Source organism: Pleurodeles waltl, chromosome 3_1 (genome assembly GCF_031143425.1).
Source record: "Pleurodeles waltl isolate 20211129_DDA chromosome 3_1, aPleWal1.hap1.20221129, whole genome shotgun sequence".
Taxonomy (NCBI): Eukaryota; Metazoa; Chordata; class Amphibia; order Caudata; family Salamandridae; genus Pleurodeles; species Pleurodeles waltl.
In genome coordinates, this window is record NC_090440.1 from 378,985,173 (window position 1) to 379,057,261 (window position 72,089).

Consider the following 72,089-nt stretch of genomic DNA (forward strand, 5'->3'; position numbering starts at 1 on the left):
GACGGAACCAGAGGAAAAGACCATTCTGGAGATACCTGCATCATCAGCAGAGGAAACACATTGGCTCAAGGCCACTGAGGAATACTTAGAATAATATTTGCACCCATCTTCTGCACTCACACAAGAAAAGGTCTGATGAGAGGAAACAGAGGGAGGGCACATAACAGGTCCATTGGCCACAGATATGATAGTGCATGAATTGCCCAGGTCTGAGCATCCCTCTCCCTTTTTCAGAACTTCTGAACCTTGGCACTGACCCTCGAAGCAAAAAGGTACACCACCGGAAGACCCCAACGAAGAATAAACAGAGAGAACACTTTCGGATCCAGAGAAAACTCTAGAGAACAAGGAATCTCCCTGCAGAGAAAATCTGCCGTCACATTAGAGGAGCCATACATGTGAATTGATCTCAGAGATAGAAGAGTACCCAGGCCCAGGAGAATATACTGAGATATCCTGTTCAGACTTATGGAATGTTTCCCTCCTTCTATAGTCACAGAGGCCTTGGCCATGACATTGTCTGCTCTCATTAAGACTTCCTTTCCTGCAGATGAGAACTGAAGGCAAGAAGGGCCTTTCTTAGTGCTTTGAGCTACCTCAAATTCAATGGCATTATTGCTTTGCTGCGGGATCAGAACCCATGTGCGTGCAATGCTCCTCCCCACGTTCCCCACCCTGACAAACAGACATCTGTAACGAGAATCACTGGATCTGATGGATCTAATTGCATCCCTTGTAACAGACTGACTGAATCCAACCATCATGCCAGAGTTCTTTTCACTTGCTGGGTGAGTGGAATAGGATGTGTCAGGTCCTGGGAACTCAGATCCCAGTTGAGGAGAATCCAAGCAACCAGTTTGTGGATATAGAAACAAGCTCAAGGAACCAAGAAAATTGTAGAAGCCATATCTCCCTGAACCCTGAGCCACAACTACAATTTTGGATGATCACAAGCCATCAGATCCTTGACATGCCTCTGAAGTTTGGTAATCCACCCAGCTGGACAAAAAGCTCATCCTTAGAGAGTGAGAAATCGAGCCCCAATTAAAATTAGATCTTGCACTAGCCTCAAATGGGACTTCTCCCAATTAATGAGAAAACCATGAATTTGAAGAACCTGCAGTACCTTGTTTGTATGGGACAAAAACAAGACCTCCAAAGGAGCCTGAATCAACCTGGTGTCAAGTTATGAATGGACAAAAACATCCCTTTGTGTGAAGCAGGGCTACCAATGGTAACAGGACGTTGGTGAGCATGCTCAGAGACGACTTGAGCCAAAAAGGAAGAACTCAGAACTGATAGTGATCGTTCTCCAATGCAAACAGCAAATATGTTTGAGGTGACCTCTTTGCGGGCACGTGCAGATAGGCATTCTCCACATCTATGGATGCTAACCAATCCTCTGTCCTTATTAAAGGGATAATGGCCTTCAGAGTTACCATCCAGAAATGAAGATTCTGAATCGAATTATTGACCCACTTTAAATACAGAACAGGTCTGTATGCGCCTTATACTTTCTGGACCAGGAAGAGGATTGACTATACACCCTCGCCTCTCTCCTCTGGAGAAACCCAGACAATTGCTATCTTCTTGAGCAACAATTCCACCCCCTGTAACAGAGCTAGGTGTTTGGGACCCGTTGTTGGAAGATGGGTAATCTTTAATCCAGTTCTTAGAAGCTTCTGTCAAAAGTATATTGCATAACTATTGTTGATTATGTTGAGCAACCATTTGTCTCTTACAGGAATATTTCTGGAGCAACCATAATTTTCAGGACCTCTTTTGAACTAGACCATTCCTCTGGGAATCTTTCTTAAAGGAAAACCACCTAGGCTGGCACTTCTGTTTGAGAGCTGTATAGGACTTAAAATCACGATGGGGAGATGATCTGTATCTCTTATCACAAAACCTTTTATAATCCAACTTTCCCTTGTAAGGAGGAGTGTCCTTTCAGTCTTTGAAAGCCTTAGTAATCATTGAATCCAAATATTCCCAGAATAACATCTTGCTCTGAAACAGAATCATCATTAATGCAATACATTCTTATATATCCACTGCTTCTGTTTTCCACTCCCTCATCCAGAGGTGACGTGTGGTTGCTACTAAGGCTAGTGAAGACATTGCAGTTCCCTTGACAACGTCAGAAGAGATATCGGCCAACAGGGGTGTTTGTTCCATGCCAACCAAAACCTCCAAAGTCTTGTAACCTCCTGAATGCCCACTACCAACTGATCAAAGTCTTTGATGAACAACTATGAATTATATGCTGCATAGAAACTTACCAAATTTTCTGCCACAAATGCTTTCTTTATGTCAGTATCTATTTTTGTATCAGAGGGGTCTGTAGGGGAACAATCCTGAGGGTTAATAGTAGTTTGGCCAAAATAAAATCCACCTTGATATTGTGTGAGAGAACATCACCACCCTCTAGCTTGTAAAGTTTCTGTAGGAAACATGAAACGGACACCTTATCCACTTCCTTCCACTCTGACATAACCATGCCTTTAATTGCAACATGGAAAGACTTAACATACTGTGGAAATAAGGATGCCTCCTCACTATCCACTCGAAAAGGAGAAAACCCTAAATTTTGTTTCACATGAGACAGGGTGTCCCAGTCTCTTCTCTACTGAGATATTTCCCTGCAAATGTGGAGGGTCTACCAGAATCCGAACATGAAGAATCCCTGGGCTCACCGTTGCAAGAAGGCCTGCTACCTTTCTTAGAACTGGCAGAAGACAAGGCTCTCAACACTGCTCCCTCAATCATATCCTGAACCTCTGATTGAGACAACAAGGGGGACAATGATCCAGATGAACCCCAACTAAATAGTGTTGCTGCTTTTAGTTTTAGGGGTAATAGAAGAGTGCCCTCTCAGAGCCCAGGATACATTAATCTGATGATTAGGAACTAAAATGGATTTAGAACAAAACTGGTATGCTCAAGAGAAGTGCGCTAGATGTGGCCACACATTTCAACTCTAGATGCATCAAATCCTTTAGGATACCCTTTCATTCATTGTTTAAACCAATTACATTTTGACATTACAGTGAAATAAACTCATAAAGCAACAATACATATATTAAAGTCAGAGACAAAAATCAACAATTCTTTAAACTGTTTGAAGTTCTTTATGATACAGCCTACTGTCAGTAAAATTGCGGAGAAGCCAACAGGAAAACAAAACGCACAACTACATCAGTACATTGCAGTGGATAAAGACATATTTTATGTACATTCATATATCTAGCACATTTAAACAATATCAATTAATACTGAGTATCAGGGACAAATGTCGAACACTGACTGACCCCTAATGATAGTTGAAATGCAAAAAAAAATACATTATTTGCTGCAATTAGGTTGGAATTTAGACTTTTAACAAATGCTTTTAAATATCAAGCTCAAACTAGGAGCAGGGTAGTGGAAGGCTGATCTTATACTATCGTAATAGCTTATTAGTCACATTTCTGTGTGAAGAATTCTTTCCCAGTCTCCCATTCAAGCATGGTCCTTCCATTGAACAATATGACTGCTCTAATAAGGAACAAAAGAAAAATGTAAATTCTAATTCAGCTACTGGAGTAAAAGATTTCAGACCCGTTTCACACGAAGTGACTGAGTCACCATAATCGTGACAATGATGACAATGAAAAATCCCTTTTTAAGCCAGTGTCTTTTGAACGATTAAAAATGAATAGAAAACCTAAAATGGTGACACGGTAAGGGTTTAATTTTGCTTTAAATGTATTCAGAAAATCAACCACTGAGAGGCCTTGATAAGCTCCGTTAAACTTCATGAGACACCCCCATGTTGATTGAGTCTGTGGTGTCCAAGTCATTGTTCTAGAGAAAACGATCCCCAGATGTTTGCATTTACAGTCATTTTCTAATGGTGCCATAAAAAACACACTATTTGTTTAATGTCATAGTAAAGCAATTCAGGCACTGGAGCTCTTGAGATTAAACCACATACCGAACATATTAATGCATACGATTTCCCACCATACCACATATGCAGTTATGTCCAAAGGTATATGGTATAAAACTATCTATTACATACACGTCAATGTGCACCCTGCGTTTCTTCAATGTGTAGATAGAATTGTAACACATCAGCCCATTACAATGCCAGTGACTTGAATCTTACATGCTATTATTTTAATATCGAGTTACTGTGGCATCTTTTTTTATCAGTAACATTGGTATCAATATGACTTTGAAAGTGTTTGCACTATACGTGTAAACTGTAGGCCTGGTCGAAACCAATACACTAGCTGCAGCACACACGGTCTCTGAAATGTTCGGCCGTGTACCTGCGTGCAATATATGTGCTTCACAGACACAAATATACAGAGAGACAAGTACACATTCTTCCAAGTATTTACACACTGAAAGAAACTTTCGTCGAGACGTTGGACATGTTTTTATAGAAAGCCCGGGCCCTTCTGACGCTGTTTTAAATCAACACACCCTCATGAGAACATGACAAAAGTTTCAAAAGCCCACTGGTATTTATGTGCGCATCAGGCGAATGCGATCATGTCACTTGGAATGCAGCACAAAAGGGGCCTGATGAAATTGGAAAAGCATGTGGAGATAAAAATCACTCTCAGATGGATTCAGACACTTCCTGCCACTCTGCAGATGCCACAGCGCTGCAAGCCACCCTCCCAGGAGAGATGATTCACCTGGAAGGGGAGCCGGGCCGAGCCAGATGTGTAGGAAGCGGCCTGGGACCCACACGCTAACACTGTCTCGATTGTATGAAGCATATGCTTTCAGTCAAGGGTGAAAAATGCAGGCACCAGCACATGCCAAGAGTCTTTCAAGCATGGCCCAGCAGTCAGCCCGGAGCTTAATGCGCGGATCCCTCGAGTCAGCAGATGTGTGTCACCGCGGTGCAAGTCGAGGCTGGTTAAACCGTGGAGCAGCTAAGTGACCTGACCCAGGCACCCGGGCCACGCAAAGCACGCCGCGCCGCCGTCACTCTGCGCGCTTAATGGAGGCTTTCAGGAGTGTCGTAAAAGAATGGTGTTCAAAGCAAAATACCGAGAAGCAATAGGAAAAAAAATCCCGGTCTGGATTAAAGCGCTCGTGTTTATGGCATTCCTTTTGAGATGTCCCACACTTTCCTTTTGTTTGTCTTGCACTAATAAACTCTCCAGCACTCACGAGGGATCCTCTTTTTACAGGGATACATGTTTCTTATCACTTAATCCCAGGCAAGGTTCCAGAAATACCTGGGCAGAAAGTTTATTTAGGAGTACCATGGCGTACTTGGGATAATCAAGGCGTTGCATAATCTGTCCTTCACTGCCCGCTGAACATTGGCAGTGCTTGCAGCTCTAATTGGCTTGGTTGGCAGCCCTTGCAGCTCCTACCTTTACTGGGCCTGTGTGCATGAAGCGCACACAAGTGGGGGAAAGGGTGGCGTGGAATGGCATCACAGGCGTGACCTTCAACTGTTTATCTATGATTCTACAGAGAGAACGCGCTCGAAAGTAAGAGGACATGCACAAGGTCACTGTTTTGGGGGCTTCCTAAAGTGGGTTTACATTCAACCTAAAAGGGACCTCAAGTTGATGCCTGAACCGGGCGGGTGGGTATTTATTTGTAAAATGTACTGTTAAAGGTTATGGGGCTTTTCCTTTGGAATTGTGTATTGACAAAGCCATTATGTTTAACTAATGTTATTGTGAAAAGATGTATGTTTGTACGAGTACAACTGGTATTGCTGCTGCGTGAGGGTTAGAGCTTACTGTTCTCAGGTAGCACCTCACAGAACTAACTGAAACAGACCCTCTGTTATATCTCTTTAGCACTTGTTACTATTCTGCAATGTCCGTTTAGTTGGGGTTCGAACTTGTAATTCCACCTGATATCTGGTATATCCTTGTATTTTTGTGTGCAGTATTTAGCTGTGTGTGCATCAAAGTAATTTTTAATTTTTTAAATAAAAGGCACTGTTTTATATAGCGCGAACCCGATCCAGAGGTATTCAAGCGCTTTACGCGAGCACGAGTTACATTACACAAGGACACATTCATTTTTGTTTTTTAGGTACGAAGAGATTAAGGCCCTAATTATGACCCTGGCGGACGGCGGTATTTTGGAGAAAAGTACTGCCAAGAGGCTGACGGTACCTTTCCCCAAATTATGACATTGGCGGTATGGCTCAAGCCAAACCGCCAATGTACCACTCCGTCCGCCAGGGCGGTAACAGCCGCTGAGCAGGAGACTTCAGTCTCCAGCCAGGCGGCCGCCACAGTCCCACCCGCGGGATTATAACCCCGCCTACCGCCATGGATTTCGTGGCTTCCGTACTGCCACGAAAACCATGGCGGTAGGCACTATCAGTGACAGGAAATTCCTTCCCTGTCACTGATGGGGGTCTTCCCCATCCCCCTCCCCCTCCCCAGTGTCGTCCCCACCCTCCCCCACACCTCCCGACCCCCAACATACACCCACTTGCACGCACCATCATACACAAACATTCACACACTCATACCCACATTCATCTACGCATGCATAGATCCATTCACACACACATCCACACACACTTACAGTCATACAAGCACCCACGCATTCACACAACACAACATATACACACTTTCACATCTACAAAAGCACATACATACCACACGCAACGCACAACCACATTCACGCACACACACAAACATTCCCCCCCCCACAAACACACACAACCCCCACCCCTCTCCCTTGTCGGAGCACCCAACTTACCTGATTTCAGGGGGTACTCCAGCAGGAGACGGAATGGGGTGCTGCTGCCAGCAGCAGCGTCTGCCAACAGAACACTGCCAGGCCGTATCATGGGTCATGATGCGGTATGTAGCGGTCTACTGGCGTGGCGCTGCTATTAGCAGCAGCGCAACCTTACCGCTGTCCGCCGCAATGGCCATCGCCAGAATTCTGCCATCCTTTTGGCAGAATTCCGGCTATGGTCATAATATGGCGATCGGCTGGTAGCCAAGGCGATGGTGTTTTGGCTGCCGTTGCTTTGGTGGTAGGCGGTTTTTACTGCCAATGTCTTAATTAGGGCCTAACTGTTTTGCCCAGAAGCACAGGATTTTTCTGAGTTTCTAACCCACAGCACCTCCCTCAGTCAGACTTTGGCTGCGCTTCCTTTCTAACCTGAGAGTCAAGTTGTCTAATTTGACCAATTGATACATTTGAACCGTATATATACATATATATATTTGCTCATTCCTACTACGCCAGTTGTAAAAGGAGGATTGTATTGACACAGTGTTTATTCCAAAATGAGATTCAACAGTCAGACATCATGTGTTTCACCTACTTAGTAGCCTCGCTCACAATAAGGGGGCACCATATTGGAATTCACTTTTTTTATCCAAAACACCAACATTCATGATAAATACAGAAAAAGTCTTGTGTGGTTGCCATTCACTTATTGTATTGATCCAGCTCTGGATCAATCTCTTACAATCGGTTTACCTGATATATCTTTTCTTTGTCAATATGAGAAGTGAAGGGAGTTAGTATTTGGCAAACAATTCTAATTAACTGTGTAACCTATTTGGCTACACTATGACTAGGAATCCGAATGAAAGTTATAGGTTTTATTACAAGTTAAGGGTCAGGTTACTATAAATCAATCTAAAAAATATGATGTAAAGACAGTAGATAACAACAGGATAACTAAACCTCCTGAAGAAGTCTAGGCAAATTAGCATAAGGCAAACCAGAAGTTCAGTTTCAGCAGAACAGAAAATTAGCAATACAATCTGGCGCTCAGAGAATAGTCTCCGATCCTCTCTCTTAAACATGAGTAATATCTGAGGTCATCTAATTCTGAATCCAAATGCATCAAAAGTAATTAAATCAAATTCATTCTCAAAAAGTCTGAGAAATGCAGAAATGGAGAAACATACATAAGTGCATACATATACGAGAAAGTGCCAGGATGTCATCTCGGTCAAGAGACTTCTAGAAAGAGATAAGTGTAAGCTTATGTTAGGGAAACTACTTTTCAACCCTCCTCAAAGAGACGCAAAGAAAACACAAACATGTATCAATAAAATACATATCTTCGGGTTACACATTTTGTTTAGATGAAATACAGATATTGTCATCTAGATATACACCTATGAGGTATTCATTATTTAAACATAGACCAAATGATATGCTAGTATCCAATGCATTCATATGTATGGGTCTATAGCCATTAAATCAAACATTTCTTTATGTGTTTCCTCTACATCTTGTTGTATTCTAAGATATCTGTGGGCTAGTTCCTGCTCTGTAGGAGGCAGAACTTTGACTGCAGAAATCAAATCGATGCTCTTACTACAGAATTGCTGGAGCATGGCAAAAGTTATAGATATAGATATGAAGTCTTGCTGTTACTCAGTTCTAAGCTACTTTCTCTAATTATCAGTAAAGCAATGGCACTCAGTGTGCTGTCCTCTGCTTCTTCTACAGGTCTGCACTCATCTTGTTCAGGGGTCATTTCATGGACCTGCCCTGCAGTGTCCTCTTCAGTCTATTTTTCTGCAGGTGTGACCATCACCCTTCTTTGAGATTATGTTGTGTGCTTCACTCAGCTACATCAGTTGGTGTCACCTGACACCTGATGAGAAGCTCTCAGTGTGTTTCTTAGGAATGGCCTGGTCTGTCTCCCCCTTTTCTGGTATGTTGCGCTGCTCCACGGGTTGCATGTGCTCATCCGTTGCAGGCACGTCGGTCTTGGTTGTTGTTGGTGCGGATCTGCACCTAGTGCTGTGAATCCACTCAGGACGTCCCTGTACCTTCACTGCCGTCCGTGTCACCAGGAGCACGAGGTGTGATCCAGTCCACCTAGAACTAAGAGAAGATCTTTTATTTTTCTTACTATGACCGTGTCTCCATCTTTAAAAGGATGTGTGGGCTCTGAGGACGGATGGGGCAAAGCTTCCTTTACCTGGAGATGGTGATGCCTCAAGACTGCTGACAACTTTATAGCATAGTGTAGCCGGCAGACGGATTCTCCGGCTACATCAAGAACTGAATCGGGAACGGAGTCCCGATTCTCTATCCCGTGCGATGCCCTGTCCGGGCGTCATAGCAACAACAACGCGACCTGCTTCACTGGGAACCCGGATATCCGGGTTCCCGAAGCACTAAAAGTGGATGACGGACTACGCGCGCGGCGCGCGTTGGAAGCGAGAGACGCCAAAGGAGACGCCGGACGAGATGCGTAAAAGGAGAAAGGAGGACACAGGGATGCCGAAAAGCATCCGACCACGGAGGAACTGAGGACATCGAGTATCCAGGACCTTACAGAAAACAAAGAAGTTCCAGATGGGCGCGAACTCCGCCACGTCCCCGGAGGGACGTGGCTCATTCAGGTACGGTCATAAATAAAGGACAGTTTGTGGTTAAACAAGGGGAGGGAGGGGACTGCGAGAGAGGGGAACAGGGGAGCGAGGGGAGGGGAGGAGAAGAGACAAGGGGTGCAAGAAGAGGGGAGGGAAGGGGCTGGAGAAGGGTGCTAAAGGAGAGAAATAATAGCACACTAAAGAAGAGAAATAAGAGCACATTAAAGAAGAGAAATAAGAGCAGATTAAAGAAGAGAAATAAGAGCACTCTAAAAAACTAAAACCTGACACTTCCAAAATCACACAAAGGTGACTCCCTTTTATATTCTGGCCTATGGCCATCACACTATTCTAGGGGGCGGTCTCTCTCTCTCTCTCTCTCTCTCTCTCTCTCTCCCTATCTCTCTTCTGTCTGTACGAACGTGTATCACCACAAAAAAAAAAGCCCCAGACTCACCCATATTTCCGTTCCTCTTGTTTCCGGTCCACCTGGGAATCTCACGGAGAGTATCTTCGCCTGTCAAGAGGAGCCCTGGAAAAGAAGAAACAGCATAGGGTTAAGAGTCAACAGGCCATAGACCATTGAACACTGACACGGATATATAAAAATTTAAATAAACTATCGTTTCACACCCCACCTGAGCCTCATAGTACTTATTATCGCCACGCCCACTGCCACACATAGTCAGAAATTGTTTAATTTTTCCACAGCAGTGCTGCTTCAGATGCTGGGAGAGGCAACATCAACCCCACAGACATAGGCCACCCCAACAGCACCTCATGGGGGGACAAAAGGATTATTCTAGATGCCGTTGCCCTTATGGCATGCATCATTAAAGGCAGTGCATCAGGCCTGTTGCATCAGTTGTCTTTACTAATCTATTTTTTATTGTGGAGTTCATCCTCTCCACCTGTCCTGAACTTTGTGGGTGTTAAGGGGCATGCAGTTTCCACTCTATATCCAAACATTCACACATATTTTTTACAACTGCAGCCACAAATTCAGCCTCTATGTTGCTATTTATGCCCTGGGGGACCCCAAATCACTGTACAATATCTTTCATCAAGCATCGCACTACAGTTGCTGCATCATTCTTCTTTGTGGGAAACACCTCCACCCATTTTGAAAATTGATCCACACACACTAGCCAATATTTGAATCCATTCACTGGGGACATATAGGCAAAGTCTATTTAGACGTTGGTAAATGGCCCCTGTGGTACTGGTAAGTGATCATGCGTAGCAGGGGACCGGCCTTTAGTATGTTGGGCACAGACAAGACATTGGGAGCAGTATTGTGCAGTGAAGGCTGTTATCCCTGGTGTAAACCATTCCTGTCTAATTAGCTCATTCATCTCCCCTTGTGCCATGTGAGTGGGTCCATGAGCAAGCCCTGTAAGGGGAAGGAACCTACTGAGGGGAGCCACAGGTCTCCCATCCTGGTGGACCCATCCTCCCTCATCAGTTTGCTCACACCCAGCATCAATCCACACTCTTTCCTCAGCTAGTGTTGCAGACCATTGTGCTTCCTTCACACCAGCTAGCAACAATTGTCTCTGAATAAGCTGAATTTCTGGAATGCTTTTTGCCATTAGCGACACCATTTGTACTGGCTGTAACATACTTTCTCTTGCTGCTGTGCCAGCCATGGCGTTTCCTCTGGCTATCTTCGTGTTAGCCCCTGAATGGGCCTCGCATTTTATGACTGCTATGCTGTTGGGTAGTAGTATTGCTTTTAACAAGTTCTTTACTAAAAGGCCATTTTAGATATTGGGCGCCCTGCTGCTGTTATGAAACCACGATACTGTCACAGCTGGCCAAAATCGTGGACAACTCCAAAGGCAGTATAAATGTTAACAGTTTTCCCCTCAGCTAGGATGCATGCTCTTGTTACAGCATACAGCTCAGCTTGCTGGGCAAATGTGCCATGGGGCAGAGCTTCACTTTCAAGTATGGTGTCTACTGTTGTTACAGCATACCCTACTCTGTAAGTGGTGTCTGTTAGTCTACTGGCGGAACCATCAGTGTACCACTCATAGTCTGCCTTTTCTAAAGGTGTCTGTTGTAAATCTGGTCTGGGTGTGGTGCATGTTTCTACACCTCAACACAATCATGGTCAGGGGTCTTATCAGAATCACCTATTGCAGGTATTAAAGTTGCCAAATTAACAGGTAAGCATTTTTTAATGGTAATATTAGTGTTAGACAACAACATGACCTCATAACCTGTGCACCTGGCTGCCGAAAAATGCTGTGTTGCTGCTGATGACAACAACAACTGTACCGAATGTGGCACATAAACAATACAAGGGTAGTCCATCACAATGGGAGCCGCCCTCTCTACCATCACAGCGGCTGCCGCTACTGCTCTCAAACAGGCTGGATGCCCAGTCACTGCCAAAGGCACAGTCACAGAGTAATACGCCACAGGTCTTTTTCCAGAGCCATGCTGCTGTGTCAGTAAACCTTTTGCAATGCCATTTTGCTCTGACACATAGAGATAGAAGGGTAGTTTGTAATCAGGCAGCCCCAATGCTGGCACAGTACACAAAGTCCCATTCAGTTTCTTGAAACATTCTGCAAGTTCATTAGTCCATACAATGTTGTTGGGTGCATGTTGTAATGTGCATTTCCTCAAGAATGCATCATAGGATCTGTACTCAGGGATCCAATGGCGGCAGTAGTTCATCATCCCCAGGAAGGACATCATTCCTTTCTTGGTGGACAGGGGCTGTATGCTTTGAATCATTTTTATTCTGTCAGGAGATATGCAGCGCGTACTTTTGGATACCACATAACCAAGGTAAGTCACCTCTTTTTGGCAGCACTGCAATTTTGACAATGAGGCTTTGTGTCCTCTCTCCTGGAGGTGGTTCAGCAAAGCTACAGTGTCTCTTTCACAAGCCTCAAGTGATGGGGATGCCACAAGGAGATCATCATCGTACGTACTGCAAGATGACACTGCTGCCTTCCAGGTGTAGGCTGTCCAGGTCTCTCTTTACTGCCTGTGCATACACCATGGGACTCTCTGTGAAGCCTTGGGACAGTCTTGTGAAAGTGTACTGGGTATCTTTTACTGTGAAGACAAAGAGGTACTCACTCACTGGATGGACCGTAATACTGAAAAACGCACTTGCGAGACTTAACTGAAACGTACTCTGCTTCTGCAAGTATTGAAGATAATATAGTATTCGTGTCAGGCACAACAGGTGCTAAGGGAACCACAATGTTGTTTATCTGGTGTAAATCCTGTATGAATCTATATTGCCCAGTGTTGCCCTTGGGCAATGGAATTATTGGACTATTACAGGGGCTATTGGTCTTTTTAATAATGATACCCTCTTGTAAGATAGACTCAATCACAGGTTTTATTCCCCCCCTCTGCCTGAGGTAACAGTCTATACTGATGTACATAAGGTAGTTCTGCATTTTTCTTAAGCGTCGCTTTATGGGGAGGTCATGTTTTTAACTATCCTGCTTAATTTTGTGTTTTGCCCAAACCTTTGATTTCAGTTGTTCTAGGACCTTGTTTTTTTTTGTCAGCTGTAAAGTTACATTCCCTTTAAGCCCTGTTGTTTCTGAGCATACACACCGTCCAACACCATCCTTCTCAATCTCCCAACACAGACACAACTCCCAAAGGAAATGTAAAATCCTTAGTTCTTGGTAAGTCCCGGAGACACTTGACAATGGGGCCCACATTTTTAGGGTAGAATCCTGGTGCTACAGCTATAGACGTGTTGTTCTAAAGCTGGCCCTAAAAGAATTTCTCTTCCTGTGGTTCTAGGTCAATGCTCACTGCTACAGTTAGCGCTATGTTAATCAACTCTAACCTGCGCTCAGGTGCTTGTAAGTAAATCCCATTTCTTGAAAGCATATACTGTTTCAGAAATTGTGGCAGATGAGATATCTCCCCAGCAAATTGGTGGTGCACATCCATATTGAAATTAAGAAATCAACCATTTTGTCTCCTACCTTAGTTGGAAACATTGTATTCTCTTTAAGTGTGTCAGATACCTTCATCATAAAGCACCGGGTTCACTGGTTTTCCGCTGCATGGGTCATCTCTCTCTGTGCGTCATCCTATGTTCTTACTTGTTTTCTCTGGAAAGCGTTCCTCATGTAGAGCTGTTTCTTCTGTAAGCCTCTTGGCATGGGCAAGAATAACACTGATCCCTACTCTTGTCTCCTTGCTGGAATCCTTGTCCTCCATCTTATCTACACTGTTCCCCTTGATAATGTTATTCAATAATGTAAGACCTACGTTGCATATCTCCTACAAAGGTACTATTCCTCAAGAAAACTGCAAAAACTCTGCCCTGTCCTTAACAGACTCTGCAATTCTTCCTTTATCCAGTCTTGTTAGGTGCATAGTGACGGTCTCTCAAGCAAGTTACAATCCAGTGAGACACCGGCTCCTTCTTTTACTTACACTTTTATTGACACTGCAATATGCATCACAAGGGGGTCAATCAGTTTCATTCTTGGACCTAGAATGGACCTGTGGTGTTCAATTTAATTTCAAGAGGGCTGAATCAAAGCCAGAAATTCATTGCTACAACTCTCTAAATTCTTCCATGTATTTAAATACTAATTATAATATTGCAGAACAGTTTACATGTATTCAGCATCAATTGGACCCTCTTTTTACTAAGCAGAAGGACTTTCTTTCATCTATTAGCTCTTTTTACCTAGTATGTTCTGGTTTGTATATTACTCGAAGTGGGTTCTCCTATCATGGAATAGTTAGAAAATATAGGAAATTAAATTATTTTTAACCTACTCTTCAAAATTACAAGCATACATTATATTTGTTTTCTTTGGTCCGTAGTACCTATTTAGAACAAGTTGCTCTCCAGTGTGCGTTTTTTTAACTTTTAGGAAACTGTGCTCATTCAGTGTGGTGAGGGCTAACATGGAACTACACTGTTTGCACGTGTGTGGAAGAGAAAGCTGTATCAAATGGGGACCCAGCTGCAAGCCTCCCTATACAAAGCATCTGTTGCATACCATAAGAAATAGAAGCAAAACTGTTGAAAAGAAATAGCCTCTCCTCCAAACCAGCTCACCTTTTTTTATTTTCTTTATTATTATTACTAGTGGTATATACTAAATGTACAAATTGCATTAACACAATAAAAAATGTACATGTATATATACATATGAATCTCATATAAAAAATATGGTGATGACCTGCAGTCATGCTTTCACAGTCTAATTTAGAGCCTTCAGCAGTTTGCCAAACTAAGCGTGTGCATGTGTCCCTTTCAAATCATTTTGATGAAACCAGTTTAATAAGTGTACTGCTGAAAATCTGGTGTAAAATAGGACTGCCACAGTTGTCATTACTTATTTGCATAACTTTGAATGAGGAAATGTTCAAAGCTACCCTTGAGTATTTTTTGTAACAGCAGTGCAAGTCAGGGCTAAATACAGAAGCTTAGCATCTGACAATTAAACCTGCTGTCCGAAATTCACATCCTCTGTCCCAGCACAGTTAACAACTGCTGTTTAGTGTTTGACCTATGTGAGAGTCCCGTCAAATGCTCTGCAGGACCAGAAGCATGATTGCTTTGCATCAACATTTTCAGTCTTTGGAAAGGTAGGATTTAAACCATGCTGTTTTTAGTATTTCTGTGCAGTGCGCACTCTATCACCAATTAACACCAGTAGGGAAAGGTAACCTTCCAAAGAACTGGCTCAAGAAAATTTAGAGTGCCACTAATCACATAGAAATCCTCTGCAAAAAGGCAGGCCAGGAGCTGGTGTACTTGAGACACACTGCAGCCATAAGGCCACATTGAAACTAAAGCTCACATTTTAATTTTGTCTCTAAGAGACAGGAATATTGGCATTGTTAGAGGTCAAAATCATCCTATTTTGTATTTGAGATATTTACCTATTTAGGCACAGAAAACTGAGTGTGTAATTTACACATGTTGAGAAAAATGACACAGAAAAAGTAGCAGCACCTTAAAAGTGTGCTTGAAGCCGTAGAAATGCAAAATATTAACTGCTTCTTAATAAGATGTTATAACAGAATACTTATGAAAAGGACGATTTATAATCGTGATGTTGACAGAATAATGCAATTCGAATGATGTGCCCTATCCTTTCTGTTGCCTTACATTGTAGTACACCATGTGAAGAAAGAGGTGCAAACATTTGTGGGAATTAGGTACATAGCTAATGTTTACAGTAGTGATTTTAGACATTATAAACATCCTAAAAATGCAAAAACAATTTTAGTAAAATTAATTTTAAAAATAATTTACATGTATGTATGTTGAGCAAACTTTGTGGTAGTTGGCCAAATTCATCCTTGGTCATTATTGAATAATGTTTTAAGGTCTTCAAGCTGTAGCTTCTCACTCTAATAAGTGTTCATTCAGAATTTACATTTTAGGTTGATCTCTTTATTGCTGCAAACATGATCCTTTACTGAATCCTAGAAATGTGTATTTTATCCTTTAGAAATAAGTAATTATTTTCCACCCAACCAATAATGTATTTGAAAGGTCTTTTTTTAAAGTAGTATGCCATGTGCCCAGGGCCAGTAAATTAAATGCTACTAGTGGGCCGTAGTAATGGTTGTGCCACCCACAGATGTAGCCTTTCAAACCTGTCTCAGGCCTGCCACTGCAGCATGTGGGCACAGTTTTACTGCTACTTTGACCTAGCATTTAAAACTGTTTGCAAATCCTTAAAACTCCCTTTTTGCTACACATAAGTCACCCCTAAGGTAGGCGCTCGGTAGGTGGGGCATGTACTTTTAAGTTTATATGTCCTGGGGGTGTCAAGCACAAATTATTATTTTCTTTCACTACTGTGAGGTCTACTCCTCTAAAAGTGAGTGCGCATTTACCATTAAAGTTAGTTTTATCATCACTCTGTTATAAATGTCACTTTTAAAATGTAGATATTTTTCTGCTGTTACAGTTCTGTGTGCATGCAGCCTGTCTTTACTACCCAAGGCTTTGTTACAGCTACACTCTGCTTTCCCTCTCTCTGTCCACATTAGCACGCAAACTACTTTATATTTGTTAGACAGTCCGTTTCCTTCTTACCTTGCTCTATAGGGCTATCTGCTCAAAACATTTCTCTCCTGTCATCTATTTAAACAACTTTTTAATCTTTTTCAGCATTCTAGAGCTTACCACCATTATGTTTGCCTCTGCCCATTGTGCCCTTCCCTCACAATTTTGCAATCTGAAAAATAAACACAATGGTTGTATCCTGCAAAAAAATTAAGCAGGAAACAAATTGTTATGCCATGGTGGATAGAGAGCTAGAGAAAACCAAGAGCTATTGACAATTTAGAGGCACAACATGAAACAGTTTTTATTTCTAGTGCAGTGCTGCACTACTTTACATATAATTCAAAAACATTGCAATGAAACATATTGGCACATTTTCACTTAATCAACACATAATTCAAATAAAACCATTGTTCAATGATAGACTGTTTGTGCACATTTCAAAATCATTTCCTGTGTTCTGGTGCCAGCTGATCAAATGCTTCCCAAGCTACACTCTGGGAGGGTTTTAATTAATTAATTAATTTATTTAGTTTCTTTCTGGGATTCCTGTAAACAAAAACAAAATTCTCTTCTCTCTGTCCAGGCTCTCCTGCGTGGTCTTACTATTCGCCATACAAATTTACCACTATCATTTAACGTAATGATACGAGTAACTTAGTTACTCCTCAGTCACCTATTAAATTGCCAGCTATACTTTTATGTACCTCAATCCCCAGTTTAATTCTTAGCTAAATTATAAGCGTTGAAAGACCACAACAGCAAGGCATTTAATTAATTTACCAGTGGTGGCATTTCACGCATCCCACTTCTGACACCATTTGTTAGGGAAACTACTTTCCAACCCTCCTCAGAGTGACGCAAAGAAAACACGAACACCAGGCAAGGCTCCGGAACAGATTAAATTTCTTGAGGTACCTAGGTTTATTGGCATGGCAAGGCAGAAGGAAGACGCACATCCCAATGTTATGTCTTACAAGCTGGCATCTTCTGCCCTGAAGCATATAAGTCAGGCAGTTTTATATGTTAATAAGTGCTGTCACAGCACAACCCCAGAAGGGGACACAGTCCAAACATGGGCAAGCATATACAAAAAGTAATGCTGCATATAAAAAACTTCAAGACCACAGAGTAACATTATACATATCACAGTGTGAGCAGAGACAAGTGAACAGACAACAGGTGGACTGTAAGAAAAAGGGGGCTGGGTTGCTGACTGGCTGAACTTAAAGTGTGAGACCAAGCTAAACTTAACAACATGGCTTGAAGAGGCTTGTTTGCACAGCTGGCATAGGTGTCAGAGATGTCAGCAGGGAAGTCTTACTGGGATTCAGATAATGGAGGAGAGAATTGGAACTAAAGTATCATATCTATAGGTACATACATGTGAATATATATTTTTGCATTGCGATGGGTCTCGCATTTGTTCGTCTTAGAGCTATTAGCATTGTAAAGTCCTAACCGGACTTTTCTTGCCACATAAATTGAAAATGAAAAGTAATACAGTTTTATATAAGCGAGTCGATTCAAAGTGCCATGCCACGAGCATGAGCGTGGAGGAGCACACAAAAGGAAACAGAAGTTTGCTCGCAGTCAAACATATCAGCAGTTATGCAAATAGCCATGTAACAGGTTCGATGTCATGCGAAGCGATCCACTACTGCCCAGCGAGATCGCAGGAATAAAAATAAAAAGTAGTCCAGAAGCCATGAGGAAAACATGAAGCCTCATATGTTTTCATTAGTTTACCGGTACTGTCGAGAAGGGCTAAACACCGGAAAAGGTATGACATATGCATGCCTTTCACAAATGAAATCACGTGATTTTTAAAATGCAAGCCCACGAACCAATGAAAGTGATGGGGGTGGCATGGGCATGGATAAAAGCCCACAGAGAGGTTTCAACAGGGGCCAGAGTGCTTGCACGCTCGACCTTAAAAATTACTAAATAGTGAAGTAAGACTGTTGAAAAATGTGCCACATTATTCCACATAATTTTAATTTTCTTGCTGCATAATTTCCTCAATCCTGACACATAATTTGGCCCTCTACAGCTGCATAATTCCAGTGGCCCTTATCATGACACAGGCACATGTGTCACAAACACCTCATGATTCATGGATGTGCATAAGCTTCCATCATGCAACTGTTTACTTAAGTAGAAAACCCACTGGAAGGTTTTCGGCTATGGTTTGCTTACATCCTGATGCTTATACATGTGCACCCCTGGCACAGCTAATAGGTCTCTCTAGCTACTACATCTGAGACCTATTGGCAGAGCCATGGGAATTATGCGATTGTGTGGTCGCAGTATTTTTTGCATAATTGTAGATTTGCCATATTATCCATCATCTGTTTCATAGCCTGCAGAGTTTAACAACTACTGGAAGCCACTTTGAAAATGTTGATTGGTCAACTTTCTGTTGCTTATTGCAATATTTGGGTGCTAAGCTGGTACTAATGAGGTGCATTCTAGGGTCATACAGTGACAATTAATGTAAAAAAGAAAAATTAATGATGTAATACTATCAAAAATGGCTTGTTAAAAAGTTGAACCATGATTTATGATGTGCAGAAGCACACTTTACTGAATGAACACACAGTGAGAAAAATTCCCCAAACATTTTCAACGCAGGCAGACTTTGGAAATATGTAAGTAAGTTTGTGGAAACGTATTTAATGAAAAAAAGAACAGAAGAAGGAATGCTACATCTACCAGTAAGTGAATCTGAAGTGAGGAATACAGTACTCAGAGCTGTTTGCATCACCCTGCTGTAGCCTTCCGAGGACAATGATGGTGGCTGAACAGGACACAGAAAATCCTTTGAATAAGCACTGAACTACTGAAAACACTGCACTGTGTAAGAACCACCATTAATAGCATCACTGGATATACTGGATATACTGCATGCTCTTTGCCATCAGCAATCAATCTTGTTAACATATGTGAACTTTTAGTTCGCATTAGTTGCAATATAATCATGATACTCATGATAGCAGCAAAATCCCATGTTATGCACAGAAGCTTCACAAGGCTGAAGCAGATTTCTCAGTCAATAATCAACGACACTTACTAAGCTCGTTCTCCAACCTGACAGTAAATGAAGACGGATCCTTTGGGGAGATGTTTGAGTTTTGCTCGTATAACTGGTCGAACTGTAAACACAAACATGAAATCTTCAATAGAGTATATAGTTCTAATACCTTTTTCATTATTGACAACAGAAAATATGGCATTTTGTAGCGAGAGGACAGTGCTTGAACTGGAAATACAGTAGTGCTGGTACTCTTTAATTAAATGCAGCAGTGTGGAAAAGTGCAAGTACTCTCCCTTTTGACTCAGGTACTCAGTATTTGCCATTTAAAGCAATGACGGCGGATCTATTTCCATGAAAGAAGATTCAAGAGTACCTTAAAAAATCATGACATGGTTCCACACTACTGAATGACAGTGAAAAATTGGGGCACATGTATCTCTTAGTGCTTTCTCGACATCAGAAAACACAACTTAGCAGGTGTTTAGAAATGTTACTGGCCAAGTAAATAATCTGTTTGCTTTGGGATTTTGGGGGAAATGTGGGCAACTGGCCATCTGCTCAACTCCTTCTGCCCCTTGTACCAGCTGATCCCCTCCTTGGTCTTATTGCCACAGAACAGCACAAGCACTTCCTTGTCCTTGAAGCTCTTCACCGTCTGCATGAACTCTTCGTAGCCCTGGCAGTTATGCAATGATCCACGTAACAGGTTCGACATCATGCAAAGCATTCAATTACTGCCCAGGGAGATCATGCTACATAGGGAATAAAAAGGAAAAGTAGTCCAGAAACCATGCTGAAAACATGGAGCCTCGTATGTTTTCATTAGTTTACCGGTGCTCTCAAGGAGGGCTAAACACCGGAAAAGGCATTACGTATGCATATCTTTCACAAATTAAATCAAGCTATTTTTAAAAGGAAAGGCCACAAACCAATGAAAATGATGGTGGTGGCATGGGCGTGGTTAAAACCCCACAGAGAGAATACAACAGGGGCCATGGTACTTGCGCGCTGGACCCTAAAAAGGGGGAAAATGTAGAGGTCTGCAAAGTTCAAAGGAAAAGTTGCTCTCATCAACCTGTAAGAGCACTAATTAATACCACACAAATCTTCTAAGCAACACCCTCATTCACGCTATCAGGGGTTCCATTGACCTTTCCATTCTCATGTTGTGAGCTGCAACATTTGCGGATTCGTCCAGAGCAGTCCTGACCTTGGGTACCTGCAACTCCTTGATCCATTACTGAATAGGGACTGTCAGTTAACACTCCGCCTCTCATGTTCTTTGTCAAGGTCCACTTCGCAGGCTCTCTATCTCTAGTACAGTGTTACATCTATTCCCAAACTAACAATCCATGTGAACTTACCTTTAAAGAAAGACATGCTAGCAGAAATGTAAAACAATATTTCATGCCAAAAGAAATAGAGGCCTATTCATGTCAAGTTTAAACATGTAATGCAATGGTGCACATTTATTATGTGACATTTGTGCACATATGAAATAAGAATGTCAGTAAATAAGTTTAAATTAAATACATGTTACAGATTTAGGTAAATGCAATGCAACTTTGAGTACATGAGTATAAAAGTAACTAAAAGCAGGGGCATGGCCTTCTACTGGGCAAGATTAACATTTTCTAGAGTGCCCCTCATCGACTCCCCTGCCATCTGTTGCAAATCCGATCCCCGGGATGAGCGAAATCGCTGTGGGCAATCTGCTTGCCCCAGGGAGGCCAATGGTGTATTTTTCACTGGCTTGACCCACCCCAGATGAGGACAATAAAACGCGGCCTTGGAGACACTGCGCCACCCCGGCCACGCATAATCACAGAAGGTGACTGGACGTCCCCGTGACTGTGTGTTGTTGCAGCCCGAAAGTCCATGGCTCCCCACAACATGCCTCAGATGACATACCAGTCGGTCCATGCTCTACACAGATTAGAGGAGCAGCGCTGTCCGACAAACAAAGATGGTGGTGTGCCTCAGCAAGGCTGTCTCTGGGACCTCATGACTGATTTCAAAGTACGGGCCGCCATCCTAGACAGATTAAGGACAGGCTCCCAAGTGGTGTGCTCGGCCCTGCACCGGGAGGTAGACGGTGAGCCTACTATTTACCTGTGCAGGAACTAATTGTGCAATTGACACAGATACAGCAAGCCCGGTAGGTTAGGGGCCTGCAGAGGAGATAAAATAGATACAGTGGCAGTTTCTTGGTGTCAGCTGAGCCTGGCTGGGAGCCCATTTTCAGGAGCTGCTGGTTGGGAACAGATGACCTGAGCCTGGCCTCACACATGAAAGGTGTGCTTTGGAGCCATGCTATGAAGAGAACCCCTCAACATCAACTGGCAGTCCGGCTGTGTCCCACACCCTCTGACATTCCTGGACAGTGTAGGGGCAAATGCTGTTTGGGTTGGAAGACAATTGTAGAGGCCCAAGTTAAAGAGAGGCACCCAGAACATTATATACGAGCACCAGCCACTGGCTGAGTGTGCCCTTCAGGTGTTCATTGTAGGGGGGGAGGTGCTCATTGTGAGAAAGTGTTCCAAATGCTGAACTACTGAGGGAGGAGATCCTGAAATGAGCCTCACCAGCACATTGCTGTAGTGCCTACACCTCTGCAGTGGCCAAGGGTTATCGCTTGGAGGTAGGTTTGGGGAAAGCAAAGGGAATGTTGAAAGGCCTCTAGAAGCCTGCAGCCCTAGGCAGGTGGCAGGGAGTACCTCTGTGGACCACCTATCCCTCCTCTTCTTCTCCCTCCATTGAGCAATTGGACCTATTGGCTATGAAAACCTGAGTGTGACCTGGAAACAAAGGAGCCTGAGTGTCTCATGGGCCTTAAATTGGGATTTCCCACATAACACCAATGGATTTTGATGCATCACCAGAATTACAAGGATTGGAAAGCTGGAAATGTGTCAAAAATGTGTGCCTCCTCAGGGGAGGCGTAACAAGGAGAAATCACTTTATTCCTCCTTGTTAATTACTCCTTCTATGTGTGCTGCTTTCTGCAGCACACATACAAATAGAATAAAGCCTCCATTGTTTGTTTTTGTCCTATACTGCATAAAAACAATTGAGCCCACAACGTAGACACACCTGCACCATGGTGCAAGTGCGCATGTGTTTGCGCTAGTCAACAATCTGTGATCTTGCTCATGCAGAAGGAACGCCAAAGCACCATATTTCATTGATACGGCACAGTCCTTCTCTTTCCATTTGATACAGGGCAGCGCAACTAAGTGACTCCGTGTGTACCCCTGTGGCAATAACCCCTAAATGATGCCCTGTGTGTGTTTGGAAATGGTGGAAAGATTCTCAGCAATGCAACACTATGTAAAATGCTGTGTCACAATACCGGGTTGAAGGTAGGGCCATCATTTCTGTTGTTTGTGTGTCCACAGGTAACTCCCATGGTTATGAGGCAGGTATCCAAAACCTGTGAAACTGAGAAAGTATCAAATATTTGGCCGTTCCCAGGTCATGAGTACCATGGACAAGTACATCAGCCATCATATATACACACCTGCCATCCTATGTGTGCTCCATTTTGTGTACTCAATAAGTCCTCCAATGATTTAGACTGAGCAGCAAGGTAGATCCTCATGCATAAAGGATAGCTTCCCACATATTCACCATTCATAGATTGTATATGCCTTGGTGCAATGCTGGCCATGGTCTGCCAGTGCCGGCTTCAAACCTAGGAAATGGCATCATGTTGAAAAATATGTCCTATTATGTCCTCAGTCAGTGAGGCAATGCAGCTCTGAGAGTTTACCAGTTGCACTGTACAGTGCAAGACTCCCACAGATATTTTCCCTTGTGTACTGTCCACACAGTGGACACAGTGCACTGCCATGTGTAGACAATTATGTCCCACAATGACATGCACTGAATAATCTCTCCATAACAGTAGCTAATGAACAATAGTGACTACTACTTTCACATTGAAATATGTGTGGAGGAATGAGACAATGTCATCTGCCCTGGTTAAATAAAAAAAAGTGCTGTATTATATCAGAAATGCCAATAGTAGTACCAAACAAATATAATAGAGAAGTGCGAGAGAAGTGTCTCCTTAATGACTAACTGACTCTCCGAGTAGGAAAAATCCACCACGTTCATGACATTGGCACCCACAAGTATTAGAAATAGTAAGTGTATCACATAAGCAGGTATACTTCTTTGTGCTGTACAGTGTCAGTCCTACCAAAAATGAAAGTGCTTGTATGCCAAACAATGTTATTGCACGTCCCTTACTGGTTAAAATGTGTATGAGACATTCAGGACACATAAGAGAATGTACATGAATGTGGTCACATTAACCAACATGGCCATTGACTTATTGTTCCCCTCCAGTCATTTCAGCTGACCAGGGATATGATTTGCAGCCATGGGTCATGACCCCGTATGCACAGTCCAAGATGCAGGCCCAGCAGAGCTACAACAATGCACTTAGCAGGACCCAGTTCATAGTGGAGCAGACCTTTAGAGTCCTCAAGCTCTACTTTTGCTGTCTTGATAGGTATGGGAGCAGGTTGCTCTACTCATCCCCTATGGTATCTAAGATCATACTTGTGTGCTGCATTTTCCACAACACATTTGTGCGGACCAATGTCCCATGGATGAAGGAAATCAGGTATGTGAAGGCCCGGAGGATGATGATGAGGAAGATGAGGACCAACCCCAAAATGTAGCTTCAATTGCTGGGACATGGTGAAGAGACCAAATTGTGCACAGTTGTTTTGCAGATGCCTGAGCCAAATCAAAGGATCACAAATGTATGGACTACATGAGAAAAGTGTAATAAAATTACAAATAATTTTTTAACACTACGAATGTGCAAGCAATCTAACTTTAGAATTACAGTAAACATTAGAAGTGGAGAAGTGTGGCTCAATGTGGAGAAGTGTGGCTCAATGGTTAGAGCGGCAGACCCTGAAGCAGAGATCTGGCTCAAGACCAGGGTTCAAGTCCCGCTTCGGCAGGTCTTGGGCTCAATTTCCCTTGACCAGATAATTCTCGCCTCAGTGCCTAATCTAATTCATGGGTCCCACTCTGGGCAATAGCTTGCTTAATCTCCACAACGGCCCCAACAGTGCTTGGATGCCTGGCTTCACCCTGGGGGTGCTCAGGAGTGGGCACCTCACAGGGAAAAGCCAGGAGGGGTTCCATACTGGTATGAGTACAGCGCCTTGAGACCCTAACGGGTGAGTAGTGCGCTATACAAGTGCTAATTTACATTTACATTTTAGAACACTATGGCCCTCATTACAACCCGGGCGGTCGGTGATAAAGCGGCGGTAAAAAAAAATGGAATTATGACTATGGTGGAAACCGCCAACACAGACAGCCACTTTAACCTACTGACCGCCACGGTGGTAGCAACAAACACCTCGGCGGTAACCGGCAACAGCCAGGCGTAAGATAATGTACCGCCCACACTAATATAAGAGGCCAATCCGCCAGATTTTCCGGGGCGGTACCAACGCCATCAAAAGCACAGCGGAAACAGTACACAGAAGGGAAATGACTAACCTCTCGACACTTAGGGAAGAACCACAACACCATGGAGCACGAGCTGCACATATTTCCAATGCTGGTCTACCTCCTCATACACCAGGAACACGAACGGCGGCGAAGACGACCACGGTGAGTACCGCACCTAGCACACAAGGGGGGGAGGAAAAAGAGGGTGACACACACACACACACAACACCCCCAACCCCACCCCCAACACCATACACACAAACAGATCCAACAACATTACATATACACCCCGTAACCCTCAGGAATAACGCAAGGATAAAAGGAATTGATTAAATTGAGTGTAATAGTACAATATTAGATAACTATGGGGGTCAATACGACCCTGGCGGCCGGTGTATGTTGGCGGTAACACCGCCAACAGGCTGGCGGTGTTCCGCCAGCAATTATGACCGTGGCGGAATTGCCACGGCCATACCGCCGGCACCTCCATTTTCCCGCCAGGATTCCGCCTGGCGGTCATAATCCCCAGCACGCAAGCACCGCTGCCCTGGGGATTATGAGTCCCAGACCGCCAGCCTGTCCGTGGCGGTAAACACCGCCATTGAAAGGCCGGCTGTAAGGGGACTTGGGGTGCCCCTGGGGGCCCCTGCACTGCCCATGCACTTGGCATGGGCAGTGCAGGGGCCCCCAGGCATAGCCCCGTCACGCATTTCACTGCCTGAATTTTGGGCAGTGAAATGCGCGACGGGTGCTACTGCACCCGCTGCACATCAGCATTGCCGCCGGCTCTATTACGAGCCGGCTGCAATGTTGATGTGACATTTCCGCTGGGCCAGCGGACAGTAACACTGATACCGTCCGCTGGCCCAGCGGAAATGTCATAATAAGGAGACAGGAATACCGCCGGCAATGGCGGTATTCTGTCTCCCGCGGCCTCGGTGGTCTTTTTAAAAGACCGCCGAGGTCGTAATGACCCCCAATGTCCTAAAAGCAATAAAGAGTATGTACAATATATACAAATGGAGGGACAATGCCCACTCCAAAATGTCTAACATATAGGTCAAGGTCACACTTAACTCCTGCTTCAATACGGAGAGAACACTGCAGGGGCATCAGGTCAAAAACACACAGGCACCTCAAGGGGACGGGAAATGGGGGGGGCATCTCAGCCAGAAGATAGTACAAGATGGAGGGGGCCACATGCCCACTGCTTGGTCCTGGGGAGTGCAAAGCCACAGTCTCTCAAGTGGGTGGTTTGTCCACTGCTTGGTCCTGGGGAGTGCAAAGCTGCAGTCTCTCAAGTGGGTGGTTTGCACACTGCTTGATCGAGGGGAGTGCAAAGCCTCAGTCTCTCTAGTCTCTCAAGTGAGTGGTTTACCCACTGCTTGGTCCTGAGGAGAGCAAAGCCACAGTCTCTCTAGTAGATGCCTTCTTTCGCTGGTTCTGGAGGGGGCTTTGTGCCCAGTGTGCTTCATCTTGGCAAGGAGGGGCTGAGTGGATGCCTTCTTCCACTGGTTCTTCCCAATGTGCTTCATCTTGGATGGTGCAAGGTCACAGTCTCTCACCTGGGTGTCACACCTACAGGTCTTGCAGGGGACAGGATGCACTGCAGCCCATGTAGTCACGACTACACACTGTTTGCAGGCGGTGACGGCTGCTCAGTGGATGGCAGTTGCGGTGCAGGTGGCTCTGCTGTCAGTAGTGGATGGAGGCTCCAGCCCTTACCCTGCAGCCTTGGATGGCTGCCCACTGGGGCTGCTGCTGCTGGCAGTGGTGCTGGTGGTGGTGCAGGTTGCGGTGCTGGCCACGGTGCAGGTGGTGGTGCTGGCCACGGTGCAGGTGGCGGTGCTGTTATTGGTGGGGGGAGGCTGCAGCCCTTCCCCTGCAGCCCCAGACGGCTGCCCACTGGGGCAGCTGCTGCTGGCAGTGGTGCTGGTGGCGGTGCAGGTGGTGGTGCTAGCCACGGTTCAGGTGGCGGTGCTGACCGCGGTGCAGGTGGCTGTGCTGTCAGTGGTGTGGGGAGGCTCCAGCCCTTCCACTGCAGCCTCGGACGACTGAAGTGCCATGGCTGTAGTTGTTTGCCCCTTCCTGCCCTTGGCAGATGGTGGTGCCGCCCTGCTTCTGCCAGCTGGTGTTCCCTTCCTGCCCTTGCTGGCTGGTGGTGCCTCCTTCCCCTTGCTGGCTGGTGTCCCCTTCTTGCCCTTGCTAAGTGGTGGCCCCTTCTTGCTCTTGGCAGGTGGTGCAGGCACGCTGGCTGTGCTGAATGGTTCCTCCTTGGAGCCTCTCACACCTGCAGTATCTGCAGAAACTACAGTGGCCGTGGACTGGGTGGCTGAGGTGCTGGGCTGGGATCTGGCCACCCTGGCCCGAGTGAAGGACGGGGGGAGGGGCATGGTGTAGGTCAAGGGTGTTGAGGAAAAGCTTCTTAGCGACACTGGGGCGGGAAGAGGGTGAAAGTTTGGGAGTGGAGGAAGAAGGAGTGGTTGTAGGAGGTGTCTGTCTGCTGTGTTTGAGTGCAGGTGCATGGGCAGGATGCTGTTACAAGGTGGATGGTTGTTGGGTGTCTGAGTCCTTGCGTTTGTGGACTTTGGGAGGAGGGGTCACAGACACAGGGGACGTGTGCATGGATGTGGGGGAGGTGACTGCCAGTGAGGGGTGTGTAGTGATAGGTGTGCTGGTGATGGAGGTAGTGGATGAGGATGTAGTGCATGCAGGTGTGAGTGGAGACACTACTGGGAGGGAGGTGACGAGGAGGAGGAGGGGGACATAGTAGAGGCAATGGATGTTGGTGTGTCTGCATCTAGATGGTGCTTGTGTGAGTGCCTGTGGGATGAAGCGTGGTGCTTGTGTTTGCCTGAGCCACTTCTGTGTCTTGATTTGGGAAAATGCAGGTCTGAAGGGTTGCTTGGGATAGGCTGGGGTTGAGGGGATTGGGACTGGGTAGAGGAAGTTGGAGGGGGGAGGCTGGAGACAGGAACAATGGCTGCCATCAGTGAGTTGGCCAGAGCCTGGAATGTTCTCTGTTGGGCTGCCACGCCAGAGTGAATGCCCTCCAGGTATGCATTTGTTTGTTGCAAATGCTCTGCTAGACCCTGGATAGCATTCAATATGGTTGGCTGCCCAACAGAGAGGGATCTCAGGAGGTCAATAGCCTCCTCACCGAGGGCAGCAGGGCTGACTGGGGCAGGGCCTGAGGTGCCTGGGGTGAAGAAGATACCCACCCTCCTGGGTGAGCGGGTACGGGAAACATGCTGAGGGGCTGCTGGGAGGGGGCGGTGCTGGTACGGGGGTGGCGGCCGTACCTGTAGTTGGGGTGGGCACAAGGTGTCCGCAACCGCCAGGGAGCTTCCATTGGAGGAGGAGTCTGTCTCCTCCTGTCCCCTCCTGTCTCCATTGTGGTGTCCCCTCACCCTCCATTCCACTGGTGCCATCACCGTCGGTGGGTTCGGCCTCCAAGCCCATGTGGGATGCAGCTCCCTCCGTCGCCGGTGCCTCTGTTCCTCCACCAGATGATGCTAATGAACATAGGGACAGGGTGACAAAACAAAAATGGGGGGAAGAGACAGAGGATACACTTAATCAGTGCCAGCAACAACACTACCATTGGCGTACACAACTCACAGGGAACAGCCCTATGCACTAGGCCATGCACTACCAGTTACAATGCTAGTCACCAGGCCATGTGGCACAATGCTTAATGCCATTAGCTGCACAACTGAAACCCACAGTAGCCTGCCCAGTAGTAGATGCCCACAAACATAATTGGGTTGGAGTGCATCTGAGCTTGCCCATCATGGAACCTACCCTGCAATGCTTGCCCTGGCCTAGGGGCACCCACAGCCCACATCCCTCACCCAGGTTACACCTTAACACGTGCAAAGCCATGATTCAGAATCTGTACTCACCCCCTGGTGGCTGCTGTGACGCCTTCAAGTGTCTATCCAACTCCGGATAGGCCACCGCTAGGATGCAGAACATCAGGGGGGTCAGGGTACGAGGGGCACCTCTTCTCCATTGGGTGGCCAGCCCCAGCTGGGCCTCCACGTCTTCCTTGCCCAGCGGTGCCGGCTCTCCCACCGTTTGCGGCAATGGGTGCTCCGCCTGTCAAAGACCCCTAGGGCCCGCACCTCCTTGGCGATGGCATGCCAAATACCCTTTTTCTGATGGGCGCTGACCTGCAGAAAAAGATACAACAGAAAAGGTATTATTCATACCGTCCGGACTGCCATACTCATGGCCCAACATATCCCTCCCATCCCCTTACGCACATAGATTCACCACGATACATGCAGCACTCTGCCCAGGGCCCCTCAGCTCCCCCTACACGAGGCTTACACGCACAGCGCTCCATACATTCATGCCCCACGCATCATGCTCACAGTGTACTCACCTGTTGGTCTGGAGGACCATAACGTAAACGGTGCTGGGGTAGGACCCCATCCACCAGTCTCTCCAACTCCTCCGATGTGAAGGCCAGACACTTGAGCCATGGTCGCTTCTAGACACAGGTCACAACAGCACTTGCAGTGTAGGTCCTTTCCTGTTGAAGGTCAGGTAGCAAGTGAGTGAACAGATAGAAAATGGCAGTCACGTCCGCGGCGGTGCGTACCCTCACTGCCGGCGTACATCACCATGGCTCCTGGAACCCGTAGGCTCCAATGAGAACCAATGCGGTGATGCACGGCGGTCGTTGACCGCCGCCCGCAACGGCGCACAACGTCAGTGGAATTACCTCATTTACAGTTGTCCCTCCTCACAGGTCAGGCGGCCGCCATTTCAGGGGGGCCCAGGCCATGGCACCTAACTGCGTCACACCAGACATAGGCACGTCAATGGACTTACAAGTTCACAAACTGTTTCTGTAAAACATAAATAGCATATTAATCTAAGTATATGTTTGAATAGGACCTTCTGCTCACCGTTTTTTACCCTAGAGTTCAACTGCTAAGGATGAATAGGAGATGGAGATATACCCCCATGTACAGACCCCTGGTGGACCAGGTGACAATGGAGTACAGGCACATTATCCTAACATACAGACTTGATAGGGCCACAATCCAAGAGCTGTGTGCCCAATTGCAGCCAGATCTGATTTCAGCTATCTGGCACCCACACAGGTATCCCCCCTCTAGTGCAGGTCCTGTCAGTGCTCCATTTCTTGGCAAGTGGTTCCTTCCAAGTCGACAGTGGCCATGGCATCAGGGATGTCACAGCCTATGTTCTCAAACGTGCTGACCAGAGTGTTGTCTGCCCTGATGAAACACATGCACAGCTACATTGTATTCCCCCAGGTGGAGAATTTGGCCACAGTGAAGGCTGACTTCTATGCAATGAGACATATTCCCAACATCATTGGTGCCATTGATGGTACACATATTGCCTTTGCCCCACCCCGGAGAAATGAACAGGTGTTCAGAAATGAAAAGAGCTTTCACTCTCTGAATGTGGAGATGGTGTGTTTGGCAGACCAGTACATCTCCCATGTCAATGCAAAGTATCCTGGCTTTGTGCATGATGCCTTTATCTTGAGGAATAGCAGCATCCAATATGTGATGTCTCAACTCCAGAGGCACAGGGTGTGGCTAATAGGTGAGCCTATTGTACCCACCCAGTTGATATAGGTATATGGGAGTGGGGTTGGCCCTAAGGGAAAGTGTGTGGCTAACAAATATCCCTCGTTATTTACAGGTGACTCTGGTTACCCCAACCACTCATGGCTACTGATCCCAGTGAGGAATGCCAGGACAAGGGCAGAGGAACGTTACAATGAGGCACATGGGTGAACAAGGAGGATCATTGAGCTCACCTTTGGCCTCCTGACAGGTAGATCCCTGTACTACTCACCCAAGAGGGTCTGTCAGATCATCGTTGCATGTTGCACAATCTGGCCTTGAGACACCAGGTGCTTTTTCTGCAGGAGGATGAGCCTGGAGATGGTTGTGTGGCAGCGGTGGAGCCTGTGGACAGTGACGAAGAGGAGGCAGAGGAAGAGGATGTGGACAACAGAACTACTATAATTCAACAGTACTTCCAGTGACACACAGGTAAGACACTGTAACTTCACCTTCTATTGCAGTTTTGTGTTGGACATTGTACATGGCAGCCTGATTTTCCTATTTCTATGGCCACTTACTCTACCCTTTGGCATATCTATTTTCAGATCTCTGTGTCCCACTCTGGCTTCTCGTGTGTTTATTGCTGCCCACTACAGGCCATACCTATGTAAATATAACTGTACATTTGAACTGCAATGTTTACAGCTTGTTAAACTAATACATATTTCAATCAATTGACAGACTCCATACTTTTATAAGTTCCAAGGGGGTTTATTTCTGTGATAATAAGTGTAGGGGGTATTGCAATGGGCTGGGTTGATGGTGGAGGAATGTCCAGGATAGAGTCCAGTCTATTGGTATCACCGATGCATTGTCCAAGGGGGCATATGGAGTGGGGCAATGGCAGTTCAAGGTGGACAGGGTGACAGAGTGTGACACAAGGGTGATATTCCGGGGTGTCTTATTTCCTGGTGGAGGTCTTGGCAATGTTCTCTGGCTTCTGCCTGGATTGCAGGGACCTTTTGTGTGGTGATTCTCCTTCTGCAGAGGGAGGGGTGCTGGTGGCATATTGTTTCTGTGGCGGGGCCTCCTGTCCACTAGCGTTGGCAGAGGTGGAGGGCTGTTCTTCGGTGTGGCTAGTGTCAGGGGCCTGTTGGTGTGCCACTGCCTCCCTCATGGTGTTGGCCATGTCTGCCAGCACCCCTGCAATGGTGACCAGAGTGGTGTGGATGTCTCTCAGGTCCTCCCTGATCCCCAGGTACTGTCCTTCCTACAGCCGCTGGATCTCCTGCAGCTTGGCCAGTATCCGGCCCATTGTCTCCTGGAAATGTTGGTACGCTCCCAGAATGTTGGTGAGTGCCTTGTGGAGAGTCGGTTCCCTGGGCCTGTCCCCCCATCACACAGCAGTCCTTCCAGCTTCCCTGTTGTCCTGTGCCTCTGTCCCCTGAACTGTGTGCCCAATGCCACTGACCCCAGGTCCTGTGTTTGTGGGGTTGGTGTACACACTGCTAATTGATGTGTCCTGGGGACAGGGGTATGGGCCCGCTGGGTGGGTGCTGTGCTGGTGTTTCCTGAGGGAGGAGGCTCTGTGTTAGTTTGGGACTGTGGCTGGGTCACCGACTGTCCGGAGGTCCCTGATGGGCCAGGTTGATCATCCTGATCTAGGCATGCAGAGCTGCTGTCATCACTGTGGGCCTCTTCTGGGGGGGACTGGATGTTGCTGGCACCTCCTCTCCGGTGACGTTGTGTGGGGGTCCTGTGGGGATGAAAATGCAGTGTTATTGTTTCAGTGTGTGACATCTGGTGCATGGGTATGTTCCTCTCTGTGGTTGTTATTAGCAAGGCAGCTTTGGCTTGTGTGAGTTGTGATTTGGTTGGCTAAGTGATTGTCACTACTGTGCATGCTGTGGTGATGGGTGTCCATGTAGGTCTGTGATGGGGTCCATGCATTGGTGTAGCATGCAGGGCTTGGTATTGGGATGGGTGGCTTGTGATGGTGGGTGTATGTGAGGTGGTGGAGTGATGGGGTGAGGGTAGGGGTAGAGTTTGTGATGGCATGCACGTGGGGGGGATAAAGTAGTAAAAGTTTGACTTATCAGAGTCCAGTCCTCCTGCTACTCCTGCAAAGCCCTCAGGATGCATGATCACCAAGACTTGCTCCTCCCATGTTGTTAGTTGGGGGGGGAGGAGGTGGGGGTCCACTGGCAGTCCTCTGTACAGCTATTTGGTGTCTTGCTACCATGGGACGCACCTTCCCCCATAGGTCGTTCCACCTCTTCCTGAGGTCATCCCTTATTCTGGGGTGCTGTCCCACGGCGTTGACCCTGTCCACGACTCTCAGCCATAGCTCCATCTTCCTAGCAATGGACGTCTGCTGTACCTGTGATCCGAATAGCTGTGGCTCTACCCAGATGATTTCCTCCACCATGACCCTTAGCTCCTCCTCTGAGAACCTGTGGTGTCTTTGTGGTGCCATGAGTGCAGTGTGAGGGGTGTGTGTAAGGGTGTGTGGGGTGATGTGTTGGGGTGTGTGCTGTGAGGTGCCTGGATGGTGTATGGGTGATGGTGTTTTGTGGCTCTGATTCAGTGGGTGCCCCTGGCTTGTCTCTCTCTCAGTTGTCAATCTTTTTGTCATAAAGGATTGTGGGTACTGTGTGTGTGTTTTATATTGGTGTGGGTGTGTGGGTGTGGTGTGTGTATGTGTGTCAGGTATGTGTAGTTTGAATTGTCCAATATGGTGTTGTTTTTAGTGTGTGTGTATTTTGAGCGCAGCGGTATGTACCGCCAATGGTTTACCGCAGTTGAATGTCTGCTGCAGTGATTCGTGGGTCATGATGCTGTGGGCGTATTTCTTTTGGCGTAACAGTGTGGGTTTTGGTACCGCCATTTTATCACTGACCTTTGGGCTGGCGGACTTGTGTGTGTGTCTGTATAGTGGCGGATTTCCATGTGTGGGTCATTATACGCATAGCGGTAGACCGCCACGGTCGCGGTATGTTGGTGGCAGTCCTTCATCTCGGGGCAGGGTGGCCAGAACCCAACCCAGAACCTCAGCCACCCAGTCCACGGCCACTGTGGTTTCAGCAGCAACTGCAGCTGTGAGAGGCTCCAAGGAGGCACCCGTCAGCCCAGCCATTGTGCCAGCACCACTTGCCAGGGCCAACAAGGGTCCGCCACCTAGCAAGGGCAAGAAGGGGACACCAGCCAGCAAGCGGAAGGAGGCACCACCAGCCAGCAAGGGCAAGAGAAAGACACCAGCTGGCAGAACAAGGAGGCACCACCATCTGGCAAGGGCAGGAAGGGGCACACAACACAATCCATGAAACTTCAGCCGTCCGAGGCTGCAGGTGAAGGCCTGGAGGCTACCACCACCACTGCCAGCACCGTCACCTGCACCGTGGCCAGCACCGCCACCTGCACCGCGGCCAGCACCGCCACATGCACCACCGCCAGCAACACCACTGACAGCAGCCCCAGTGAGCAGCTGTCCGAGGCTGCAGGTGAAGGCTTGAAGGCTACCACCACCACTGCCAGCACCGCCACCTGCATCCCGGCCAGCACCGCCACATGCACCGTGGCCAGCACCGCCAAATGCACCACCGCCAGCAGCACCACTGCCAGCAGAAGCAGCCCCAGTGGGCAGCCGTCCAAGGCTGCAGGTGAAGGCCTGGAGGCTACCACCACCACTGCCAGCACCGCCACCTGCAGTGCAACTGGCATTCACTGAACAGCCGTCACCGCCGACAAGCAGTGTGTAGTGGTAACTACATGGGCTGCTGTGTGTCCTGGCCCCTGCAACACCTGTTGGTGTGACACACAGGTAAGAGACTGGGAGCTTTCCCCATCCAGGATGAAGCACACTGGGCACAAGGCCCCCTCCAGAAGCAGTGGAAGAAGGCATCCACTCAGCTCCTCCTTGCCAGGAGGAAGCACACTGGTCACAAGGCCCCCTCCAGAACCAGTGGAATAAGGCATCCACTCAGCCCCTCCTTGCCAGGAGGAAGCACACTGGGCACAAGGCCCCCTCCAGAACCAGTGGAAGAAACCATCCACTCAGCCCCTCCTTGCCAGGATGAAGCCCACTGGGCACAAGGCCCCCTCCAGAACCAGTGGAAGAAGGCATCCACTAGAGAGACTGTGACTTTGCATTCCTGAGGACCAAGCAGTGGCAAACCACCCACTTGAGAGACTGTGGCTTTGCACTCCCCAGGTCCATGCAGTGGGCAAACCACCCACTTGAGAGACTGTGGCTTTGCACTCCCTAGGACCAAGCAGTGGGCACACCACCCACTTGAAAGACTGTGGCGTTGCACTCCCCAGGAGTAAGCAATGGGCAAACCACCCACTTGAGAGACTGTGGCTCTGCTCTCCCCAGGACCAAGCAGTGGGCATGGAGCCCCCTCCAGGCCAGTGGCGTTGTACCATCTTCCGGCTGAGGTGCCCCCCCCATTCCCTGTCCCCTGAGGTGCCTGTGTGTTTTCGACCTGATGCCCCTGCAGTGTTCTCTCCGTATTGAGGCAGGAGTCAAGTGTGGCCTTGGCCTATGTGTTATGGCCCAGTGGGCCACGGACATTTTGGAGTGGGCATTGTCCCTCCTTTTGTATATATTGTATATATTGTACATACTGTTTATTGTTTAAAGACCTATTTAGCTAAAATTGTACTATTATACTCATTTTAATCCATTCCTTTTGTCCTTGCGTTATTCCTGAGGGTTACGGGGTGTATATGTAATGTTGTTGCATCTGTTTGTGTGTATGGTGTTGGGGGTGGGGATGGGGGTGTTGCGTGTGTGTGTGTCACTCTCTTTTTCCTCCCCCCTCCCTTGTGTGCTAGGTGCAGTAATCACCATGGTCATCTTCGCCGGCGTTCGTGTTCCTGGTGTATGAGAAGGTACACCAGCATTGGGAAAAAGTGCAGCTCGGGCTCCATGGCGTTGTGGTTCTTCCTTGAGTGTCGAGAGGTGAGTCGTTTCCCTTCAGTGTTCTGTTTCCGCTGTGCTTTTGATGGCGTTGGTACCACCCGGAAAAGCTGGCGGATAGGTGTGTCGTAATGCGGTGGGCAGTACATTGTCTTCCACCTGGCTTTTGGCAGTTACTGCCGTGGTGTTTGTTTCTACCGCTCTGGCGGTCGGTATGTTAAAGTGGCTGTTTGTGTTGGCGGTTTCTGCCGTGGTCATGATTCCATTTTTTTTACCGCCGGCCTGTTGGCGGTGTTACCGCCGCTTTATCACCGACCGCCAGAGTTGTAATGAGGGCCATAGTGTACAATGACTCTTTGTCTGTGTTATATAACTAGCCATTTGTAAAGTCTCACACATGTGGAGGATGGTAGACTTAACTAATAGTCTGATGACTGTGAGCCGAGGCACATAGAATAGTCATGGGAACACAGTTCAACCCATACAGCCTACGTATGCTACCTCAATGTCTGCAGGCACATATTAAATCCATTGTGACATCACACAACACACATATAAATGCAAAATACTCAATTGTGACAGTACAAGATTGGCTACCTAGTACCAATGCTGCCACTCTTGCCTCACTAGGCTAATATGCAAATGGACCAAGCAGGGATAATTCCTACCATGTTGGTGTGTTGCACTCAGATACAAACAATAGGTACATTCCTACAACTATATTTTATGTGTGATTGGAAAAACCAACACAAAGAGCCAGAATATGAAACATTTGCACATAAGCAATGCCTAAATGCAAGGTTAATCCAGCCAAGGTACCATGCACTGATGTATTTCAGGTCTAAGTGGCAGAATGTGACAATAAATGCCCTGGTGACTATCTTTTGTGAATGCATACCCACATCCTAAGTACAAGTAACCCCTCAATATAAGCAACACATTGTGATGCATGTCTATAGCAAACAGATACCTCCATGGAATAAATCAGACTCATTCTGGTTACCCAGGCTGGCCTTGTGATAACCAAAATATAGAGATCGATTTGAGGCAAACACTAATGTGTGTTGACACTGTGTACATGCCACACATATCTTTCCAGACCCAAGCCCATACAGCAGATGTGTGTGTACCACCACATGATACAGTGGTTGTTGGATATGATTCTCTGGTATGCACATATAAACATGTCATATCTGCATAGACACATCATTTGCAAATCTAGACAGTCAATCTGTCCCCTGAATGCTGAATACTACTTTTGGGCCTCAGATGGCACAAGCCTCTCACCCATATCTACAAGGACATGGTAAATCACCCTGTGTAGCTCATCCTGGCCTCATAGTTATGGAGTAAATGAAGGTACCTCAGTAGGCTGCCTTGATCAACTCTGTGCCATGGGTGCATTGCAGGGACCTTGTGGGGGGGCTACTGTGGGGATGGCCAGGCAACAGCCAGGGATATTCATGATGACTCATGTAAATGTATGTATGTAAACCTGGTGTTGTAGAAAAGGCTTCACCCAATCTGACATCAAGTTCTATTATGGTTCTCTCTGCACCTTCCTACACATAAACCATCGATGAACTTGGTTTGGCATGTTCTATGAGTGCAGCACACATAGAAAAAGAAAAGGCAAGGTTAATTACTAACAATTCTCCTTGCTTTGCCTCTTCTGGGGATGTGTACATTTTTTGCCCAGCACCAGGTTTACGTGAGTCTGATAACTTGGGTCAGTGTCAAACTCCATGGGTGTTGCATGTGAACACCCACTGCAAGGCAAATGAAACATCTCCTTGATGCAGAGTAAAGCTATGCAGTGCTTTACGTTGCCTTGCCTTACCCAATGATTGTGAGGTCACGCATAGGCATGCATGGTGGCTTCACATTGTACCATCAGTATGAGTGAGAGTCCTGTGCCTCCAAACTTCGAACAAAGTGGGTTTACTGTGGTGCTAGACCCTTGCATATGAGCCCCCTAATGTCAACCACTTAAGAACACTCATGGCTAGATTTCATACCCTTTTATGTCATCTTTGCACCACTGTCGTTGCACATCCCTGACACAAAATGTCACACCTTGTTTGGGCTTGAAAAAAGGTAATGCAAGTCAGTGTCTTGTGCTGCATTGCTTAATCTTACATTCTGGAAGTCGTTCCATGGGGGGAACTTAGATGTTTCCATGCATCCACCCATGGATTTCATGCAATCCCAGATTGGACAAGGTTTCTACCCCAGGGATTGCATGATTTCTCCATGCATCACAGAGGATGGTGAAACCATGAGAGAAATATGTCTCTGACTGTGTCATTCCCTTTTGCTATGTGTGCTGCATTCTGCTGCACACAGAAAAAGAGGGAATTGCCTCAAGAGCTTGCTATTGTGCAGTAATGTATTCCTTCCTGCACAAAAACTCTTCTCTATGCAATGCAGCACCCAGGCACCATGGTGCAAGGGTGACTGTGTTGGTGCTAGGCTGCCAGCAGTGCACCAGTGCAAGGAGACAGAAGAAATGCTCACTATCTTTATATATATGGGGCAGGCCTGCCCTCTTCCTTTCATGGAACGCAGTGCATCAACCTGGCTTGCAGCTCTGCATTGCATCAATGATTAGTCAATAGGCACCTTCACATGCCAGCAAATTGAAAAATGTTACTTTGTGCACCCCAGTATTCACAATAGGGGCTATATCAGAGAAGTGCAGCAGGGGCACAACGGGTGTTTGCACCTGCTTTGTTTACCCCAGAGGGACATTGGAATGCCAGAAGGGGCTGCAGACACCTGTGCAATCCCTCGTGAAAAAAAAAAGCAACAGCCTGCACCATCACCAGAGGGTGATTCCTCTTTTGCAGGAGGCCTGGCCCCATGCAAATGAGGAAATAACTTTTCCTCTGCATCTGCGCTATATCAAAGATGCATGTGCAGAGGTGAAGAAGATGTCAGGAAGCGCACTGACAGTGCGCCCCCTGATGGCAGGCTTTGGAGGGGTAAATGGGGTCCTAGCACCCCACCTAGACATTCCATTGCAGGTATGTACAGTCACTCACTGCACTTGCCTGCAAGGGGATCTGGGATCCTCCATTAAATTTCAGACAAATTGCCACATGCACTGTGCAACACAGAGCATCTTTACCTAAGCTACTCCATTTTACACTTGCATGCGCTGCCACCAAGCCAAAGCAAGTTTCTCCCAGCCCTGGAGGAAGTGCATTCAATTTAATAGTGTGCATTTTCTATTTTTCCAGTTTGCGCAGGGTACATCTCTTGTAAGGTGTGCTGTTATGCAATCAAAGGTAGCGTGTCCTATAAGTAAGAGGGCACCAGTAATGCAAGAAGTCACACATATGTGCAGCATCAACATACAAATGCAACACATTCAAAGACATCAAGCATGTCCCATCAAGTATTCTCAGGCAATACACTGATCCCTGTATTTGTTTACATGGATTGTGCCACACACTACACTGTAAAACAGACATTTGGCCCATTGCATTAAAAAAGACTCATTAGCGTAATGCATATGTTTTTGCACCTGTCGCGTCATTCAAATTTCACACACCCAAGCGGATGCGGAAAAAATACAGCATTGTGCATTGTCGTGTTTTTTTAAAATAACACATTGCCAATTTTTCCCTGGAAACATAAAAAAAACAACGCATTTGATGAAAACGTGATCAATCCACCCAGGAGGTTATGCAATGGCTCTGCCATGCTGCAAACCAGGAAGTATGAAGCGACTTTAACTTTCCCTCACAGTTTTTCTGTCTGTGCTTGGAGGAGGCTGTATCTTGAGAGTGTGTTGCTGTATTTTGGTCTTGTTGGAGTCTGTGCTGCCCCTGTTGTGTCTCTAAAGTCTTAGTTGTAATTTGTAATTGTGTTTGTATTGCTTTATTCTGAGTATTGTTGGGTGTCTTCTTGGGGCTTTGTAGTCTATGCGGTAGTTTTGGGTACTTAGGATAGTTTATTTTTTTCTGGTGATTTTTATTTGTGGAGTGACATGTCTGGGAAGGGTAGGGCATGCAACATGTAAGAGCAGGAGTCCGGGGGTTCCTGTGGCTCATTACACGCCACCTTCCAAACATGGTTGTCAGTGGTGGCTGGGTCATCATGGGCTACCCAACAGAGGAGAGGAAGACAGAATGGGAGCTGGTTCGGCAGCACATGCATCAAATCTTCAAAGCTGAGCGGACAATGCACCAACTAACACGTCGCTGGGCAGATGTGCTCAGCCAAGAGGCTGACCTCCTTGATCATCTTGGTGTCCAAGTGGGTAGCGATGTTGGTAAGTACACATATGCTGTGAGTTATACACTGTGCCCCTCATTCTGATTCTGGCGGGCGGCGGAGGCCGCCCGCCAGAATTCAGCCCTCCATAATACCGCTCCGCGGTCAAAAGACCGCGGAGGGTATTATGAGTTTTTCCCTGGGCTGGCGGGCGGTCTCCAAAAGACCGCCCGCCAGCCCAGGGAAAAACTCCCTTCCCACGAGGATGCCGGCTCGTAATCGAGCCGGCGGAGTGGGAAGGTGCGACGGGTGCTGTTGCACCCGTCGCGTATTTCACTGTCTGCCAAGCAGACAGTGAAATACTTGTAGGGGCCCTCTTACGGGGGCCCCTGCAGTGCCCATGCCATTGGCATGGGCACTGCAGGGGCCCCCAGGGGCCCCGCGACTCCCCCTCCCGCCATCCGGTTCCCGGCGGGAGAACCGCCAGGAACTGGATGGCGGGAGGGGGAGTCGGAATCCCCAAGCCGGCGCGGCTTGGAGGATTCCTGGGGGCAGTGGAAAACCGGCGGGAGACCGCCGGTTTTCCCGTTCTGACCGCAGCCAAAGCGCCGCGGTCAAAATGACCAAGGGAGCACCGCCGGCCTGTCGGCGGTGCTCCCGCCCCCGTTGGCCCTGGCGGATTGTATCCGCCAGGGTCAGAATGAGGGCCTGTGTCTCCTTTGCTAATATATGATTTGTACCAATGACTCTGTGGGCCAACAAATGTTTGAGGCTTAAACGCCCATGCCTCTGCCACACTATATTAAAAGAAAAGGAGCATACCACAGAGGCATTTAAACACTGGGAGGGCATTAACCCACACATACCAGGTAGTGCATGCCATCCCCAGACATGCTTCTTGCCCCACCAGCACTAGGCAGGTAGTGTTGTCACTGAGCATTCCAGGTCATTAGGGACACACAAATGTGTGTGCCAAACACTGTGGGCCTCATTTAGTAATTTATGGCAAGGCTTCTAGCTGCTCTGCCCTGCCTCAAACAGAAAGGGCAGGACTCTCCTTTACAAACAACATATGAGGCTTTCATGTGCTTTCTTTCTGCACAGGGTGCCCAAATTGGAGCAGTTTGCAAACCCAGGCACCCTTGCACCATGGTTCAAGGATGTTAGCACAATTGTTTTTGTGCAGGAAGGGACACCTTCTTGTTTTTTCAATGTGTGCTGCAGGATGCTGCACCGAAAACACAAAGATAAATAAAGATGTTAATCGCAGTAATGACACCTTCCCAGGTTTACATATTTTTGTGAATCTGTTAAGGTGTCAAAACCCATGCGTGTTGCTTTGAAAAAGTTACCAGATCGCACATGGAATGCCTCCTTCATGAAGAGAATGGATAGGCAGTGCTTTGATCTGCATTGCCTTAATCCATATCTATGAAGCCATGAAAAGCCACGCAGGGTGGCTATGCATAGCCTCATAGACATGGCTGAGAGGGCTGAGCCACTGGAGTGGTTCATAGAAAATAATAAAAAATGCTCCAGTGATGCAGGCCTCTTGTAAATTAAGCCCAATGTGTGTAACAGGTAAACCCACTCACATGCATTTATCTCGAAATGTCTGACAGGCTGTTTCGGCCACATCTAAACATTTCTGATACATATTGGAGTTCAAATGTTCACAGTCCCTCACTGTACCTATACAGGCCATGGATGGACAATGTGTATTTACTGTGCAGCATTGACAAGTACTGAGCTGAGCGAAGGCAAGGAACAAGCATGGCTACTGTTTGATGTGTATAGCATTATCATATTAGACATGTAAAGATATGAGAAAAGCAAGGCTACTGTAATACCTCGCAGTGTGTGGTATGTCAAATCATTTGGTTCACAGACCAAGGAAAGTCAGGCACCCTTGTGCCATTTTGCTAGTAGTGATATATTTTTATGTGTTCCACAATCTGGGTACCAAAGGCATGATTAGGCACATCATATCTGTGTACACTTTACCCTGCCTTACCTGTGTGTATGATTAAGCCTGGTCAGGTGTGCCATATGCTTCATGATCAACATGTAGACATACAGAGCCAATTGCTAATTCAATGACCTGTGCTTCTCATGTCCACAGTTTATGTGTTCTACATTAACAGTGTAATGTACCATGATATGTCCTGTAGGCGGACCAGCACTAAACACAACAGGCGAGGTAGAGAGCTTCAGGGATCTGGATGCTACCAGTGAGATGCTACCAGTGAGTGCCACTTGAATGGGTAATGTGTTGTGCAAGGATTGTGTTTGATTTTGGATGATTTTTGCAAAGCCATGTTTAGCAGACATCCAAATTCCAATGGAGTTATATGTTCCAGATATGGTACATCATGAATAAAATATGTAAAAGTTGCATGTGCATTAGCTTCTGACTATTGACAAGGTGAATGTGTTGCCATTCTCTGCAGGCCAACATGACAGATGGGGTGACAGAGGAGCCTTGACCAGAATGCCATATCTGTTCAAATATGTGGTAGCGGATTAATAGGTGAACATGGTTGGGGATGGTTACCCTTCAAAATGCATGCCACATGCATATTGCTACCCTAATCGTCTGCATTGCATTGCATTCTATGTCCATTTTGTATGACTGGGCCACACAGAATGTGAGGATTCACACCTCAGTGATGATAAAATGAGTAAGTGTAGCAGGCCCAGATGTCAGCATTCCACACATGATAATCCAGTTAAAGGCCTCACTTATGTTGTATAATGTCCCATTTTCATTATTGGATACATGGACATACCTTTGTGCTGTCTTCTTAGCAGAAATGTCAAAGTGTGTTAGACTAGAGGCATATCTGTACTGCATTTTTATCCATGACGGCTTGCCAAAAAATTCTCGCCCAGGCTTACACTTTGGGAAACACTTGCTAGTTTCATCACAAAATATCTGTGCAGATGAGATGTACAGCATGCTTGCACATACCCATCAAATGGATATGCTGAGTGATGAAACAAGGTGACATTAATAGCTGAAATTTAGTGACAGGTGCTAGGCTATTTAGAGGGAAGCATGCTATTACTTGAACTGCATGTGATGAGCCATGGCACGGACTGCCATGGATTTACATTAGTCAGTATAGGAGAAGTATCCAACACCTCTGTTTGATATTAGTTAGCTAGCCAGCCCCATTCATATTCATATTTCCAAAACCAGGGACATGGTAAGCATTGTAGCCATGTGTTTGGAGATGTGTCTTTGCTATATCATGTACACAATGTTGAGATTCAATCCATGTACTTGGCAGACATTGATCATCCTACCTCGGTTAATGGCCATGGAATCATTCCCATTGCAGGCTGTAGAAGGGCCACAAATGTCCAGTAATTGGGATATTTGTACCTGTGTACACAACAGCATTGTTCCTAAAGCATACTCTGTCCTGACATGGTAATACCTAAATGTGGCCAGACAATGCAATTTCAATATCCAATATTTGTAACACCTTTGCATTTTGGCCTTATTAAATTTGGAAAAGAAAATGTATTTGTAAATGGATGGTCACTCTAGCCTTACATATGAATTTTGGGTTTCAGAGATGCCACATGTGATGTTTCATAGTAAATGAATCATTATGATGATTGACCCAGTCCCTAGTTATGCTTTGTCTGATAGATTTTCATTCTGCTTCAACAGACAACATGACCCCTGTGCAGAAGAAGGCACACCTCATCTGTGCCAAATGTTATTGCCACATCAGCCTTGTAGCAAAGACATACAGGAGAATGGCCAAACGTAGTTTGGAGGAGAGGGCAGCCGGAACCGGCGCATCACACCCCAGGAAGCAGCCAAACCTGATCAGCCAGACAAAACTGAGGATGTTGCAGCGGACTCGCAAGGTGCATCTGAACCCATGCTAAGCACATCCACCAGCCAGCTCACAGGACCAGCAGTGCCCCAGTCACAGACTTCAGGATATGTTACATCATATGAACAAATGATGATGAAGGACATAGCTGACCTCAAGTTCCGAGTGGCAGGCTTTGAACATCCAATTGTTACAAACTGCAGCAGATTTCTAAACAATTGTAGGCCACAGGCACCCTTTTTTTCCTCCCCCATGTTTTAGTGTGTGGTATTCATATACTGCTTTATAACATAGTTTAGGGATAGTTAGTGTAGACATAGTCTAGGTAGAGTAGATTTAACATTTTAGGTGGGGTGGGTAACTTATTTGGGTCTAGGCGTGTGTAGGGTATTTGATTGGTGGGGGATGATGTGTGGGATATGTGTTTTATACATAAAAAATAAAAAATAAAAAATATCTATAGATTTGTTTAGGTTTATATGTTTAGGTAGTTTGTGTATAGTTGAAATGTCTTGTTTTTTTTATTAATGATGTTTAACATGTTGTGTTATATGAGTAGAGTAAGCTAAGTTAAGGATTGTAATTTTGGATGAGATAGTGTAGTTAGGTAGTATAGTTTAGTTTAGATATAGTTTAGGGTAGGTAAAGTAGCGTAGGTTAGGTAGTTTATGCAGGATAAGTTTTACAAGTACATAAAATATCTTTATTTTCTACATAAAAGTCTACCTCATGATTTACTGTGCATGAATTAGCATATCTATCTAGGTAATGTTCAGTACATGCAGTTAGCTTTGCTACCAGTTTTTGAAGACGTATGACTAGGTAAAAGACCTATGGAGAGAAATATTTGAGGTTGGGCATGGAATGACATAAAGATCGACAAACATAGCTGTGCACTGTAAGTGGAATTGTTTTTGTGAATGGGTAGATAGATCAAAACAGATATTCACATTCTGTTGCTCTGTGGGTGTGTGAGTCATTCTGCAGGCATTGTAGGGATGGTGATCTCAAATCATTGTCACTAATCAAGGAGTTTCTAGGTCACACATTGATGCCAACTGCTTACACACTGACCCTTGCATCATTTGCTTGTCGCAGCAGTGGTGTTTGCTGGCTAGTATCCATGGATAGACTCCCCACCATTGCTGAGACTTAATCCATCATCAACATTGACTGCATGCTACTTGTTGCACTTCATGCGTGTGACCTTCAGTAAGTACTTACTAGTTTACATACAGTGAGAGTTCATATATTTTTCACGGTCTGCATAGCTTTGTCCATGGCTCCATTACACACATATCCCGTTGGAGAGTAGTTGGTGTCTTACCCCCACACAATCCACCATGTTGTACTTAGTCCAGACTTCAACAGACATACAACACACAGGTTGAACTCAGTGCATTTATTTACATGAGCAACAATTAGTAGGATCACAATCATAATTATTAGGGCAACAACCCCAAAAGTTTGTTTGAACTATTGAAGGTCCAGATAGAGTCCAAGGGTGATAGATTGCATGTGACATGTGGAGAAGAGGAGTGTTTCAATGAGGATGAGGGATGTTTTACATTGGAAAGAGGTGATGTCCACATCTTCCTCCTCTAATTTGTGTGGTGCTTCCAGTGACGGAGGTGTTGTAGGTGCTGGAGGCAATGGAGGCACACACACATCAGGGACTGAAGATGTGGATTCCCAGAACTAGCATTTCTCTGTGCCAGCAAGTGAAACATCACGGCACTGAGAAATGCCAGCACAGCACCAACGTGGTGGTGGTAGGCACCCACTGTGGTGATGTATGTGTCCTGCTTCCACTCCATGGACTCAATGATCTTGCGGATTGTCCCCAGCTGTGTGGCAATCTCATTGGTGTCACTGTGGCAGGGCAGTTCATACCTCTGCCTAATGACACAAACAATAGCAGCCAGAGACTGTTGAAGTCCACAGAGTGGTGGGTAGGTACAGCCTATAGGAGCTGAGGTGTCCTTATTTTGACTGAGGCACCTATGGACTGCCACTAGGGTACATGCCATGGTCTCCATCACCACCCGCACCACTTCTAGCATCTATCGCTGGACTCCTACAATACAATGATGAAATTCTACTTGTGGATCCTCGGAGTCCAGGGCTGGGAGTGGGGTGGCAGATGGTGCTTGTTGGATGCTGGGTGGATCCTCTGGAGACCCTGCAATGTTGTTGGTCCTTCCCACATCCGGAGATGTGTCAAAGAAGACCAGGATGTGCCAGAGGGTCTCTTGGCCATGGGTTGGCGGCTGTCATCCTCAGCCAGATCTTCATCCCAGACACGCCGCTGCTCAGGAGGGGTAGATATATATTCTACAATGAGAGAGAACAACATTAATGGTGTCCTATGTTAGATGTTGATTGGCAGTCTGACTTGCTAAAGTTTGACTTTCAATACAACTTTGATGCATAGGATGTCTGTTACATGGAGGTATTGAGTCCAAGTTGCACTGTAGTTGCACTGTAGTTGCCTTTCACATGGCAGTATCTCTGCATTCTTAATATAATCACTGTGTGACAAGACAGACTTTTGGACTAATGACACATATTGCAACACAGTTACACAGGTCACTGGGCCTACCATTACTGGACATATTATCCAGATTTGCCAAAGTGATTTGCAGTCTCTTTCATGATGCCTGTACTGATTGTGTTTTCACATGTTGATCCCACTTCTGTTCTGATTGCAGCTAATTCCATAGTTGCCTAAATTCGCTGTGGGGAGTATTCATCCCACTGCTCCTGTGCAGGTGGTGGATGTGGGTTTGGTTACAGAGTTGTAATGATCCTGCCATCTGGATTTCACACTGTGCACTATGGCACTCTGCCTTGTTGTGCTGTCTACCATGCACATTGTGCATTCATGTGGGCAAGGGTTGATTTTGTTACACTTGTCCTACACAACTCTATACACCATAAATACCTTGATAGACTGCAGGAATGTGTGAGGGCATATACTTACCATGTATTTCCTATTTCTGTCTTCTCGTTTGATTTGACTCGAAACACTTTTGGCTACATCATTGTGGACAGTGGCCACTCTGTACCAAATCTGAGGGTATGGGCACTGTCACACTAGGTAGGTTGCTAGCAGTGACACTCACCACATTTATTAATTGCCAGATATGGGTGTTTGCATAGTGTGACATATCCTTTGACTCTGGCCCGCTCATATGTACATGCCTCCTTTGCCACTCCTCATTTAGGCCAGGGACTCAATTTACTACCACATCGTGATGTAACCCAGATCATACACTGACTCTCATGTGCCTACGACACCAACAATATGTGTGACCATGTCCAATATACTGACATGTCTGGCAGTTATTGAGGGCTCTGTGTCAAGCTGTCCCCCACATGTTAATAGTGCTGGAATTGGTGACACGTATCTACCCAGGTTTCCTACATGACTGGGTACATCCACCTTAGTTTCCAACCATCACTGACTCTTGCCCTTTGTGGTAATAGACTAGTTTTTCATGTGCCTTGACAGATCCCTATTTCACATCCTCCAATTGAGACATGTGTGGCATGGTGAGACAGTTTCCCTTTAGACTTCCTCCTGCCACATGCTACATGTTCACCCAGGTCTACATCACTTGTAGGATGTTGTACCCCAATGGGCTCTTCTCTGTCATCCATTCCCAGCTGCAACACACGTGTGACACTGTCAGACAGAGCAGTCATTTGTATTGGTCTGGCTACCTTGCAGTTACACATATCTATTCTGACCTCCTTGCTAAATAATGTTTCCCAATTCAGACACAGTGGCAATTCAACCTACTCAGCAAGCACTTATAATGCACTGCACACCCATGGACACACCAGTGCAACACATCAACTTTGATTTCAACATGTATGGTTCTCTGATGAGCATCACTTGCTTTAAACCTGGCCCATTCAGATTTAGCACATGGCATGAGTTCTTGTGGTCCATACCATTGCAACTGACACCTGTGTGGTCTCACCACACATATCAGGGCAACTGTGTGCTATGTATTGTCATGCCAGTTAATGTACAGGTCGCTCTTGGCATGTTCCTATGTGTTGATAATTCATATAACCCATACCTGACCACCCTCAGGTGAGCTGTTTCTCCTTTGACAAACACATGGCCTTGGTTTCCGTTACAGTGCATATTATTTATGTTTATGGGCCCATGTAAGAGACAGTGGCCTTATTGTGCAAGGTGGCCTGCATTGTTATCGTTAGGTTGTATAGGGTTAGGGGGCCAGACAGGATGTATTGTTCCAGTCCATATGGAATATTTATCTGCAGCTTACTCCATAGGTACGTCACTTTTTGTGACACATTAGTGAAGCAAGATACAGGCCCATTTCTACAAACCCACAAAAGGACAATTTGCATGGCTTATTCTGTCCTTGTATATATGGATTGAGGCAAGACAGTGCAAGTTCCTGCATTGCTTTACTTTGCAGCAGGGGGGCATCGCATGTTTTTTGCAGTGGGTTTTGAAATGCAGTATACATGTTTTTTTTTTAATTCCTTGATTTCCAAGGATCCGTGAACTGGGGAATGCCACAAATTCTTACACCTCCCAAGAGGAGCTGTAAAAAGGAGTGATATCTTTTATTTCCCTTGTTTTTAATTTTTTTAATGTGTGCTGCATTCTGCATCACACCTAAGAAGAGGATGAAGCCTGACATGATTGGTTTTGTGAAGGAAGCTGTCCCTTCCTGCATAGGGACAATCCTGTCTGCAACACCAGCATCGTTGCAACATGGTGCAAAGGTGCTTGCATTGACAGCCCAGTGTGCATCAACGCAGGCCCATAGGACAGGAATGCATGTTATATTGTTAGTACAGGTCATTCCTCACCTTTCCATGTGGCACAGGGCAGCACAGCAAAGTGACTTGCATCACTGCCCTGTACCACTTACCTTGTGATTGGGCTCCCATGTGTTTTACTTTGTATTGTGTGACTTGTAGCTCTGGTGACTCATGGAGTCCATTTCAATACACATGCCAGCATACACAGGTTGACCTGGACTGGTGCTGCACTTCACACATATAATGGATAAACGAGACAGAGCCTGAGTGAGCTATCCAACATTTTACTGGGTAGTGTAAGAGACATTTCTGGGGCAGTTCACTGGACTTGATCAAGAGTCCTGCCCTTTGCCCTGCAGACAGCGCAGTGGAGCGCTGGGACATAGCTAGCTGCAATGCACAACATGACCCTTTTGCCCACATTCCCCTTTGCTGATATTTACCCTGCATCTGTGGTTGTTCTCATTTGCTGCACTATTGTGTCTGGGGAATCCAGCTACAACTTGTCTGCGATGACAGCTGCCACCCTCTCCTCCAATGCTTCCAGCTCCTCCTCACCAAAGACCCACACATGACCAAAAGGAACTTCCACTCAGGAATGGAAGCTGTCGCCACTTGGATGAGAGAAAGCTGCCTCAAGCCCAACTCTGACAAGACTGAGCTCATCATCTTTGGAAACGCCACCTCAGCTTGGGGCCCACATCCCTCAGCGTCCCCCCTGCACCGACTGAGCACGCCTGCAACCTAGGCAGCACCCTCAACTCCTTCCTATCCATGACCCGGCATGGTAAACTCAATCCCCTCCTCTTGCTGACAAACACTCAGCAAACTTCAGAGGATCTTCAGATGGATTCCAGCAGACTGTTGCAGGACAGTCACCCAACCCTTAGTCCCAAGTAAGCTTGACTACAGCAACACCTTCTACGCTGGCACCTCAACAAGAAACATCAAAAAACTGCAACTCATCCAGAACGCCGCTGCCAGACTCATCCTCGACCTCCCATGCCGTGAACACATTTGCCAACACCTGAGGACCCTCCACTGACTCCCGGTTGAGAAACTAATCACCTTCAAGCTACTCATCCACAGGTACAAGGCCATACACAACGAAGGATCAGCTTACCTGAACCACCGCGTCTCCTTCCACACCCCTGCCGAATCCCTCCGCTCTGCCCAGATGGCCCTAACTACCATCCCTGGCATCTGTAAAACCACCGCCGGAGGACAATCCTTCATTTACATCGCAGCAAAGAGCTGGAACAACCTTCCTCACCTCAGACAAAGCCGTCGCTCACCATCTTCAGGAAGAACCTGAAGACGTGGCTCTTCGGATGAGGCCCTTCCGCTCCGCCCCACCCCCTTGAGACCCTCACGGGTGAATAGCCGCGCTTTACAAAAACTGATTGATTGATCGATTGGGGTGCTGGGCTCCCTCTTCTGGTGTACCTTGCTGCCTTCAGGTTCTAAGCCAGTTTCTCCTTTGCCCGGTGCTTTTAATCATGCCAGTGCTTCTTGCACCCGGTTAATGGTCCTCTTCACTTATCCCACACTGTTGACTTTCTCCAATATGGACTGCCAAATGACGTTTTTCCTCCCTAGTGGCAATTTTGAGGTGATAAAGAGCTGATATTGGTGCTACCTCAGTGATCAAAATGCCATTCTCCTCCTCACTGAAGTAGCATTTACTTTTCCTCCTTCCCTGGGAGTCTGCCTGGACATCCAGGTTGGTGCTGAGGTTGTTGTCCTTGCTGCAGCTGCCTGCTCCATGACTACTTGCTTCACTTTTGCAGCAGGAGCATCAGATTTCTATACGACATGCACACACAGATTTGTCTTTTTTTGATGCAGCCAAGGTGCGCTGCATTCTAAATATGATGCATCCATGGCGTAGGATTCTGACATAGTGAAACACAAGTTATTTTGATGCATCACTGACACAATGCAGGATTGCATCATCTCTTGTAAATATGGCCCTTAATTCTGAATGAACTACAGCCTTGAGGCCTCTCCAATAACTTCTCTGGGAAGAGGGCTTACTGGGTTCCCGGTGCTCCACCAAGGCCAGAATGCCTCCCAAGTCAATAATCGTTGGAATCTTTCAGTTTCAAAGCCGGGGCATCATACTGCAAACACCAAGGAGCACCCCACCACTCTACTACGAGAATTACCTTGTTCCTGGAGTTCACCTCGAAAGTTTAAAAGGCCCAGAGTGATTAAATATTTCTTGCTTTTTCTGGCTGTGTGAAAAACATAGTACTTCTCTACACCTGAAGAAACCTGGGGAGGCTCGGGCCTCAGGCCTGCTCGGAGTGACTAAGAAGGGACCACGACATGATAGAATTGGAATCTTGTTGCAGCAGCAAGCATGAAAACAATGGATCACCGCAACAACAAACCCTGTGACTGTGAGCATCAGTCTTACCTCGTGCTGTCTTTTCACGGTGGAGACCATCCAGTGAGCCACAACAAACTTGTAACTCACCACAGACAGGCGCTGAGGAGAATGAACACTCCATGGTCATATTGTTGTGTAAGATCTCCTATTCTAGGAGACTGCTGAACACCACATTGGTCTAATCGATATTGGTAAAATCTTTTTCATCCTACTTTGGGGGGAGGGCTTGCAGCCCTCTGATTTATGATCCTAGTCACCCACAGTTAATTATGTTGTGTTGGTGCTATGGGTGCTCTGCTGAGTTAGAGATGGGGGCAGTTTTAAGCCCGCTATACAGTGTGGCAGGGAAGGGGGGGCTGTTTCAAAGGGAATGCTTTTACTTTTTTTTAACTTTGTTTTTAGTACATTGTGTAGGTTCCACTGCCATGTCATGGCTGTTACCCACTTGTGGGCTGGAAGGAATGTCCACCAACACTGGTCTTCTCCCAAAGGTACCCATGGCAAACACATTAACTATCCCCTACCTAACGGTACTATCATGGAACCTCAACGGCTTGGGAGATAAAATCAAATGAGGGGTGGTACGACAGTTTCTTAAGCGACATTCTCCAGGTGTAGCTTTACTCTAGGAAACACAACTCCATGGTAACACATTTAGAGCAATGGACAGATTGGGGTACAAAATAACAGCACATGTGGGCTATACTTCAGGCTCCCGTGGGGGGGGATAGGTATTCTCCTGGTCAAATCCTTGCTCCTCATTATACACAACATATGGCTTGATTCCTGCAGAGGTGTGTTGCAATTTCTTGTAGTTGAGAGGGCCAGGTACTCAAGATAATCTCTGTCTACGTCCCTCTGAGGCTTCATGACTTAGTGCTCCCGGAACTCAGTGCCCACCCTACTCTGCCTCCCAGTAGGTGGGTTGGTGATGGGGGGTGATTTTAATGGCACCATGTGCAACTAAAGATATCGTTTCCCCCTTAAGAGACTAGGGCCTACCCGCTCCCCCCTGGCAGATTTTAACTTGGCCCTTGGCCTTGCAGACATAGGGAGTGCCCTGAATTCCATGACATTACAATATACATACCTTTCGGAGGTTCATGGAAGCCTTGACACGTAGATAACACCCTGATGTTATCCACCCAGATCCCATACTTTCAAAATGGCTACCTTCTTGCCAGAGGGAACTCTGACCAGTCTCCAATCTGGGAGGTTTAAGGCCTAATGGATAGTTAGGCCCAAGCCGCATAGTGTTTGACCACTGGTACCTGAAGATCCCCCACATTCGTGACAGCCCACTAGAAGCCACAGAGAAATATTTTTTAGAAAATGAAAACTCCATTGAGTCAGCCCAGAACCAGTGGGGGGCATATAAGGTGGTCATAAGGGACCAGGGACCTTCACTAATAGTGAAGCATAAAGAGGAAAAGAGGGCTCAGCTGGAGACATTGGAAAAAGAGATTCTAAAGGCGGAGGCTGGGCTCTTGGCTGGGGAGCAAGGGGACCTTAGTCACTTACTGACACTTAACTTAAGCAAGCCAAATACAGGGGGGTTGTCATGGATACTGCTAAGGCCCATTATCTCACAACTCAACACCTCCTATATGAAGTGGAGGAAAAAGCAGGGAAACTCCTGGCTTGGCTAGATAAGAAAAATGCAGCTAGTCGATGGGTCCTGGAAATTTTAATTGACAATATGGAATGAGTAGGTGACAGAAATACCATAGCAAAGGCCTTTGCTGATTATTACAAGGACCTTTACTTGCTAGCACACACTGCAATAGCTGTGGAATGCCATGAGCTCCTAACTGACATACAGCTCCCAACACTCTCACAAAGGGAGAAAAGCCCTAGAACAGTAGATCATGAAATCTGAGGTGATACAGGGAATCGGAGCATTAGGCTAGGGCAAAGCAGTGGGCCCCAATGGCCTCTGCATAGTACAAACTCACTGAGCCCCCAGATAGCACGCCACCTCCTGCAAATGTACAATGAATGCTGTAAGAAATATTCCTTGCCCAGAGACAAGAAAAAATAGTGGTAATACATAAAGAAGGCAAACCATCAGAGCATTGTGCCTCAAATAGGCCGATATCATTATTAAACATAGAGGCCAAAATCCTGACTTGATCACCAGGTTGATTCAAGTGATTGGTATGCTCCTCCATCCAGACCAATCCAGTTTCATGCCTGGAAGGACCACCTGTTTCAACTTGCGATGCTTACATGGAGTCCTGGGGCACGCCTCAAGCCTCTGAGAGGGCAGGCTGGTGCTCTCCTTAGATGCGCAAATGACCTTCAATACTATCCAGTGGCCATTTCTGTTAAAAGTTCTAGCCAAACTGTGCTTTGGCCCGTGGTTTATACCATGGGTGAAACTCCTATACACTGACCCTCTGGCCCAGGCAATAGTGAACGGGGGCACATCCCCCACTTTTCACTTATGACGGGGAACAAGACAGAGTTACCTTCTTTTACCCCTAATATTTGCCATTGTCCTTGAACCCCTGGCAGCCTGGATTAGAAGGGATCCCCTGTTTAGAGGTCTGTGATGGGCAGATGACTCAGAGGATAGGATATCCCCATATGCTGATGATTTACTACTTTATATATCAGACCCAGTACAGACCCTGGATAGAGCAACGCATATCCTAGACATATACAGCCTGTATTCTGGATACATCATTAATTGGGACCAATACCTTATCTACCCCCTGCATGGCCAGGTGCCACACATGCCTAGAGATTGTGAAGCAAGAGTGGTGGAGAAGGGCTTTTGTTACTTGGGGATAGACATCACTGCTGACCCTAATCAACTACTATGCACGTAAACTTTAACCCCAGCTCGAGTGCTTTCGAAGAGACATCCATCATTGGAGGGTGCTGCCTCTCTCCTGCTTGGAAAGGCGGCCCTGTCAAAAATGAAGGCTGTACCTTTCTTCCTCTATGTACTACAGAATATGCCATACCTGGTTTCAGGTGATTGTGTCCGAAAGCCATACACTACTCTGGGACGGGGGTCCATCCCGGGTAGCCATTAAGAAATTTACGAGAACTGGGTACAATGAGGACATTGCCCTCCCTGACACCTAAGCGTATTATTGGGCAGCACAGGTTATCATGGTTAATCACCAGGTTTATCTGCCAGAATAGACTGGGCATGAGGCCCGAAGGCTACCTCAGGGCCTTATATGGAGGGTCCTAAGTTGCTACCTTACCTACCCCGACAGCTGTCCCCTCTTGATCTGACATACAGTGCTTGAGGCCATGGGATGGAGTGGGAAGATTACATTGGCCACACCCCTGTGGGACACCATCACCCAATTAGGCATACTGTGGGCACAACCAGGTTTTGACAGGTGGGACCTCTAAGGCCTCTCAAGGGTCGGAAATGTATGGACTCAAGATGGGATAATTCCATTTTACGGCCTTCAGAAAGAATATCAGCGGGCACCCACTGAGGTCTTTCATTACCTGCCAATAAGGCATGCACTGCAACAGGCACTGCCAAGGGAGAGGAACTCCTGGACTTCTTGCCCCCGAGGACAGGATCCTTGATGAACCTATGCGATTTCCCTCACTTACTGCAAGTTAATCAACAACTCCCCTGACACAATCATTCACCTGAGGTAACAATGGAAGCAGGATCTGGAGGGTTTGGAGGATGACGAATGGCGGGATTCTCTTGGATCCTCCCAGGAGGTGGTGATTTGTTCCTGGCTCTGTTTAATCCAATTGAAGTTCCTGCATAGGAGCTACTATGCCTGTACTACCCTTGTCAAAATGGGTAAAGCTGCCTCCCCGCTCTATTGACAGACATGCGGTTTAGAAGGAAACATTTTTCACACAATATGGTCCTGCCCAGTTATCCAGGAGTATTGGGAGGCATAGTTGCATGCGTGAATGGAGTGTGTGATAGTAACTAGGGGGCCTCAGCAAAATGGTGCCTCCTAAAGGTATGAGAGATGTCCAAGTGGGTGACCCTGGGGTTAATTATTGCAAAGTGCAGTATTGTGGGGATGTGGAGAGCCGAACTTGCACCCCAATTGCAAGGGTGGAAAATGGATATGGACTGGGCCATGCTAGCTGAAAGATCGGCCTAGACAAGCAGACTAAGATTTGGGGGAAGTGGAACGAAAGCATAGGTGGTCTGTGTGGCCCCTTCTATGGGTTCCAGTCATGTGGCCTTGGAGCTGAAGAGCCCCCTACACGAACTCTGGGTGGACTTTAATGGGGGCTGGAAGCAGGGTGGTGGGGATTTGATGTTTTTTTCCCAAACCTGTTAGGTTCCCTAACACTGAAGTCACTGCCATTGTCCTAAAATGTCTAATGTTTTTGTCACAGTGCATTTTCTTTGTTGGATTATTTTCAATAAAAAAATCTTTTAAAAATGGAACTAAAAGCTACATTATAAATTCAAATGTGAAAACATTAGTGCACACATTTACATGCACCTTTCTTGTTTTTGAATTAATCTCAATAGTGTGTGGATGATCTTATCCAATCCTTAAGAATTACATTTCAGTTCGTAAGTTTAAGGCAAACAGGGCCAGATGTAAAAAGGACATTTGCATTTCTTAAAAGGCTGAATCACATTTTTGGCCCGTTAAGAAATGCAAAACAGCCTTTTCCTATGTATAAAGCTCTTTAGGGAATCTCAAAATGCAATTTCTACCCTGTAGAAATCGCATTTTGCTAGTCCCTAAATAGGAAATTGCAAATAGGAATTTCCTATTTGCGATTTCTTGGCACATGTACAAAGCACTTCCTAAATGCAAAATGAGCATTTAGGAAATGCAATTACCATTGAATTCAAGCCAATAGTAACCACGTGCAATTTTTAAAAAAAAGCACCCGAAAATGCTTATTGTTAAAGTGCAATAAAGCACTCACATGCCCCTAGTGCATGTGTTTGCTTTACATGTGCACCACGTTTTTCAGGGTGCAGCAATGGGGAGGCTTAGACTGAATGTCACCCTTGCTTTAGCATTTCTTAATTTGCAATGTCCTATTCGGACATTGCAAATTAGAAAATGCTAAACCATTCTTACATATGGGCCTTTAGGACCATAGGAATGAATAGTTTGGTATTACCTAAATAGAGATTTCCTAATAGCGATTCCTACAACGTAGGAATCGTTATTAGGAAATATCTATTTTTGTACATACCATTTTGCATTTCCTAAATAGCGATGTCTAAGGAGTCGCTATTTAGGGAATGCTAAATAAGTATTTTGTACATCTGGCCCACAGAGTATATGAATTTCTAGTTCTGCAGTGAATGCACTTCAGTACTGGGATCAAGTGCAACCCTTTACATTAATGACATTAGGACACACAAAGTATGTAGTGCTAAGTGTACATATATATTGCATATTTGTGGTGTTTAAAGGTGGAGTCAAAATTTAAGTTGCTCCAGTATATATGAACATGATCAATAATATTTACATGTTTCTCAAGTTAAATTTGTTCTCATTATAATCAAAAATTGAAGGCTGGGGGCTCAGCGGGCCCCTGGCTGAGCAGTCAGACGGTAGAGGTCCATCCCATACCTACCTCCTGCTGGAGAGAGAGGCCACTTGTGGCCTACATAATGAATGCACCCAAGTACTTGCCTCTCCTGGATGCAACAGTGAGTCACACCAAAACAGTGCATCAATACCAGTGACTTGGCACCCTGGGGGGCTACGCAGCACTACTGTCAAGGACCTTCATCATCCCAAGCCCTGCAGTGCACTAAACCCATGTGGGGCTGGATGATGTTAGTTGGCTTGTGGCAAGAAAGGAGCTAGCTCGGGTGGAAACCCAAAAGGCCACGCGAAGTGCGTCTTCACCTATAGGCAGGCGACTGTAACTATCCCCGTAGTGTTGGGGCCTGACCGTCAGTGCATCTACCAAATCAATATGACTGGAGGTAAAGGCACACAGGGTTTGTAGCTGATTCGTAAAATGCTGGATCAGCCTTGACCCTACAGGACATTATGGTGGCAATCCAGGGAGTGTGCTCTTTTTTTGGAGTCACGCATAGACTCGATCACAACTGAGGTGTCGTTGCTGAGGACGGATTGTTGCAATATGAGTTCTGAAGTTAAAGAAGTTGAAGAATCCACTGCCCGCCTTCTGCAGGATGCCACAACCCTACAGTCACAAGTCAACCCTACAGATCGCAACTAAAAGCATGGAAGCCCACCTGGAAGACTATGAAGGCATATCCATGTGCAATAATGTGCAAATCCTGGGAGTCCCAGAGCACACAAAAGGCCCGACGACAGACTTCTTTGTTGAGGAATTGGCTTCTCAGTGGAACAGGCCCATTAAGTCCCTGGCGGACAACCATGGCCAGGAACCCCTCCATGACCCATAATTGCCAGGATCTTCAACTTTCGAGATAGAGATGTGACACTCCAGGTGGCTCGCAGTGCTCCCCCAACAACATATGAGGATGCAACAATAACATTTTTCTCAGACTTTACCCTTAAGGCCCAGAGACAACAGTGCATCTTCCAGGCAGTAAAAAGCGATCTGAGAAATAAAGGAATTAAATATTCCTTGCTCTTTTCCGCCCGGCTGAGAGTGGAGTCTGGGGTAAAACCCTATTCTTTTCCACTCTGGAGGAAACTTGGAAGTGGTTGGAGGGCTGGACAATGGTGGGCAAGAAGAACAAAGTGAAGAGGCAACAGTGGCAGCTGCATCCCTCTAACAAAGCGGGTGAATTCCAAGGCCTAAATCCAGATCTTGGCAGCTGCATCCCTCTAACAAAGCGGGTGAATTCCAAGGCCTAAATCCAGATCTTGCTGAAACTGAGACATCACCACTGCATCCCCGGTAAAACTTTTGCAGTGACCAGAACTCCTGTGGGGTGGCCAACTAGGGGCCAGATGTAGAAAGCATTTTGCATGGTGCAAACTGCGAAAATCGCAGTTTGCGCCATGCAAAATGCCTTTTGCGATGCACATTCACAATTTGCGAGTCGATACCGACTCGCAAATTGTGAATGCGACTTGCAAATAGGAAGGGGTGTTCCCTTCCTATTTGCGACTCGCATCGCTATGCTAAATTGCTTTGTGACCACGACCGCAAAGCAATTCGTAGTTACCACCAGTGTCACACTGGTGGTAACCTATTCGCAAAAGGGAAGGGGTCCCCATGGGACCCCTTCGCCTTTGTGAACGTTGCAAAAAAGGGGTTTTCAGAGCAGGCAGTGGTCCAATTGACTACTGCCTACTCTGAAAAACTGAAACCAAATGGTTTCGTTATTTTTTTTATTTTGCAACTCGTTTCCCTTTAAGGAAAATGGGCTGCAAAATAATTAAAAAACTGCTTTATTTAAAAAGCAGTCACAGACATGGAGGTCTGCTGACTTCAGCAGGCCACCATCCCTGTGAGTGCAGGGACTCGCTATGGGGTCGCAAAATGCGACCCACCTCATTAATATTAATGAGGTGGGTCTTTGCGACCCCATAGCGACTCGCACTCGGTGTCTGAGACACCGTACTGCATCCGATTTTGCGAATTGGAAATTGCGAGTCGCACCGACTCACCATTTCCGATTCGCAAAATCGGACTTTGCTACATCTGGCCCTAGGTATCATAAGTGACAATGGGAGGGACAGGGATTGTCTAGTTCTGATATAAACAAATTGTGTAAGTTGTTATGGCAACCATCCATATTAGTAAAATAGTTACACAATGTATATGCACCAGTTTAAGGGATATAAGGTAGTCTGATGCTCCTCAAACACTCAGACAAACATGCTCAAGTGTGGGGGGCCAGGACACTATTCAAGTTTAAGGTGGGGAGGCAGAGGGTCGGCCAGCATGGTCCACACTCCCTTTCAAGCTTGGGTTGGGGTGCAGCGACAGACCCTTTGCAGAGTTTGGGAGGGTGGACAGTTTCAAGGTTCATCATGCAGGGCGGCAGGGTGAGGAAAATTTCCTCCTCAAGGACATAGATTTTCTCTGTTTACTCGGGGGGTTTGAGGGTGGGTTTACTTAATTGTTGATGTTTTTCTGGTTCACACATTAGAAGGGTATCAGCTTTTGATTGCCACACCACCCACTCCTGCCTGGTTGGGAGTGGGTGAACCATGCTTGGACGGGTTACAAGTCCCGTCAGGGGACATATGCCATGCATCATGGGACCATGCTACAATGGAATAATGGCTAAAGAACACTTCTCCATTATCCAACTCCTTTCTTGGAATGTCAATGGGTTAGATGACGGTATTAAATGTGGGGTGGTGCTCCAGTATAATAAACTACAATCCCCTGACGTGACCTTCTTACAGGAGACACACCTTAGGGGCAATGCTTGCAAGGTCATGAATCAATGGGGATATAAAATGGTGTTCCATGCTGGGTTCACCACTGGTTCCAGAGGGACAGGAATATTACTTAAGAAGTAGCTATCTTTAACTATATATCAGACTTGGACAGACCCACTGGGTAGATATGCAGCCCTCACTGGGACATGGGAGGATGAAGCAGTGAATGTCTTGTCTGTATATGTCCCACCAAACATGCATGCTCTCACCTTCCCAGAGCTCGGAAAACTCGATTAAACTCCCAGAGGGGGAATTGTTAATAGGAGGAGATTTTAACATGACACTCTGTAATCACAGATATCAGTTGTCCCCGGGACAGGTAACCTTTTCCCACACCCAGCTGACAGACTTTCTCTCTGCCCTGTGGCTAGCAGACATTTGTTGGACCCATAGTCCATGAATGCAACACTTCACTTTCCTTTCAGGAGCCTACGGTAGTCTCTCTCGTATTGACCTTGTCCTAACCCTGGCAGACCGCATCTTCCGCTTTCGAAATGTGCACCATCTGGCTAGCGAAATGTAAGATCATTCCCCTGCCTGGGCAATTTATGGCTTAGATAGGCAACGGACCCACACAGCCATCACCATTAGCCCCTGGTATCTTAAGATCCCAGGCATTAGAGAAGGCCTGGTGAAAGCCACAGAACAATGCTTTAAAGATAATGAGGCCTAAGTGGAGTCCTCTCAAACATTTTGGGAGGCTTATAAAGTAGTGATTAAGGGTGAGACATGGTCACTCACAGTGGGACACACAAAAAGAGAAACAGGCTGTGATGGAGAAACTTGAACTCAATATTCTTGCCTTGGAGGCGCAGCTTGGAGTAGACACCACCGGGGACACTAGAAATGAATTGGGCCTCAAGCAACAAGAGTATAGAGACTTAGGGGGTCATTACAACCCTGGTGTCTTTGACCGCCAGGGCTGTTTTGTCAGAAGCACCGCCAACAGGCTGGCGGTGCTACCTTGGGAATTACGACTGCGGCGGAGGCGCCGCGGTTGCACCGCCGGGACCGGCGGTTTCCCGCCACTTTTGTCCCAGCGATTTCCTGCCACTTTTGTCCCGGCGGTTTCTGGCCACTTTTGTCCCGGCGGCTTCCCGCCACTTTTGTCCCGGCGGTTTAAATCCCCCAGGGCAGCGCTGCTTGCAGCGCTGCCCAGGGGATTACGAGTCCCCTTCCCGCCAGCCTTTTCATGGCGGTTTGAACCACCATGAAAAGGCTGGCGGAAAGGGGAGTCGCGTAGCAGACAGTGAAACCCGTCGCACAGCTGCAACACCGCCGGCTCCATTTGGAGCCGGCTCCCGTGTTGCGCCCGAGATCCCTGCTGGGCTGGCGGGCGGAAACCACCCGCCCAGCAGGGATCTCCAAATAGGCCCCGCGGGAGTGCGGCTGCATTGGCGGCCCCCGGCGGTTTCAACTTGGCGGGCGGCAAGGTTGAAATGTGGGCCTTAGTGATGAATGCAGCTAAAAATAGCTACAGCACAACACCGCATCAAATCTATGAGGCAGGGGTTAGGGTGGGGAAACTTCTTGCGTGTTTTGACAAAAGGGAGAGGGCCAGGTAATGGGTTCCGAGTCTCCAACCAGATGGGGGTGACCCCATAACAGACCCTCACGGAATTGCGAACACCATTGCAGAGTACTATGCCTGCCTATACTCCCTGGTCTGTACCACCACAGTGGGTGAGTCCCGTGGTCTCCTCGCACTTGCAACTCCTGACACTATCGGCGAAAGACAGGTGTTTATAGATAACAACCTTACACAACAGGAGATAGCCTTATCAATCCGTACAATAAACTCAGGCGCAGCAATGGTGCCCAACGGACTCCCAATTGAGCTGGTTAAACTTACTGTACCCCTGGTTGCACCTGTCTCTTAGAGATGCATAAGGAGAGTTGTGAAAAGGGTACTGTCACCAGAGACGAAAGACAGGTGTCTATAGTTGCTCTTTCTAAAGGCTAATCTCCCTCATCAATGCAGTGGCCAAAATCCTGGCCAAAATCATGGCTTTGCAACTCATACAGAGAATCACCAAACTAATCCATCCCGATCAATCCGGCTTCATGCCGGGCAAAAACACAGCCCTCGATCTGCATCAGCTCCATGGAGTACTAGGACATGCGGGAAGAATCGGGAGGATGAGGTAATTCTGTCACTGGATGTCTGCATGGCCTTCAATATCGTTGAATGGCCATACCTTTTTGCAGGATTAGAACATATGGGCTTCGGCCCCAAATTTCTAGCCTGGGTGCGTTGCTGTATGCTAAACCCCAGGGGTAAGTAGCTGTAAACCCCAAAACCTTTCACTTATTCCCACTCAGGCAAGGGAACAGACAGGGTTTCACACTATCATGACTTATATTCGCCCTAGTATTGGAACCACTAGTGGCCTGGGTCCGTGGAGACCCCCTTATCCTCAGATTGTGGTGGACAGAAGAGTGGGAAGACAGAATATCTCTATAAGCCGACGCTATTCTCTTATACCTGCCATCGCCATGCCCCTCAATTTGCAGACTACTGGATGTCCTCAATAGTTTTATTAAATACTCAGGGCATACAATTAAGTGGTCCAAATCCATAGTATATGTTGCTTATGGGAAAATCTCCAAACTTGCCATTAAGTTTTGAGGTGGGGATACTGTTTGATAGGTTCTACGAACTTGGTATCCATGTTACCACTGATCCCAACTTATTCTACACAGCTAACCTGCAGGGCCACTCTCAAGGGAGACATACTGCACTGGAGATCAGTCCCACTCTCCCTGCTCGGGCGAGCTGCTTTGTTAAAAATGATGTCACTACAAAGATTCCTTTACATGTTGCAAAACACACCATGTCCAATCCCTGCAGCCTACTTCAAGACTATAGAGGGTGAAGTCAGAGCCCTGCTGTGGGATCGGGTGTCCCACAGATAGTGTACAATAAATTGACACAAGACTGGTAAAATGGTATTGTAGCCCTACCGGATATCCAGCAGTACCACTGGGCAACGCAACTAGAAGTCATTAATCAATGAGTTCATCAACCTGTACATGAACTGGCGTATCACACAGACCACTATACCCTGAGACCGGGTGACTACCAGCATGCACTCTACACACCCCTGAAACATTTAACCCTCACAGTGCAAATCTGGCACATAGCACTAAAGTCTTTGGGGTGGGGGGACAGGCTCACCCAGGCCACACCAAAATGGGACTCAGCGAAGTTGGATGGGTTGGGTTCACAGCCAGGTTTCTATGAGTGGGATCTAATTGGCATCTCCAAGGTAGGAGGTCTTTGGTCACATGGCACAATTCTTTCATTCTCTGACCTACAGCGGAAGTACGATCACGCTGCTACAGAGACTTTTCAGTACCTGCAGGTCCGGCATACCCTCCAAGCGACGATCCCTAAAGGGGAGGACCATCCAGAAACATCACCACAGGAAGATAGACTACTAGATGATCATATGAGCCTGAAGGCGATCTCCCTTACATATAAGAAATTAATGAACAATGCCCCAGATGCTCTTCTTCACTTACGCCATCGGTGGGAGACTGACCTGCATGACCTAACAGATGAGGACTGGTCAGAAATGCTCGCTTCCCCGAGATAGGTAGCAATCCGAGCAAGATTTAGATTGGTGCAGGTCAAAATTCTGCACCAAGCGTACCTGTCCTGTAACACCCTGGTCAAAATGGGCAAGAGATCAGACCTAGACTATAGTCGTCAATGTGGGAATAACGAGTCATTCTTCAACATCATCTGGGACTGCCCTATGATCCAGGGTTTTTGAAAGGCAGTAGTGGCATGCATTAACAGCATTTGTAGTGGAGATTTGATTCCTTCGCAGAAATGGTTTCTAATTAATGTGTGGGAGGCCACGGACTTGGGCCACATTGGAAGAGATTTGGGTCACCTTGGGACTCATTAATGCAAAACAAAATATAGCCTGTGCATTGAGTGCACAGTTGGCACCGCTCCTCATCGAATCAAAGCGTGACATGGATTGGTGTATGATGGTGGAGAAAGTAGAGTACGAGAGTAGGGGCTGTCCTGGCAAATGGAGTAAGATCTGGGACCAGTGGAATACTTATAGGGGCCGTCCATGTGCTGCTCCCCTGACAATGGTCTTGAAGAAATGGAGAGTTGTTATGCTAGAACTGAACCTGTATGGGGCTGGTGACTAGGGGATAGACCGATGTACCTGTTTAATACCTTGATAATGCCTTTGGTAATCGTAATGCTTTTTGATGATAACTTTGTACCCAATAAAAAGTTATATTTAGAAGGAACTAGCGCATCGGCTCCGATGTGCCAGTTTCCTTGCGTCACCCTGCACACCCTAATGACACTATGGTAGCCCTGTATTTACCATACAGTGCACCATGGTGCACATTAGCAAAATAGCGTCATAATTCTTGATGGCTCTAGCAAAGCACAGGGAGGCACATAGGCTAATGCACCAGCGTCACTTTAACGCTTACCCTGAGAAGGCGTTAAAATTTAAGTTAGAATGGCGCAGTGAAATCTTGTAAATTACACTGCACCAATTTTCTGAGCCTCCTTGCCACCCCTTGCATACATTATAACTGGTGCAGGGATAATGTGGCGCAAGGGGTTACAAAGTGGTGCAATGCTTGTATTGCGCCACTTTGTAAATATGGCACAGGGTGGGGGACTGGTTAGCCCCACCTAAGCATTAAAAAAATGACACCACGGTGGTGCTAGGGGCTTGTAAGTATGCCCCTTTGTCTTTGGACATTGTTATAGTTGAACAGAGAAAGAAGTCTTCCCCAGTGGGTACAACATACTTTGTATATTTCTAACTTTGTGGATTTATCTATTGCAGCCCTGTATATGAAAATACCGCGCTCGTTGTATCTTACATATACAGGACTGCAATGTTTAATATATGAAGAATGTATTATATTTGTACTAAACACATTTTAGAAATCCCCAATAGGTGGAGCCCCCCAGTAGCCAGCCGTCGAGTCCCTCGCTGAGATTCTTTAAATTGCAATGTTTTATGTTTATGTTATTACATAGCCACTGACAAATGAGTGTGAGAAGAATGCCTCAAAGAATTTTGACACAATTGAAATGCTGTTTTTGGAACAATGTCCTAACTTGGGAATCTTAAAAGGGAGTTTAAAATCAGATCCTCCTTTAACAATGATACTGACGTGACATCAGATATAGTGCTATCAATGTACTGTGTCAGAGACCATTGCCCCCACTTTACTGTTCCATGCAATAATGCTCCTGCATAATTCATCATATAATAAAGCCGTCAAGACGCCGTGCTACAGAGTAGTGAGAGAATAAGGTCGCAAATATAGTGTTAGAGAACAATGGCCCAGACAGTGTGTAAAAAAACAAAAACAATCGGTCACCGTCACAGAAAACAATGCCTCACAAGATGGGGGGGAATGACGTCTCCGCCACTTTTGCCCCTATTTAATCTGCCCCACTTCCATTCTACAGTCTGTTTCCCACTATAGTCTTGCATTTCTGGAATTCAATGTTTTTCACTACCATACACGGCACAAATAAATATTATCCTTAGCCTCACATGCAAACGTATTGCTGTAAGGATTGTTCATTCATGTATGTAACTGTCTGAATTATCGATGACAATCATACAGTCTGTTTATAATGTTTTTATACATTTTTTTAAACAATGAATACATTTTAAATCTATTACAAAACTGAGACAAATTGATTTAGGTACAATAAATGTATTGCAACAATTCATTAAGTGTGACTGATTATATTATGTTGTACATGTAAACAATGCACACACACTAAATTTTACGAGCAGCAAATCTCTACTTGCCTTCTCCCCACCTCTCCCCACGCAAATAACTCAACACGTTCACTAAAATCACAGAACAGGATACCCACTTTTACCCAGACTGTAGGCTTTGAACTCCTCACCCTGAGCATGGTTTTGTCATTGATTCCAGTGGACTGCATCTGCCATTTAAGATCAAACACTATATGTAGTCCAGATGTGTTAGCTGTCATTCGTAAAGTAAACATGCCTGATGGACAGCCTGTTACCAGAAGATTACTCATAGGTCTGTATGATGGATGCCACAATCCGAACTGCAAATTCAAGCCAATGACTTCTTGACACAAAGGGGAAAAACTGAAATGCTTCGCCGATATTATAAATTTGTGTTAGATTCGGCGGCTCGTGTTCTCAGGGACACACTGGGCAATCTCAGGAACATGTAGTGAAGCTCCAAATAATTCCAGGTTTGAAAATATGCGAGTGCCCGAATTAATGAACCCCATCAAGAAGTAGAAGTCATGTTGTAGTAAAATTATTATTCATTTTGTATAAAATTACTGCCAGACATTTCAGCAGTTTTAAGGGACCATTATTTTAAATCTTTCTATGATCACATAAAAATAACACCCGTTTGTCAAAGGTTGTATTTGTGTAAGCATGTCTGCTTGAAATTGTAAACGATTAACAACAAAGGTTTTGCACAGTGTATGCACATTCGAGCAACACTTTATGGCATAAAAGGACTCATAAATCTCAGCAGGCACACAGTATGGCAGATTTACAAGTCTATAGAAAAACTCACCTTCACAAAGACCAACCGATGCACATTGACAAGTAAAAATAGGGACATTAGTAGACAGAACACAGTCATACGGAACCATGCGCTGCATGGGGCCTGGGTGATGTGTAGCATTGGATTGCAGGCTAATGTAAAGCACCCAAGCTACGGCTAAAGTGCACCATGCAAGTACTGCGTGTTGGCCTGAGGGGAGCACTGGGTATGTGCCTCAGACAGTCGCTGGGTGAAGTGCTTGAGTGGAGCACGTGGTATTGTGGGGGAGAAGATGGGGCGGAAGGGCTAGAGCTCTTGATAGTGGAACTAGGGAAACAGGTTTGATTGTCAGCATTGGCTCAACATCATGTGATTCTGGGTAAATCACTTAGGCCCTCATTCTGGCCGCCGAATGACCGCCCCGCGGTCAAAAGACCGCGGCGGCCATTCCAACTTTCCCGCTGGGCCGGTGGGCGCCCTTCAAAAGGGCGCCCGCCGGCCCAGCGGGAAAGCCCCTGCAACAATGAAGCCGGCTCGAATGGAGCCGGCGGAGTTGCAGGGGTGCGACGGGTGCAGTGGCACCCATCGCGATTTTCACTGTCTGCTCAGCAGACAGTGAAAATCTTTGTGGGGCCCTGTACTGCCCATGCCAGTGGCATGGGCAGTGCAGGGGCCCCCAGGGGCCCCACGACACCCGTTCCCGCCATCCTGTTCCTGGCGGTAAAAACATCCAGGAACAGGCTGGCGGGAAGGGGGTCTGAATCCCCATGGCGGCACTGCAAGCAGCGCCGCCATGGAGGATTCCCTGGGCCAGGGCAAAACCGGCGGGAAACCGCCAGTTCCCCTTTTCTGACCGCGGCTTTACCGCTGCGGTCAGAATAGCCCTGGAAGCACCGCCAGCCTGTTGGCGGTGCTTCCGTGGTCCCCGGCCCTGGCGGTTTGAAACCGCCAGGGTCGGAATGACCACCTTAATATCCCCGAGCCTAAAAACAAAAAAATGAATGTATTCTTATGTGACATAACCGGTGATTATGTAAAGTGCTCCAATATCGTCGGGTAGTGTTCACACTATATAAAACTACAAAATAAATTGCGTACGGAGTTAGCACTAGGTATTGTGACCAAGGGAATAGTTTCCTTGATAATGTGCTGTGGTGCCCCACTAGCCCAGGTCGGAGGGACAATGATGAGTTAACAGATTGGTGTACTGCACACTCCTACAGATGAGCCTGACCACATACACACGCATGTGTGCACGCAACACACCCTTGCTCTCTGTTGGATGTCACCTTTTTGCATTCATCCTCCTGTTTTCTGACTTTACCACTGCTAACCAATTCCAAAGTGCTTGTGCTTTTGCCTTAAAACATGGTAGAATTAACTTATACTCAATAGGCATATTTAGTTTGCTTGTAAGTTCCTAGTAAAGTGGCACTACCTGCACCCAGGGCCTTTAAATTAAATGCTACTAGTGGGCCTGCAGCACTGATTGTGCCACACACTTAAGTACCACTTAAATCTCTGCACAAAGGACTGCATTCTCTCTGTAGTTATTCTGGGCAGGGCAAAGGAAGTAGGAACACCTGTGCACTTCCAGGCAAGCCTCTGGAAGCTTCCACATCGAAGGCACACTTGGGTATAAATGTGGGACCCCAGACACCAACTCTTCAGTACGTTTCTGGACCTGTGAATACTTTGCCAATGAAGAAGGACTGCTGTGCTGTTGAAGGGACTGCCACTCTGATGGACTGCTGCTCTGAAGTACTCCTGCCCTGCTGTGCTAGCCTGCTGCCCTCTAGCCTGGGGGAGAAGGAATGAACTTGCATCTGTTGAACCCATAACCCCAGAGTGATTCCAAGGGCTATTTGGCTGGCCTGTTCTCACTTTAGCCTCAGGGGTAGAAGGCTCCTACAACCTTGATTTCAGCACCTAGAATATGTCATCTGTGAGTCTATCCTGCCAAGTGGTGCCACCCCAGTCCTGGACCCAGGAAGGTGGGCCTAAGATGTTCAGCCTCCCTCTGTGGATCCAGGTGAACTGGTGCATCATCTCTGCTGTGCGGTGCAACCCCAAGTAGAACAGCCTCATCTTCATGCCACATGGGTCTTCCTTGTCACAAGCACTTGCATTGTATTGCAGCCCACTGCCTCATTGGAACTGCCAATGTGTGGCACATCCTTGAAACAGGCCCCTGCATCCCTCATCTAGGGCAGCTTCGACAATGACACCAGACTCCGCATCACAGCCTCACACTTCCTCGGAACCGACGCATCATTCATGCAGCGTGACACAACCTTAAATCTGGCCTTTGTATCTCAAGCCCTTGTCAACGGGTCCTACACAATGATGCAGGACCTCACATCGCAACCTCACCGCAACTCAGAGCTGACGCATCAATTCTGGTACACAACGCATCTTCAATGCAGACCCCTGCAACACTCTGCAAACCAGAATTTAAGGTACTTTGTTCAAAGTTACCAAAGTGGGTCCCTGTAGCCGGCCAGTGGTCCATCACAGTTGGCCTGCACTTGTGACTTTGTCCCGGTTCGGTGCAACCAGATATCAACAGTTGGTGTTTTGTATTTTTTGAGCTATTTCACCAAAATCTTTAAAACTACATAGCTACAATTCAACTCTTTGCATTTGATCTTTTTTTATTTATTAAAACCTACTCTGTTTGTCTGATCTGGTGTGGGAACCTTTTTGTGTGGTGTTCTCACGTAATTACTGTTTGAAGTGTTACACTAATACACATTGCATCTAAGTTAAGCCTGAATGCTATGTGCCAAGCTATCAGAGGGTTGAACACAGATTAATTCAGGGTTGTCCTGTGTCTCTCACACTGACAAGGATTGTAGTTGCAGCTTGACCAGGGCCCATACCCCAGTCAAGAACAACCCAATTTCTCACAACCACAATCTTGCATGTGTTGTGAGTGTGGGTGAGGAGAGGTGAGGGCAGGTATGCACAGCTAATGCAGCAGTTTTACCAAGGCTTAGGTTGAAACCATTTCTTACCTTTAGCTCTAAGCTTCTAATTTTAGTTGAACCTGAGGCAACAAGAGGAAAAGACAGGGATCAAGGTTAGAAAATGTGTGTGGCATCCATTGCTGACTGAGACAATCCCTTTTAGCAATTACTTATTTCTTGTGTTTCTTGTGTGCATCCTACAACAGCCACTTGTCAATCCACAGACTATTGTTTCCATGTTGCTCTGGGCTCTAGATGTAGGTGGTAGACCTCTTCAGGGCTCAGATGGCCCATCAACTGAGCCTTGGGGAGACCTATCACCAAGATTTTGTAGTCCACACCCTCCTCCTTAGTCCATACCATAACCACCAGGAACCAGCATCACCACTGCCACCTGATTTTCAGATAAAGAAAGTGGTGATTTAGAGGCAGAGAGTTTTTATGGGTTTGTGTGATAAGTGGTGCATGCAGGTCTGCCTGCATGTGTGTGTTTGGTGTGTGCCTGTTTATTGGCGAATGGCACAATGGTGAATTTTGTGCTCAATTACCTTCATTGATAGTATGGTGGGCCACATCTGGTAATATTATGGTCTTGCTGTCCTTGATATCACGGTGGCCCACTCTTAGCATTACAGTGTCATTAGTAAATTATGGTTCTTTTTGACATTAAAATAACCCACCCTGGCATAATGATGATCGTGCAATATTCCTGCCATCTTTGACATAATAATGGCTCACCTCTGGCATAATAGTGAACATGTTGTATTGTGGCCCACCGTTACCTTCTGGTCCACTTACAAGGGATATATGTAATGCTTTGCATAACAGTGGCTCACATTGCCATGCTTATTACCTTTCTATGTTAGAGTAATCCTTTGCTTTAATTGCCTTTTTTGGAGTGTAATGTTCATCCCACACTCAAAAAAGAGGCACCTGGCTATTGCTATCATATGATGGTGATACAATGACATTTGAAGCAGTGTTAGTCCATGGTCTTGATGAAATGGCAGGTTGATATTTGGTCATCAAACTCATGTATTCACTAAAAGGGAAAGTCAGCATTTGGAGTCAAAATGATTGAATACAAACAAAAATACAATTTTATTTGAGAGGACTGGGCATATTTCCTGAAAATGAAGAGCTGCTGTTTGGAAACATAATGACAGTTTTTAGAATATGACAAGTTGAGATTTGAGGAAAAACAAAATTGGTTATTTAGCAAAAATCAAAAAGTAGCATGAGAGAGCAAAATGTGGAGTACATACAGAAAGATGAAAAAAACAAGGAGAAATAAAGACGGTTCGCTTTGTCGTGCCTCACCTGGGGTGCTGTAGGGTTTGATGCATCCCCAGGTTTACAGGCTCTTGTAAATTTGGGGATGTATCAAAAACCATGGGTGCTGCGTGGGAAAACCCACCCCAACGCCCTTGAAATGCCTCCTTGACGCAGAATAATGGAACCCAGCAGTTGCGGTGCCTTGCTTACTCCATGTCTATGAGGCCATTCAAAGCCACACAAAGTGGCTTTCCATGGCCTCATAGATATGGTTGAGAGATTTGTGCCATGCTGCCTCCCTAAAAGTGACGTAAATGCAGTTCAAACCTCTCATAAATATGATCCCCTAGTACTTTAGCCGGTGAATTTTTCTAAACTGAGAGACAACTAGGCTGGCTATGTTATAAGACGTGTAATTTTACAGTTTGCTATCCTGTCCCTATCTTTTCTCAGTCCTCATATACAACGGGAATCCACCTGAATGAGGCATGATGGAAATATAAAAGTAAGTGGAAGATAGAATAAAAGAAATATGTTGTAGGTTGCTAAAAAAATGATTGGAGGCCATAGTCAATTGCACACCCATATGATTTAATCAACGCTTAATTTGTGCTTTTTAAGTTATAACAGGGGTTACCTCAGCCTGCTCCATGTCATTTGTGACACCTTCAGAGTTATGCGTGCTGTGATTTTTAGGTTTATATTTGTAATGGTAAAAGCAAACCTACAAGTCATGACAAGGTGATGTTTTTTTTGCTAAAATGTCTGATCTCGCTGAAAAGTGTCATGGATGACATGGCTCGATTGCAGCTATGGAAATGGGTGAGTGCTAAATACAAAGAACATATTGACTCCTTATTATGTAGACTAACTGGTAGTTTCTGGTTTAAGTGCTTTCACGTTTTTTTCTGGTTTTTTTGTTAGCCCACATTACTAACAAACATGTATGCCAGAAGTTATAATTTCGAAATACAGCATTCAAGACTTTAGTCATACTTTTCATAACAAGTTTTTACAAAAAGTATAACAATTGAATAGATAAAACCACCGCAACAGATGAACATCTACAACTATTTTTGAAAATGTATCTAACTTAAATCATTGGGATAGATTTAAAGTTTTGCCATTTAACGGGTTCCTCTCAAAGATGTTTTTAATAATTTACTATAATGTAACAAGGTGTTAGAAAGCACTCTGTTATCAGATTGTCATTGTGTGTTATCAATCACTTTTCAGACCCTGGAAGACTAAAAAACATAGGGCAGCCTACAATTGGGTGTGTTACATTACCAGTGGGGCTCATGAAATGGGGCTCATGAAATAAGTGATTGCAATACATTTTTTCTAGATTATCCAAATAATTTATCAATCATTGGACTTGATGGGCATGTAGGTAGGAGATGATAGAAAATACCTTTAGTCAAAACTTATGCTGTCAAAACATAACTTTCTTCTCATTGTTGAGGTAAACCGGGCAGAATGTCCTTCTTGAAGAATATAATGTGCAGAAGGATAATTCCATTCCGATGCATGATGCTTGCAGCGCAACAAATCACAGATATATCAATCTGTCATTTTACACCCCACATCTGCCCGTCATTCCTAGTTGCACAATGCTGGGAGCACTGTAAATTAACATGTGATTTTTTACCTTTACCATGTAGTAAATCCGCTCTAGTACCGTGGAAGTTAATCCCATGAAATGGGGAATTACTGCATGGGACCGATTTGTTTCCTGTTGTAAAGTCACACGGATTTACCAATTCCATAGGGACTAACGCATTTATGTCCCACCTGCTGTGATCTGGTGCTAAATGAATGTGGGTACCTATGGGTGAGGGAATAGGGAAGGGAAGATGATTTCTGACAGGGGAGAGTATTGTATGCTTCCCCACCCGTCTGAAAAAAAATCAGGGAATGAGGTGTGTCTGCTCCTGCAGCAAGAGCCTCATACAGCAATTTTATTGCGCACAATTACTGCAAAGTAAAACCCAGTCTGGTTCTCCCACACTGGACTGGATGTGGATAAAACTAATAACTTCGGTGCAGGCGGAATGGAATTCTATGAGGTAATTCCGCTCCACAGGACTTGTAATGAGGGCCCATGTGTCCTATTTTTTACATTAGCTCAAAAGGATATGGGAAATAAATGCTTATATGTAGCCATCTGTTAGACATACAATTGTCCAAGGTGAGTGGGTTGCATTGTAAATCTGAATTAGAAAAATTGTTATGGGCAGTACACATTACTAAAAATGCTGACACACAGGTCTCACCTTTTGTATTATTGCAAGGTCGCATTCCCTC